At 46.4% G+C, this 70122-nt stretch overlaps 4 protein-coding genes across 6 annotated transcripts; 3 read left to right on the plus strand and 1 right to left on the minus strand.

Moving 5' to 3' along the window:
- Positions 1-4364: 4364 nt before the first annotated feature.
- On the plus strand, positions 4365-6670 carry LOC132432258 (cathelicidin-1-like). The gene is given in 5 exon segments (XM_060022399.1): positions 4365-4569; positions 4572-4966; positions 5603-5710; positions 5852-5923; positions 6515-6670. Coding segments are annotated over 5 exon segments (756 nt in total). The 5' UTR covers positions 4365-4478; the 3' UTR covers positions 6605-6670.
- A 2887-nt stretch (positions 6671-9557) lies between these two features.
- On the plus strand, positions 9558-11455 carry LOC132432899 (antibacterial peptide PMAP-37-like). Its single transcript, XM_060023770.2, is given in 6 exon segments — positions 9558-9755; positions 10386-10469; positions 10471-10494; positions 10638-10709; positions 11319-11367; positions 11370-11455. Coding segments are annotated over 6 exon segments (513 nt in total).
- Positions 11456-22698: 11243 nt separating this feature from the next.
- Positions 22699-39231, plus strand: ZNF589 (zinc finger protein 589). Its single transcript, XM_060023771.1, is given in 6 exon segments — positions 22699-22708; positions 22862-22917; positions 32248-32374; positions 38378-38417; positions 38419-38807; positions 38810-39231. Coding segments are annotated over 6 exon segments (723 nt in total). The 3' UTR covers positions 38911-39231.
- Positions 39232-54017: 14786 nt separating this feature from the next.
- Positions 54018-60026, minus strand: NME6 (NME/NM23 nucleoside diphosphate kinase 6). 3 transcript variants are annotated; one of them, XM_060022386.1, is made up of 6 exons: positions 59959-60026; positions 57202-57298; positions 56087-56189; positions 55503-55542; positions 54921-55081; positions 54018-54647 (listed from the first exon to the last, which is right to left on the minus strand). In XM_060022386.1, the coding sequence occupies exons 2-6, from the start codon at positions 57289-57291 to the stop codon at positions 54481-54483; spliced, it is 561 nt and encodes a 186-aa protein (XP_059878369.1). In that variant the 5' UTR covers positions 57292-57298; positions 59959-60026; the 3' UTR covers positions 54018-54480. The 3 variants fall into 3 exon arrangements, with proteins under 3 accessions (XP_059878369.1, XP_059878371.1, XP_059878370.1); XM_060022388.1 differs by lacking the exons at positions 57202-57298; positions 59959-60026 and adding an exon at positions 59125-59918; XM_060022387.1 differs by lacking the exon at positions 59959-60026 and having other exon boundaries at positions 57202-57969.
- Positions 60027-70122: the final 10096 nt, after the last annotated feature.

Consider the following 70122-nt stretch of genomic DNA (forward strand, 5'->3'; position numbering starts at 1 on the left):
TGACCATCCCAAGGATTACTGTTAGGGTTGTTGCTTTGGTGACTGGATGGACCCCAGGCACCCCACTCAGTGGTGCCACTGGAAGAAAACTCACTTCGATGAGGTTGCCCATGGGCACACAGGTGACCATCATGGCAGGGAGCCATATAGGGAGCCCCTTGCTTCACCAGCTTCAGGGACAGCAGGGGGATCTGTCTCATGTCCACTTCATAGCCAGGGTTTCACACCAACACAGCATGGCTCTCACCAAACACAGCTCTAGCCCACCCAAAGTCTTGCCACCCAACAGCCCTCCTAGTCTCCATCCCCATCCAATCTACAATCCCACCTCCCCAGGCTCTTCCCTTGTGTGTTGTTTTAATCGAGCTCTATATCTGAAAGGAAGTTCTCCGAAGGGCGAGGGGTTGTTGCTGGAGCCATGATCAGTGGTTCTTAACTGATAGTGAGCAGTCAGAAAGGTGCCTTTAAAATCTCCAGATTACTTTCTTTTGTTTTGTTTTTTTTGTTTTCTTTTTCTTTTTTGGTTTAATATTTGTTGGCTTCCAAATTACTTTTTGGAAATAAGAAAAGCAGGTGCCACCTGGATCTATTGAGTTGGATCTGGGATCACGAGAAAGGTAGGGCTGAAGAAATGGAATCAAAGGAAATTGTGTTCTGATCTCCAGTCCATCCCTCTCCCCAGGAGTTGGTTCCTTCTCTCTTTACTTCCAAAAGCGCGTACTAAACGCCAGAACCTGGGTGGAGCCTCTGGAGGGGCTGTTTCTACCTTCCCAGGGCATCCACGAGCAGACTTAAGACCTCCACTAGGACATGCCAGTCTGTGGGGAGGGACCACGTAGGCACCCAGGAAAGGTGGAGGGGTGTGTGGGCCTCGTGTGAAGTGCCCTGTCTTACTCGAGCCTCCTGGAGGTTGATGTCTTTATAGGCTCAGCCCACTTCTTGCCGAAGCTCGTGGTCTCCAGGAGGCAGACCCTGAGATCCTGGGGGTTTGCAGGTCTTTGTCCTGGTAGAAGAATGAGGGAGGATGTGCCTTCTCAGATGTACCCGAGGCATCCAGAGTCCCCAGGCTCTGGGGAGAGAGCACCCTCTGTCACCCTCTGGGGATAGAACTGGCCTCGGCCCCCAACTGTCATCTCTACATCCATGTCCCCAGTAAAACCCACTCACAGGAATGGTACCCATGCCCACCAGTCTGCTACATGTCTGGGGCTGGCTGTGAGCATGGCCCTCTTCTGCAAAGCTCAGGCACCCTCCCACTCAGCCTCCACCCGGGCCCAGCTCACCTTATCACACAGCCCCAGATGCTGCGGAGAGGAGCTGGTTGGATGTTTGTTGTCGTGGCTGGTGGTGAGATCCGGAGCCGGAGCCTGGCGCAGGCTGAGGTCCTTGGACAGGGAGGTAGGTTGGCCTCAAGCTTGGCTCTGCAGCAGCAGCAGCAGCACAGTCGCCCTGATGCCACCAAGTATTCTGGCTACAGTGTGGCGGGTGCAGCCTCTGTTTGGTTTTATGTACCCACCCCCAGAGAGGGGTGGCACTGCCCTCCTGCCAGCTGGCCTCCTTCACCAAACCCCAGGCTTGGGAAACCCCAGCTGGGCTGAGGGCTTTCCAGGGGGATATAACCTGCTGCAGCTCCTTGCTTCACATGAAGTGGGAAGTGGGAAGGAAGACGCTGACCCAGAGCAGAGAGAGGGTCCTGACACTCAGCCCTGACCCAAGTCTTCACCCTCACAGCAGCCGTGGCTGCCTTCCCTACTCACTGCAGAGGGCAGGAGGGAGGGCCGAATTCCCTCCCCTGGTCCCTGTGAGACGACCAGCATGGTGGGTGAGTCGGGGCATTTGGTCCAAGTCTTGCATCTCCTGTTTCCTGGATGGTAGATCCTTATTTGAGTGATTTAACCTGTAGGTTTCATTTTCCCCATGAACTGGACAACTCAGGGAGCTGGTGGGTGTTCCCCAACGTTTTGGGACACAGCAGCCTGAGGTCCAGTTCCCCTTCCTGCCCAGAGTCTCATGACAGGAAGGATGGCTGGGAGGAGCAAAGGAGAGGGGCGCTGCAGGATCAGGCCTCATACCTGAGTTTGTTGGGGTGAAAGGTGCATGAGGATTTCTCAAGGACCAGATGTGGAGTCAGGGGTAAACCCACCTGGGGACAAGGGCTGTGGTTTGTCTCCCGAGAAGACCTCCGTTCTGACAGGCTGTAAGGACTAAGCCAGGAGAGCCAGACTGGAGGCATGGAAGGCAGGCCCCCACCACGGGAGTTGCAGTCTATGGACCTACACAGGATCCAGAGAGGATGGGGAAGGGGACTTCAGTCAGAAGAGTGAGCAAATGCAAAGTTTCAGAGGCAGGAAAGCACAGGGAGGATTTCAGCGTTACCTAATAGCCAGTAACCATGTGTATTGCTAATTATTTTCTACTGTGATCACCTTCTTTTCCTCCTTTGACATGGGGAAAGGACACAGCTTGACCAAGAGGCCACTGGGGCAACACCTGGACTGTGAAACCAGGTTGCACAGAAGCCCACCTCTCCTTCCTTCTCCAAGGCTGAGTGCGCAACCAGCGCCATCCTTCCCGGTTGCCACCTTCTGAGGTGCCCTGGCCATGCCCCCAAGAGTCCCGCAGGCCGGCTGAGTCCAGGAGCTACCCCAGGCCTCACAACCACATGGTTATTCCTCCAGAAAACTGTACAAGAATCTCCTTCTTGGCCTGTGGCCCCTCTATTGCTTTGGCCCATGACCTTTCCGGCTGTGTTCTCACCAACTCCCACACTGACCCCCCAGCCTGGTGTCTCATCCACAGCACTGGACAGGGAGCCACTTGGGGTCAAATCAGAAGAGACTTCCTGAGGCTGTGGGAGCCAAGAGGAGGAGATGCCATTTCTGGATGGAGGTCAGGGAAGCCTTCCCCAGGCGGAAGGGCAGGGCAAGCAGAGGGACCAGGCGCAGAGATAGGGAAGAGCAGGGGCTCAGCGCTGTCTGGGTGGCTGCGGTGGATGGGGCAGCCTGACACCTGAGGCCTGCAGGGCAGGGGCTGAGGACAGCAGGGAGCATCAAGACCCAGACCCTGATGCCCCTGCCTCAAGGCAGCGGGGGAAATGGCCCAATCAGTGCTTGGCCTGAGCCCCTAGACAATGGTGTGGAGGGCGGACAGTGGTCTGGGGAGAGCCTGGAACCAGAGAAGGTGGAGTGTGGAGGCTGTGGCTACACTTGAGAGAAGACGGTGGTAGGAGCTGGGCTGGGCTGGTGGGAGGCCAGAGGGAGTGTCCTCAGGAGGAAGAAGGAGCAGGTGGGGCTCCCAGGCTTTCAGCTCAGGGCTCCTGCGGCGGCACCCAGCCAACGGCAGCCAACAGCTCAGTGCGGACAACCAGGGGCACTCATGGGAGTCTTGAGCTCAGAGATACAGACCAGTGATGTGTGTCCCTGATAACTGGTATCTTGAGAAGGGGTGTCCCCAGGAATGTGTGAGGACTGGGAGGAGAAGCAGCCCGGATGCACCTGTGCCAGCCCTGCCTGTTAGGAGGAGGGTCCTTGGAGGAGACCGAGCAGGAGCCATGGGGGAGGCAGGAGGGCACCCAAGAGAGTGGCAGCAGGGGACAATCGGTCAGTTTCTGGAGGAAAGAGGGGCTCCACCGCCTGTGATGTTAAAGATAAGGCTTGATGGACTTCCCTGGTGACGCAGTGGTTAAGAATCCGCCTGCTAATGCAGGGGACACAGGTTCGACCCCTGGCCCATGAAGATCCCACATATCACGGAGCAACTAAGTCCGCACACCACAATTACTGAGCCTGTGCTCTAGAGCCCGTGAGCCACAACTACTGAAGCCAGTGTGCCTAAATCTCGTGCTCCACAACAAGAGAAGCCACCGCAATGAGAAGCGCGTGCACCGCAACAAAGAGTAACCCCTCTCGCCACAACTAGAGAAAGCCCACACGCAGCAATGAAGACCCACTGCAGCCATAAATAAATAAAATTAAAAAAAAAAAGATAAGGCTTGAGCATGGCCTCTAGTTTCAGGGAGGGCTGTCCCATTGCAGTGGCCTTCACGGTGAGATGGAGCAAAGAAGTGTGGTCAGGGTATAGATGATCCTTTCTCAGGCTTGGCTGGGGAGAAGCCAGGGCAATAGGCCACGTTTGGTGGGGTCGGGGGAGAGGAAATGTTTTGGCTGAGAAAGCAGTGGAGAAGAATCAAGGAGAGGGGACAAATGGAGCTCACTGTCTGAGTGCTGAGTGCAGAGAAAAGGATGGTGTGGGCTTTGCATCTGCATAGGGATTGGCTGGGTGTGTAAGTCCTTAGCTGTGAGTGGTACTGTCAACCACTCATCAAATGTTCATTGACTGCCTATTGCATGCCAGGGAGTGCCTAGAACTGGAGGTTCAGTAGAGAATACACTTTGTCACCCTGATTCCAGAGGAGGCCGGAGTGTGGAGGCAGAGGGGATGTAGGACAGAGCCTGGTCCTCCCTCTCCTGGAGGACTCAATGCTCTTGAGCAACCCTGCCTGTGACACTCCCCATGGGCCCCAGGAGAGGCCAAGACATTGTCAGGGAGATGGAGAAATCATTTCTTCATCTTCACAGGAGGCTTCCCTTGCCCACTGCCCAGCAATCCCGTGAGGCAACAGCAGGGGCTGAGGCAAGTCCAGCTCACAGCCGGGGAGGAGATCAAGGATGGGACAGGTCAGGAAGACGCATGGTTGGGCCATTGCATCAGGCCCACGAAGGGCATAAAGGAGGGTCCTGCGTGCTGGGAGGAGGCCGACTTGGGGACCATGGAGACTCAGAGGGCCAGCCTCGCCCTGGGGCGGTGGTCACTGTGGCTACTGCTGCTGGGACTAGTGGTGCCCTCGGCCAGCGCCCAGACCCTCAGCTACAACGAGGCCGTGATTCGTGCTGTGGATCAGCTCAACGAGCGGTCCTCAGAAGCTAATCTCTACCGCCTCCTGGAGCTGGACCTGCCTCCCAAGGCCGTGAGTCAGGAGGACCCTGGGGAGGGGGCTGTCTCCCGCCAGCCGTGGCCACGCTGTCACCGCCTCTGCTCAGGCTGTACCTCCTGTCAGGAAGGGACTTCTCCCTCTAGGTGGGCTCCCACCTCTTCCAGGAAACCTTCCCAGAGCTGGGTCCCCTCCCAGCCTGAGAGCTTCCTGCCTTAGCATCTCTACTGTGGGAACAGGCGCCCTGTACACCCTGTTCGGGCTTAAGGGGCTTCTGGGAACTCCAAGGATGGAGGGGGGGTCCTTGACTCTGTGATGTGACTTCCTGGCTTTGGTCCCCTCTGCACTTCTTTGTTCCCTACCAGGGAGGGCTCTGCTCAGCCTGGTGGTTACCGTGATGAGGCTTCTACCTGCAGGCGACCCCTGACTTCCCTCAGCCCCTCAGAGGTTCAGGTGCTGTTGTCAGAGCTGGTCTGAGGTCCGCTCCTGTTCTCTGTGTGCCCGTGAAGCCTGGAACGGGCTCTGTCCCTTCTTCCATGCACCCAGCACCAAGCCCAGGGCCAGGCACACAGGAGGGGCTGGAGAGGCTGCCATCTAGGTGGGGGCAGGGAGACAGATCAGAGAAGGAAGCATGAGCCCAGGCCCAGTCTCCCCACGTTGATTCTTGACCAGGATGAGGACCCGGACACCCCAAAGCCTGTGAGCTTCATGGTGAAGGAGACCGTGTGCCCCAGGATGACCCAGCAGCCCCCGGAGCAGTGTGACTTCAAGGAGAATGGGGTGAGGCTGGGGGCTGGGGGCACTGGAGGATGCTTCCCAGGGATGTGAACAGGGGGCTTCCGGGAAGATTTTCAGCCCCTGGGTGAGGCTGGGAGTTTATGGGCTGGGGGTTCCAGTTTGACCACGAGCCTCCCCTTCCAGCTGGTGAAACAGTGTGTGGGCACAGTCACCTTGGACCAGGACAGGGGTAACTTTGACATCACCTGTAATAAGGTAAGTGGCCCCTGTGTGCTGCAGGGGCTGCTGAGGGTGGGTTGTGGAACGTCCTTTGGACCAATTACCTGCTACCCCTTTGAGGGCAGAGAAAGGCCCTCCTACCTGGCCCCTCCCTCACCCGAGCCCCAGGCCTCCAGGACTGGCTCTGCCATCCCTTAGAGCAGTGGTTCTCTAAGTGGGGTCCCACCCAGGAACTTGACAAAAAGGCAGATTCCCAGGCCCCACTCAGACCTCCTGAATCAGACTCTGGGCTGGGGCCCATCCATTTGCATTTTCACAAGGCCTCCAGGGGATTATGACTGCTGAATTTGAAAGGCACTGACTGGAGCTTTCATCCCCTGCTGTCATCCAGCTTTGATGGGTTGGGCTTGTGACCCTGGGAAGCCCCTTGCCTTCTGTGGGCCTCAGTTTTCTCTTCTGCCTGTATGTGTCGGGATTCAACACAAGCTCCACAGGTCACAGCCTGAGGGTGAACTGGGGCCCCAAGGATCCTGGTGTGGCCCTGGAAGAGGGAAGTCCAGGTGGGGAGGGGCCTTGTGTTGATGCTGGTCCAGTACAAAGAGCAACCTGTTTCTTCCTGGTTCACAGGCCCAGAGTGTCAGGATTACAAAGCTACCATGGGCGCCACCACAGCCAACGCAAAGATGTCGCATAATAGTGATAAGAATGTGCCGGTAATCAGCACATCAAGGCTTTGCATCATGAGACAGAGAAGAGTCCTAATCGTATGCTTATTCTGGCTCAGGCTACTGGACTCTGAAAAATAAATTCTTGTGAAATCAGTATCCTCCAGACTTCAGTTTCACTTGTCTCCCCTCCTCCCACTTACCAAGGTTCAATCCGTAACTCTGGGATGCCACGTGTGTGTGTGTGTGTGTGTGTGTGTGTGTGTGTGAATGCAGGCACGAAACAGAGAGATGGGTGAGGCAGCTGTTCCTTCCAGGAGGGCATGGGGAGGGGCCAGGGCCAAGAGGTCCAGCACAGCGTCTCCATTCTCGGGTCCCTCCTGTGCCCTTCACACGCCTCTGCCCTCCTCCTCCAACACCCAGTAAGAACTTAAGGAGACCTGCTCTGTGTGCAGTGCTGGTGGGGATGCTGTCCCTGCTCACATGGAGGTGACAGTCCAGGAGGGGCCAGGCATCTTGTTAAACACTCACAGAGATGCAGTCCAGACTCAGGGCTAAGCCTACAGGTACAATGGCCATGAGTCTCATGGACAGGAAGGATGGCTGGGAGGAGCAAAGGAGAGAGGAGATGCAAGATCAGGGCTCATACCTGAGTTCGTTGGGGTGAAGGTTGCATGAGGATTTCTCAAGGACCAGAAGTGGAGTCAGGGGCAACGTGCCTGGGACAAGGGCTGTTGTGTCTTTCCTGAGAAGACCTCCGCTCTGACAGGCTGTGAGGACTAAACCAGGAAAGCCAGATGCTGGAGGAAGGGAAGGCTCTCCCCCCACCATAGGAGGTGCTGCCTGAGAACCTGGCAGGGGACCCTCCTAAGGATTCAGGGAAGGACGAGAAAGGGGACTTCAGTCTGAAGAATGAACACATACAAAGGTGCAGAGGCAAGAGAGCACAGCGACAATTTCAGGGTTACCAGACAGCAGTAACCATGTGTATTGCCAATTATTTGCTACTGTGATCACCTTCTTTTCCTCCTTTGACATGGGGAAAGTACACAGCTTGACCAACAGGCCACTGGGGCAACACCTGGACTGTGAAACCAGGTTGCACAGAAGCCCACCTCTCCTTCCTTCTCCAAGGCTGAGTGCGCAACCAGCACCATCCTTCCCGGTTGCCACCTTCCGAAGTGCCCCAGCCAATTGCCAAGAGTCCACAGGCCTTCAGTCACATGGCCATTCCATGGAAGACTGGATCAGAATTTGCTTCATGGCCTCTGGGCCCCTCTAACACTTTGGCTCATTATCTCTCCCAGTTGTGCTCCCTCCACCCCCGAGCACTGGCCATCCCGGCCTGGTGACTCAACCAGAGCACTGGACATGGAGTTACTTGGGGTTAAATCAGAAGAGACTTCCTGAGGGCTATGGCAGACAAGAAGAGGAGATGCCTTGTGTGCTTGAAGGTCCCTGAAGCCTTCCCCAGGCGGAAGGGCAGGGCAAGCAGAGGGACCAGGCGCAGAGATGGAGAAGAGCAGGGGGTTCAGCACTGTCTGAGTGGTTGCGGTGGATGGGGCAGCCTGACACCTGAGGCCTGCAGGGCAGGGGCTGAGGACAGCAGGGAGCATCAAGACCCAGACCCCGATGCCCCTGCCTCAAGGCAGCGGGGGAAATGGCCCAATCAGTGCTTGGCCTGAGCCCCTAGACAATGGTGTGGAGGGCGGACAGTGGTCTGGGGAGAGCCTGGAACCAGAGAAGGTGGAGTCTGGAGGCTGTGGCTACACTTGAGAGGAGAGAAGACGGTGGTAGGAGCTGGGCTGGGCTGGTGGGAGGCCAGAGGGAGTGTCCTCAGGAGGAAGAAGGAGCAGGTGGGGCTCCCAGGCTTTCAGCTCAGGGCTCCTGCGGCGGCACCCAGCCAACAGCAGCCAACAGCTCAGTGCGGACAACCAGGGGCACTCATGGGAGTCTTGAGCTCAGAGATACAGACCAGTGATGTGTGTCCCTGATAACTGGTATCTTGAGAAGGGGTGTCCCCAGGAATGTGTGAGGACTGGGAGGAGAAGCAGCCCGGATGCACCTGTGCCAGCCCTGCCTGTTAGGAGGAGGGTCCTTGGAGGAGACCGAGCAGGAGCCACGGGGGAGGCAGGAGGGCACCCAGGAGAGTGGCAGCAGGGGACAATCGGGCAGGGGGCAGTTTCAGAACACAGAGTGTCTCCAGTGCCTGTGGAGATAAAGACGAGGCTCGAGAGGGGCCTCTGGATCCAGTGAGGGCTGGTCAGCCTGCCATGGCCTTGAATGTGAGCCTGCAAAGAAGTGTTGTCAGTGGTGTAGATGACCCTTTCTCAGGCTCCTTTTGGAGAGGGGCCAGGACAATAGGTCGTGTTTGTCAGGGACCGGGGACAGGACATTTTTAGACTGAGAAAGCAGTGGAGAAGAATCCAGGAGAGGGGGCAGACAGAGCTCACTGGCTGAGGGCTGGGCCCAGAGAACAAGATGGTGAGGGCTTGACTGTCTGCCTATGGACTGCTGGATGGATAAGGCTCTAGATGTGGTTCGTACTCTCCTCCATTCATCAAAGCTTAACTGAGTTCCTACTGGGTTCAAGGCAGTGCCTGAACTTGGAGGTTGCTGTTGAATCACTCCTTTACCCTATTCCTGAGGAGGCCAGAGTGTGGAGGCCGAGGGGACGTAAGACACAGCCGGGTCTTCCCTCTCCTGGAGGACTCAACGTTCTTGAGCAACCCTGCCTTTGACACTCCCCATGGGCCCCAGGAGAGGCCAAGACGTTGTCAGGGAGATGGAGAAACCATTTCTTCACCTTCCACAGGAGGCTTCCCGCTCCCACTGCCCAGCAATCCTGTGAGGTAACGCACGGGCTGAAGAAAGCCCGGTGAACACCCTGGAAGGTAGCCAGGGATGGGGCAGGTCAGGAAGGCTCCTGGTTGAGCCTTTGCATCAGGCCCAGGTTGAGCATAAAGGAGGGTCCTGCGTGCTGGGAGGAGGCCAACTTGGGGACCATGGAGACCCAGAGGGCCAGCCTCGCCCTGGGGCGGTGGTCACTGTGGCTACTGCTGCTGGGAGTAGTGGTGCCCTCGGCCAGCGCCCAGACCCTCAGCTACAACGAGGCCGTGATTCGTGCTTTGGATCAGCTCAACGAGCGGTCCTCAGAAGCTAATCTCTACCGCCTCCTGGAGCTGGACCTGCCTCCCAAGACCGTGAGTCAGGAGGACCCTGGGGAGGGGGCCTGTCTCCCACTAGTGTTGGCCACACTGTCATCCCCTTTGCTCAGGCTGTACCTCCTGTCAGGAAGGGACTTCTCCCTCTAGGTGGGCTCCCACCTCTTCCAGGAAACCTTCCCAGAGCTGGGTCCCCTCCCAGCATGAGGCTTCCTGCCTTAGCATCTCTACTGTTGGAACAGGCGCCCTGTACACCCCTTTTGGGCCTAAGGTTCTCTGGGAGCTCCAGGGATAGAGGGGGGTCACTGGCTCTGCCATGTGACTTCCCTGCTTTAAGTCCCCTCTTAATTCGGTGTCCCGCTACCAGGGAACGACTCTGCTCAGCTTGGAGGTGCCAGTGATAAGGTCTCTCCCTGCAGGCGACCCCTGACTTCCCTCAGCCCCTCAGAGGTTCAGGTGGTCTCATCAGAGCTGGTCTTGTGCTGTTCTCTGTGTGCCCACAAGCCCAGGAGTGGGCTCTGTCCCCTTCCCCTGTGCACCCAGCACCAAGCCCAGGGCCAGGCACACAGGAGGGGCTGGAGAGGCTGCCATGTAGGTGGGGGCAGGGAGACAGATCAGAGAAGGAAGCATGAACCTCAGCCCAGTCTCCCCACTTTGATCCTTGACCAGGATGAGGACCCAGACTCCCTGAAGCCTGTGAGCTTCACAGTGAAGGAGACCGTGTGCCCCAGGACGACCCAGCAGCCCCTGGAGCCAGTGTGACTTCAAGGAGAATGGGGTGAGGCTGGGGGCTGGGGGCACTGGTGGATGCTTTCCAGGGAGCCTAATACGGGGCTTCGGGCAAGATTTCCAGTCCGTAGGCTGAGTTTGGGAGGTGATGGTCCGGGGGGTTCCAGTTTGACCTCGAGCCTCCCCTTCCAGCTGGTGAAACAGTGTGTGGGGACAGTCACCCTGGACCAGTCCAAGGACCAATTTGTCATAAACTCTAATGAGGTGAGTGGCCCCTTCTGTGTTATGGAGCTGATAATGGGTTGGGTTGTGGAACATCCTTTGGACCAATTACCTGCTGCCCCTTCGAGGGCAAAGAAAGGCCCCCCAACCCTGGTCCCTCCCTCACCCGAGTCCCAGGCCTCCAGGACTGGCTCTGCCATCCCTTAGAGCAGTGGTTCTCTAAGTGGGGTCCCACCCGGGAACTTGACAGAAAGGCAGATTCCCAGGCCCCACTCAGACCTCCTGAATCAGACTCTGGGCTGGGGCCCAGCCATTTGCATTTTCACAAGGGCTCCAGGGGATTCTGACTGTGCTGAAGTTTAAGAGGCATTGACTCAAGTCATGGGCTTTCATTTCAGCCCCTGCTCCAGTCCAGCTTTGTTGGGATGGGCTTGTGACCCTGGGAAACCCCTTGCCATCTGTGGCCCCCAGTTTTCTCATCTGTCTGTGTGTATAGGTATTCAACCACCTGCTCCAAGTGTCACACTGGAAGTTGATTAGGGCTCCAAGTTTCCTGCAGTGGCCCAGGAATGGGGGTGTTCAGGTGGGGTGTGGTCCTGTGTTAATCTTGAACCAATCCCCAAAAGAAGCCTGTTTCCTCCTGGTTCACAGATTCGGACTGTGGGGCTATTTCGATGGCTGGGTGACTTCCTCCAGAGAGGTGGGAGAAGATAGGCAAAAAGACTGAGAGATTTGGTCAGAGAATCAAAGATATCTTTGGGATATTTCAGCCCAGTGAATACTGCTAAGAATCAGCTTATCCTGGCTCAGACTTTTGGACTCTGAAAAATAAATTCTTCTGAAAACAATTTCCTCCACATTCAAATTCACTTATCTCCCCTCCTTCATCTTACCAGGACCAAGTCCTTAACTCTGAGAGTCCTCTTGGGTGTGTGTGTGTGTGAGAGAGAGAGAGAGAGAGAGGATCACTCCTGTCAATACAGAGATGGGTGAGGCAGCTGTTCCTTCCAGGAGGGCATGGGGAGAGGTAACAGGGCCAAGAGGTCCAGCACAGCATCTCCATTCTCGGGTCCCTCTCGTGCCCTTCATACACCTCTGCCCTCCTCCTCCAACGCCCAGTAGGGACTTAATGAGAACTGCTCTGTGTGCAGTGCTGGTGGGGATGCTGTCCCTGCTCACATGGAGGTGACAGTCCGGAGGGGCCAGGCATTTGTTAAACACTCACAGAGACGCAGTTCAGTCTCAGGGCTAAGCCTGCAGTTACAATACCCATAACGTTTTGCTTCCTCTTGACAGTCGTAACTCTGGAAAAGTGTGCCCCTCATGGCTTTTCCTCTGGTATTGAACACATCACTGTGGCCGTTCCTCAATGCCGTTCAAACAAAAAGCAACCACACTCATTGAAAGAGGGATCAGATTTGTGGTTAGAGTATGGGTGGAGATTGGATGAAGGTTGTAAAAAGTACAAACTTTCAGTTATAAGATACAAAAGTACAGGGATGTAATGATGACTATAGTAACACTGCTGTGTGGTATAGTTGAAAGTTGTCAAGAGAGTAGATCCTAAGAGTTCTCATCACAAGTAAAAAAAAACATTTTTTTTTTCTTTTCGTATCTATATGAGATGATGGATGTTAATGAAACATTGTGGTAATCATTTCACAATATATGTAAGTCAAATCGTTATGCTGTACACCTTAAACTTATACAGTGTTGTATGTCAGCAATATCTCAATGGAACTGGAAAAAAGTACTTTTTAAGAGTGTAAAAGGATTATTGCAGCAAAAAGTTTGTGAACCGCTGCCCTAGAGAAACTCTCCATGGGTGTGCAAGGAGACACACAGGATAACAACCAATTGGAATACTGGTCTAATTTTACAATAGATACCATACAGCTGTGAACAAAAATGAACGGATTACCGTATATCATTAAAGAAATTGTGCAAAATTAGCTAGTAGATACGTTATAAGGCTATTTATAGAATGTTTAAGAGCATGGAAACAAGACTACGTTTTGCTTAAACATTTATAGAATGTTTAAGAGCATGGAAACAAGAAAACGTGCGGAGGAGAAATCAGCAGGTTAACGCGAGAATACAGTCTTTCTCCGACCCGTGGGGGTCGCGTTCTGTTCCGAAACTACGCTTCCCGGCAGGCCACGCGCTGCGCCGTGACGCACTTCCTGCAGATGCACGTCCTTCCCTCTGCACCGCCCGTGGCCAGGGGCGGGCTGTGAGATCGCTTAGCGACTGGACGCCGACGGTGGTACTGTTATTGCCGCTTTGCCTACCCAGGCGCAGATGTGGACCTCGCGGGAGCAATTCCAGCTTGGCAGTGGACGGTGAGTCGGGCGAGCTGGCGAAGTGCTAGGGCGAGAAGAGGGTGACCGCGCTCCCCGTCTCCCCCCGGCTCTCCGACCTCAGGCGCCGGGCTGGCGTGGGCGGTATCCGAGGCTGAGGCTGGTCCTTCAGGAGGTGTGGAGATGGAGGGTGCGCGCTGTGGGCTGTGCAGCTCACCCCTCCCGACTGCTCGCCTTCTTTGTGGTTGGGGCGGGGTTTCCTCCCTTGGTGTCCAGTACCCTGTCCTCGTGGTTTGCAGCTACCTCTCCAAATCTCCCCGCCTCGACTTCCGCCGCGGGGGTCCCGTTTGCGCTCTCCACTCCGGCAGCCGTTGGTTGCCAGTGACTATTGAACGCTTCAGGTGTGGCTAATGCTACTGATGAACTGCCTTCTTAATTTTACTTCCAGTTAATTAATATCTATCTGAATAATGAAGAAGTCTAAAACATTTTTCCATCAGACACAAGGTTATTGTTTTGCTGAGACTATACTTCCCTTTAATCCTTGAAAATTTAACGTCTTTTTGAGATGTACTGTAAGTGTCAAATGCACACCTGATTTCCAAGAGATGGTTGGGGGGATTTCCCTGGTGGTCCAGTGGGTAAGACTCCGCTCCCAATGCAGGGGACCCGGGTTGGATCCCTGGTCGGGGAACTAGAACCCACATGCATGCGGCGCCTAAGAAGTCTGTATGCCGCGACTAAAGATGCCGCAACCAAGATCCCGCGTGCTGCAACTAAGACCTGGCGCAGCCTAAATAAGTAAATAAAATAAATAAATATTTTTTAAAAAGAGAGAGATGGTTGGGAAAAAAGTATAAACTATGATAACTTTTTAACACTATGTGTTGAAATGATAATATCTTAGATATGTTGGGTTAAATGTTATTAAAGGTAATTTCACTTTTTATTTTTAAAAAGATTTATTTATTTATTTTTGGCTGTCGTTGGGTCTTCACTGCTGCGCGCCGGGGCTTTCTCTAGTTGCGGAGAGGGGGTTACTCTTCATTGCGGTGCGCAGGCTTCTCATTGCGGTGGCTTCTCTTGTTGCGGAGCACGGGCTCTAGGCGCGCGTGCTCAGTAGCTGTGGCTCACGGACCCTAGAGTGCAGGCTCGGTAGTTGTGGCGCACGGGCTTAGTTGCTCCGCTGCATGTGGGATCTTCCCGGATCAAACCCGTGTACCCTGCACTGGCAGGTGGATTCTTAACCACTGTGCCACCAGGGAAATCCCTAATTTCACCTTTTAAAAAACTATTTGAGAAGGCTACTAGGGAGTTTTTTGTTTTTTGTTTTTTGGCCTCACGGCAGGGCAATGCGGAATCTTAGGTCCCCGACCAGGGATCGAACCCATGCTCCCTGCAGTGGAAGCGTGGAGTCTTACCCACTGGACTGCCATGGAAGTCCAGGAAATTTTAAATTACATGTTTGGTTGGCACTGTAGCTCTCATATTGCTCTTGGATAGCGCTGCCCTGTGAGAAGGGATATTTTTGCATCTGGTAGAGACTTCATAGCCTCTTGGGGAAGGCTTCCTAGAGGAGCTGATGTGTCTGGAGGGCATTCTTACCCTGTCTTGTCTGAGGGGTCTGTATCTACCACATTGCATGTTTCTGTTGGAGGTTCCTGCAGAATTTCAGCCCCTTTTCCCTAGCCACCATGAGCCTTCCTGGGGTGGGTTGTGCTGTAGAGAGAAAAGTAAGGACATGATGGTGATTTGAGAGCATGAGATTGGAGGAGGATGCATCTCTCACAACCAAATGTCTCCTGAGACTCATGTTTTCTTTTCTGCCAAGGTGAAGAAGATTCTAATGGTTTGGTTTTAGAAGCCATGTTTACACTTTTAATAGATACTGAACTGCCATGTAGATGGTAGTTTGCTCCCACCAATTATTAAAGAGGCACTGTTTCCTCACTGAGTTGAGATGCCATATTTGCCACATACTATGATTAGATTGCCCTTTCTTCCACCCACCCACCCACCCACCCATCCATCTATCCATCCATTCATTCTTCCATCCTTCTTACTCTGCAGTCTGAATTGTAGATATGACCAATCTGTGATTGGCCTGTATCATGAGGGAGGGGGGAAAAAACCTTAATTGCTTTTAGGCACTTAGATTTTTGGAGGTCACTTGTTGCCAGAGCATAACCTAGCTTATCAGTCAGATAGTAATCCTTTTCTCCATGTCAGTCTGAAAAGTCTGGCTTTTTCAGTGTGAATTCTAGACGTCTGGTCACTCTGCATTTTCATTCAGTCATTGGCTCGATAGGCATTTATTGAAGCAGTGATAAGTGAAGCTGCTCTGAAACCAGAAGCTTAGATACTAGGGTTGGCACTGCCACTTGGGAGTGATACAGTCTTGTGAGCAAGTGACCTGACCTCCCAGTTCTTGGTTCCCTCTTTTGTGAGATAGAGGTAGCAGCAGTATTTACATCATGGCTTTGTCATGAAGATTAATGAAGCAGTGGACTTAGCACGGTGCCTGGTAAGTGGTACCTGCTTAATCAGTGTTAGCTACTGCTAGTGGTAGTTCTGGAAGGAGAAGAGCTGTGTAGGATAAGTTATGCTGAAGTAATAAATGACCTCAAATCTCAATGGCAGTCTAACAACAGCAGTCTAACTGGAATCCTATCTAACCCTTAGTGGGTTAGCTTCGGCTCTTGGGTTAGCTTTGGCTCTACTTCGTGTCCTTTCGATCCATGACCAAGGGTGAAAGGGCAGACCCTATGTGGGCAAGGAGCACTGTGACAGAGGGAGAAGAGTAAGAGAGATGAAACCACACGGTGGCTCTTAAAGTTGCTGTTTAGAAGAGAGACATGTCATTTGCACTCACACTTCACTGGTGAGGCAAGTCACTTGTATGTGCCTGATGTCAGTGGGTGGGGAAGTGTAACTCTTGCAGAGAAGGAAAGCAAATACTTGGGAATAGCACAATCCAGTCTGAGGAATTTACCCTAATTGCTAGGATTACAAAAATGTCTGAAGAATTGTATTAAGCACTGTCAGGGACAGGTAGCTGGAGGAGTCCTGGAGAAAATAGGATAAGTCGGAAAAAGACTGTAAGAACATGAAGTTATATCTGGGGGCTTTCTTCTTTCTGTTCCAGCTTTTATAGATTGGTGAGAACAAATTGGCATAGTCTCAGGGTCAGAGTTTCCTCTCTCCTAAAAAGTCATATTGAAGAACTTCCCTGGCGGTCCAGTGGTTAAGACTCTGCTTCCACTGCAGGGGTCATGGGTTGATCCCTGGTCGGGGAACGAAGATCCTGCATGCCACGTGATGAGGCCAAAATAAATAAATAAATAAATAAATAAATAAATAAATAGTCATATTGAAAAGAGTTCAATGTATGCATCCCCTTCTTTCTATTCTGTTTCATTACTCTATCGCTGCACTACTGCTAAAGCACTTTACTATGGCTTGATAGTGTGTTGTCATATTTTAGAAGACAAGTCTTCTTAGTCTTTATTTTCATAATTTTCTTGACTATTCTTATATATTTTCTTTAAAGGAATTTTAGAATTATCTTGTCTAGAGCCATAAAAAATCTCTGTTGTGATTCCGACTGGTGTTGCATTGAGTTTATTTAATTTGGAAGGAATTGATTGGCTTGCAGTATAATTCACCTTGTCCAGAAGCATGGTATGACTCTTCATCTACCTGCATATCCTATTATGATCTCCTGAATAAACTCACATTCTAGAAGGGAGATAGATGGAGAAACATAAATGTAAACATGTAGTGTGGTGTGATTGAGAAGAGACCCAGGTTGGACATAAGAGGGAGTTACACCTCTGCCTGTGACATTGGAGTATGAGTCAAGGCTTACTGGAGCAGGAGAACCTGAGTGGTCACAAAGTGACAGTAGTCAGCAGTGGACTGAGACTCTAGTCAAGGAGTCTGCAGCACTTCAGGTTCTGTAACGGCAGTTCCCTAACACTGCTTGCCTTTCTCTGGGCCATGTTGCTGGAGGTCTTTGACTCAGGTTTGTGGTGAGACAGATAATGCAAACTTCTGATGGGGTCATATGCCTTACAGATACTGAAATGGAAGATAGACAGCTTCCCAGAAGACACTGTAGGGCCTGCGGTTCTACCTAACTGATGGGACTTGGTTCAAAACTCAGTATTGGGCTTCCCTGGTGGCACAGTGGTTGAGAGTCCGCCTGCCGATGTAGGGGACACGGGTTCGTGCCCCGGTCTGGGAGGATCCCATGTGCCGCGGGGCGGCTGGGCCCGTGAGCCATGGCCGCTGAGCCTGCGCGTCTGGAGCCTGTGCTCCGCAACGGGAGAGGCCACAGCGGAGAGAGGCCCGCGTACCGCAAAAAAAAACAAAAAACAACTCAGTATTGTAGAAACTCCTTAGAGCACAGGGAATTGACTACAGCTGGAACCTAGACCAGCGGAGCCAGAAGCTGGGCATTGCATGCCCTGCACAGGGTCTGAGAATAGAAGCCCAGGTACTGTTCCGTCATGGCCATGGTATTACCTGCCGCTTCCATGAAGAGTTGGAGACGTGGGAGTAGTGGGGGTTGTTGAAGTCTCTGCCTTAAAAGAAATAGTATGCTAATCATGGGGCTTATCCAAAGTGGCTGAGCTATTTGGTGCTAGCAGCAACCTGATAATCTAGACCTTGGGCTGCTAGCTGAGGACCTGATCTCTTCCCCTCCCCTCTCCTCCTCTCCTGTTCCTTAAAGATGGCTGACAAAGGCCAAAGTGTGATGGGAAGAAGGGAGGGAGGCTGTGCCAAGTGGTCCTGAGTGAGGTAACTGGCGGGAGCCACAGTGCTCAGGTGGCTTTGTAGCTGGGCACTGCTGATGGAGGGGAGCCTCTGGCTGCTGTGTGGCTCCAGTAGGGGCCTTTCCCTCTCTGGCACTCACACCAAGGCAGGTATGGATATTGTGGGGCTGAGGGTCTCAAGTTTTGGGGGACTTTGGGGATCCCCCATTAAGGTATGTTGTTCCCATTTGTGATTTTCCAGGGGGGCAGGGGGTGGTGCTTGTGGAAGCGGAGCTGGAGGAGGTGGCTCCCCCTCTCTGATCAGGCCCGTGATACTTCCTTGTAGCCAAAGCAGCAGCCTGTGGGCTACATAGCTACAGCCTGTGTGGTGGATGCTCAGAGCTTCCCTTGATAGACTAACAGGTGAGTCAGTGAGCTGTGTCCAGCAGGTGGTACAAGGGTTAAGAGAATGTGTGGAAAGATTTAACAGTGTAGGATTGAGGCTGCTATATTTAGAAGGCCTGCTTGCAAGATTGGCCCTTTGCTGGCATCTGGGAACTTGGCACTTGACCTATTCCCTAACTAACAGGTATAGTTCACTGTACTTTGACACCTGCCTTCCTTCTGGGAGTCTGGAATTTTTATAGCTTCTCAGCAGAGGGTGCCTACATGACTTACCCCCAATAAAAACCTTGGGCACCTGAGGCTTTAGTGGCCTTCCCTGAGTAGAAACACTGCACATACGTTACTGAATTTTTCACTGTTGGAAACTCACTTTGTCCCCTTTTGGGAGGGAGAGAGCATGAGGAAGCATGTGCATGGATTTCTCCAGACTCTGCCTGTGTCATTTTCCCTTGCTGATCCTGTTGCATATCTTTTTTGCTGTTATAAACCCTAACTGTGACTACAACTGTGTTGAATCCTTAGAGTCCTTCTAGTGAGTGAATGGGGGGGGTGATCTTGGGGACCCCTGATAAAGGGATCCAAGTAAATGTAATTTTGGTATCAGTGCCAGAGAAGTTTGGAAGCCAAGGCATTGAATGCCTAGCACCTGGCTGGGAAGCTGTGCTTGAGCCAAGTTCTCAGCAGGGCCAAACTTTACTCTTTCGAAGTGGCCAGAGTTGAACCCCTGGACTTAAGGAGTCGATGAAAGGAGACACTACACAGTTCAGCAGAGGGGAGAATACCAGTGGGAAGAAAAGAGTTCCGCATCACCCATAGGGCCTATAGCAACCGGTACTCCATTGCCAAAGATGCTCCCTTGCCCTAGTCCTAGAGACCACTGGCACCCCAGAGACCAGTGGCGGCTGCAGATCAAGTTCATCACTGTCTAAGAGGGAAGGTGTCTAGACCTCTTAAGTTATAGGCAGGAGCGGATGGGCACTGAGGTATTGAAGGGGAAGATGGGATTGGCTCTGACACTCCAGTGATGCCAAAACTCTTTTGTGGAACCAGGATTCCATCTGAAAGCCTAGCTGTCAAACCTGAAATAGTGACTGTGTCTCCAACTGGGAGAGGCATAGTTCCTCCCCAGTGCCCCGCTCAAGTCTGGCAGATATGAGTCCTGTGGATGTCTTTCCTGTCAAGTATTCAACTACCAAGTCCTTGAGGCAATGGGCAGTATCTAGGGCAGGCCTGGTATGGTAGTCCCCTGCTAGCCGCTACCATACCCCAGACCTAATGGAAGATGTGGGACCCCAAAGAAGCAATTCCCTGTGCCCAGGATATCCCATAGGAGAGCTTAGAGACCCTGAAGGAAGTTGCAGAGGACAGAGACTTAAGGGCAGTGAGGGATCAGGACAGGTCTTCATCTGGGAAAATGCAAGGGTTTTCCCTGGTGGCTTGTCATGGTGGTGTTCTGGAAGGCTGCCTTCAAGCACCAGGTCATTTCTGGCCTGACCTGGGTCCAGTGTTTTGGTGATGGTGAGTTCTCTGAGGTGTCTCTGAGCAAGCAGGTGGCCCTGAGACTGCTCAGCCAGTACTTTAACCTGGCTACCTTCAGGAACCTGGTTGCTTATAGGAAGGCCATGTACCAGGCCTTGGAAAAAACCAGGGTATGAATTGGCAGGCCCTTCTCAGCAGTCTTGAAGAGCTGGAGATCAACCAGAGTCCATGTTGGAATGGGCCCATAGGGGCTTCAAGCTGATTGACCTCCAAACCAACAACTGACTAGCTGGTAAACTGAAGGTGGGTTGTGCAGGCAGTGAAACATGGAATCAAAAAAAAGGAAAACAGGACCTGAAGACGCACAGCTGCCATTTCTGACAACTGCCTGCCATCTGAATGCCAAAAGTCAAATTGCTACAATAATGGCAAAGACCTCGGGAGAAGACCAGAGTCCAAAGCAAATAACTTTGGATATAACAAACAAGTGCAGTCTAGAATAGGGCTTGGCAAACTTTTTATGTAAAGGGCCAGATGGTAAATATTTTAGGCCTTGTGGGCTTCATGGTTTCTGTAGCAATTACTCAACTCTCCTGTTGTATGAAAGCAGCCAAATAGGTAAATGAATGGACATTGCTATGTTCCAATAAAACTTTATTTGTGGACCTTGAAATTTGAATTACATATGATTTTCATGTGCCATGTGATAATATTCTGTTTTTTACTTTTTCAGCCGTTTAAAAATATAAACACTTCTCTTAGCTCATGAATGGTATAAAAACAGGCAGTAGACCAGATTAGTTCTGTGCATAGTTTGCCAACCCCTGGTCCAGCACTTAGCTCTTTGTCCTGTGGTAGGGGCTTCTCTGTCTCCTTCTGTCCACTTTTTGAGGATGGGCTCTACCTCTGCCCAACGTGCCAGGTCCAGTTCAATTGAAGGACAGTAAAATTGAAGAAAGTAGAGACAGTAACCACCATGTTGAACTTTAAAAGGAGAATGATTTTCCCTGTTGTCACGAATGGCAAAGATATTTTGTAGTACACTGAGCTAGAAAGGATCTTTGACTTCCTTGAATGCTGTGCAGAGTGTCCAACATGGACAGAGGCACCTGCTGGTGAAGTCCTGGACTGTGCCTGTCATCCAACACCTCTTGCCGCTCAGTGGTCTCATGATGGGGAGAGAGGATGACACCTAAGAGTCAGTTGAGGGATCCTCAACTGTGTGAGGCTCAACTCCGCTGTGTGAGGCTACTCTGTGTACCTCAGTTTTCCTACCGGCTTAGTGGGATCAGAGCCACCCTGTCTCTGGCAGGGGGAGGCTCTGAGCAGACTGAGGAGCCACCTCCTTGTGTGCTGCTCAGATCTAGCCACTGGGAGTGGTCAAATGTGGTACTCATTTTTTTCTTCTAAAACTTTAGAACTTGCAATAGTAAGATTACTGGATTTTTTTTTCCTCTCTTGCATTTATCTTCAGGAACCTCGTTGCTTATAGGAAGGCCATGTCAGAAAAACAGTAGCTAAGTCACTCAAACCACAGTGCTAACTATGGTTGTGACTTGACAAATTGCCCAAGATCCTTATCAAACAACACTATAGTTTTATTTTTTAATTTTAAACTGCTTCATTTTTCACAGGGATGTGCAGTTCTGGATGAACGTGTAGATTTGGGACATTTTACGGGACAGAATGATGGTTTTCTAAGGCATGTAGGAGGCTGTATTGTGTAAATGTCTTTCTTGAATCATCTGACACATTCTCCTCAGCTTAGTACAGAAGCCAGGGTTGTTGTTGGGGTCCATTTCATTTAGAGTGTTTCCCCAGATGGTGATTATTTCAACAGAGCTGACGTCATCATCACTTTGAGGGCCTTTTTTTTTTTCCCAATACCGAGGACAAGGCCACCCTTGGCTAAATCCCTCCAACTAACCACACTGTAACCCTCTGAGGAGCCCAAGAAGGAGTGGGTCAAATTATAAGCTTCCATATATCTTGTAGACAGGTATGCCTTATCAGTATCTCCCTCTCTTTCTCACTGATGTGGGGGGTGTCAAGGAGGAAGCTTAGGGCTACTGCTAAGACCCTCCTTTAGTGATGCCTTCCGCAGGGATCAGAAACATGTTCTTTTTATTTCCTCTCATTGAAGAGATGGCAGGGAAAGCTTAAGCTTCCACCCAAGATGGTTTCGTGTGTGTGTGTGTGTGTGGTGGTGGTGTTTTTTTTTTTTTCTTTTTTGAGTATAGTTGGTTTACAATGTTGTGTTAGTTTCAGGCACCCAAGATGTTAAAGCCTTGCCTTTTAAAATTCCATGGTAATTTGGTTTTTTTTAATAAATTTTTTTATTTTTTTTGGCTGTGTTGGGTCTTTGTTGCTGTCTGCAGGCTTTCTCTAGTTGCGGCGAGTGGGGGCTGCTCTTCAGCGAGCAGGGGCTACTCTTCATAGTGGTGCACGGGCTTCTCATTGCAGTGGCTTTTCTTGCTGCAGAGCATGGGCTCTAGGCATGTGGGCTTCAGTAGTTGTGGCACACAGGATCAGTAGTTGTGGCACACAGGGTCAGTAGTTGTGGCTCGCGGGCTTTAGAGCACAGGCTCAGTAGTTGTGGCGCACAGGCTTAGTTGCTCCATGGCATGTGGGATCTTCCCGGACCAGAACTTGAACCCGTGTCCCTTGCATTGGCAGGTGGATTCTTAACCACTGCGCCACCAAGGTAATTTGTTTTTAAGGGGAGTAAGGCAAGCTGTATTTTAGAAATGCTGTTGTAGTGGTCTTTAATACCTTCTACTCTTTACTAGTGCTCTTGTATATAAAGTAAGGAAAAACGTTGAAATTTTAAAAATTCATTTTTCTTAAATCACATTTATATTTCTGTGTATAAAATTTTCATAAACTTTTTTTTGGGGGGGGTAACTGGAGCCATGTAACAAGTATGGGAAAAAAAACTATGCCTTGTCGGAACAGTTTTGCTGGTTTTTAGGGTGGAAAGATGATGGGTACTTAGAATTTACCATATTATATTTAATTAAGATCAGTATTTCTTTAAAAACATAAGTAAACAGGGAAGGGGTGTAGACCGTAGAGGTTAACTCAGGCGTTATGGTGAGAGGTGAGAGGAGCTGAGGTCCTGGATGGGATAAGGAGGGGCTGAGACTTCTGGTTCAGGTGAGAAGGCACAAGTGGCCACAGCTGAGACTCAGAAGGGTTCTCAGGAATAATCCTGATAGGCCTGGGTTCTCAAGGCTGCTGTTTCTTCCCCCAGTTCTGTCTTTTAAGGACTCTGCCAGACTTGGTAAAGAGGAGAAGCCTAGATATCTGGTGAGTTGGGGCCACCTTTCTCTTCTCTGAAATGCTAGCTTATTTCTCAGAGATTCAGCGCATCTCTCTTTCTTGGGGAGGGAGGCAGAGATGAACACTGAGGTGGCCATCAACGTTCATCAGATCAGCATTCACGCCTGTGTTTGCCGTTGTGCTAGGCACTTTAAAATGATTTCTGCATTTAGTTTTTTTTTAACTTTTTGAGCTTATAGAAAAACATAACTAAGTTTAATATGAAGAATTTAGGGCATTCTAAAACATAAGGGTAACTTTTAATAAAAACGTGGGGTTATTAACGTCCTAAAATGCACTATTAAAGTTCCCTTCATCAGAGTTCACACAAATAATTATATTACCTTAATAGTATCTCATAGTCTGGTCTTATACACTGGACTTCTTTTTAACTATTACTGAAATTTTCAAGCATATCTAAAAGTAGAAGAAAAGAGTTAATGAACCCTTATGTATCCATCAACTTACTTCAGTAACTATCAACTCATGGCCAGTTTTATTTTTATTTTTTTATTTTTTTGTGGTACGCGGGCCTCCCACCGCTGCGGCCTCTCCCGTTGCGGAGCACAGGCTCCGGACGCGCAGGCTCAGCGGCCATGGCTCACGGGCCTAGCCGCTCCGCGGCATGTGGGATCCTCCCGGACCGGGGCACGAACCCGCGTCCCCTGCATGGGCAGGCAGACCCTCAACCACTGTGCCATCAGGGAAGCCCTCATGGCCAGTTTTGTTTCATCTCCAACCTTACTGGATTATTTTAAAGCAAATTTAAGACATGGTACTGTTTCATCCATAATTTCAGTCCTGTGTTTATCCTTAAAACAACTTTATGAGGTAAAGAGTGTCCCCCTTTGGGAGACGTCTGGTTCAGAGGGATTTCGTGACTTTCTTATAATCACACATGAACACCTAAATTGAACTCAGATTGCTCTGACTCTCAAAGCCATGAGTTTTCTGTGAGGCCTTCTTGACTTTTTTTCGTCCTAGAAAACTATTCAATGATAAAAAGAACATGGAGAATTCACCTTCTTGTTCTGATGCTTCATCCCACCCTTGCTCCCCTGATCCCGTCTTCTTTTCTACACCAAAAGTATAATTTACTAATTCTTGGGTACAGGACTGTGTAAAATGCTGTGAACTAGCCAAACAGAATGTAAGTACACTGTCCTTATTCTCAAAGAGCCAGTAGTCTTTGGGAAATAATGCATAGAAATAGGAAATAATGACACCTGGTAATTATGATGAAGACAGTTAAAACGAAATAGTTCAGGGAAAGACATGACTAAGTGTTAGCCCATAGCTGTTAAAACAATGCACAGCCACAAAGAATGGTCTTAGGTTTTGGATTGACAATCAAATTAATGGTACACAATGCATTTTAACTCTGCATTAAGTCTAGGTAGCTTCGTGAAAGGATACAGGACAGAAAACATAGCAGCTACATCACTGGTATTTTCCTCAGGGAATTTTGCATTAGCGATGGTCAGTTTCCACGCCCTAGGACCACAGATACCAACCTTGATTGTCAGAGATGAGAGTGACTTGGGAGCAAATCACTTTCTAACAAGGAAGTAACTGCCTTATTTCTGCTGCCTCCCCAACACTTTATTGAGATTGCTTTGTATAATCTAGGTCCTTTGCATTTTCATTTAAATATTAGAATCAGCTTATCAGTTTCTACAGTGAGATTATTATTATTTTTATTTATTTATTTATTTTTTGCGGTACGCGGGCCTCTCACTGTTGTGGCCTCTCCCGCTGCCGAGCACAGGCTCTGGACGCGCAGGCTCAGCGGCCATGGCTCACGGGCCCAGCCGCTTCGCGGCATGTGGGATCCTCCCAGACCCGGGGCACGAACCGGCGTCCCCTGCATTGGCAGGCAGATTCCCAACCACTGCGCCACCGGGGAAGCCCCCAATGAGATTATTTTTTAATATAAATTTATTTATTTATTTTTGGCTGCGTTGGGTCTTGGTTGCTGCGCGCGGGCTTTCTCTAGTTGCGACGAGTAGGGGCTACTCTTTGTTGCGGTGTGCAGGCTTCTCATTGCGTTGTCTTCCCTTGTTGCGGAGCACGGGCTCTAGGCACGCGGGCTTCAGTAGTTGTGGCACGTGGGCTCAGTAGTTGTGGCTCGCAGGCTCTAGAGCACAGGCTCAGTAGTTGTGGTGCAAAGGCTTAGTTGCTCCGCGGCATGTGGGATCTTCCCAGACCAAGGCTCGAACCCATGTGCCCTGCATTGGCAGGCGGATTCTTAACCACTGTGCCACCAGGGAAACCCTACAATGAGATTTTGATTAGAATGGCTTTGAATTTTTACATCAGTATGGGGGAGAACTAACATCTTAACATTATTGAGTGTTCTGGTCCATCAACACAGTATATCTTCACTTATACAGATCTTTATCTTAGGAATCTTACAGTTTTTGATGTACATGTCCGGCACATATTTTGTTAAATTTATCTCTCAGTATTTCATTTTTGTTTTGATGTTAGTGTATTGGAATGACACTATTTTTTAAGGTTTTTTAAAATAAAAATTTAATTTAAAAATAGTTTCAGATTTACAGAAAAATTGCAAGGGTAGTATATAAAAAGAATTCCCATATATCCCACATCTAGTTTTCTCTGTTATTAACATCTTACATTAGTATGGTATTCTTGTCACAATTAATAAACCAATTTTTATGTTGTTATTAACTAAGTCCATACTTTATTCAGATTTCCTTAGTTTTTACCTAATGTCCTCTTTCTGTTCCAATATCCCATTCAGGCTATCGTACTACATTGGTTGTCATGTCTCCAAGGAGGTGTTTAGGTCAGATATTTTATAGATTGTCCTTTAATTGGGATTTGTCCAATTTTTTTTTTTTTTTACATTTGGGACATTTATTATTACAAAAATAAACATCCAGCGTTCCTGTAACCAGAGAAAGTAGGTACAAATCCTCATTATTTTAGGCGTCACTTTGAGTAAGAGATACTGTTTTAGTATTCTTCAGCTGTCATACCTGAATATCACAGATTGGGTGACTTAAACAACAGACATTTATTTTCTCATAGTTTTGGAGGCTGGAAGTCCAAGATTAAGGTGCCAGCAGGGTTGGTTTCTAGTGAGAACTTTCTTCCTGGCTTGCAGATGGCTGCCTTCTCACTGTGTGTCCTCACATGGCCTTTCCTCTGTTCACATGCACATTCCTGGCATCTCTTCCTCTGTTTATAAGGACACCATTACTTTATGACCTAATTTAACTTTAACTATCTCCCGAAAGGCCGTGTCTTCAAATGGAGTCACATTGAGGGTTAGACTTCAACCTATGAATTTTGGGAGGATGCAGTTCAGTCCATAACATTCCATCCTCGTCCCCCCCACTCACATCCTTCTAGCATGCAAAATACATTTACCCCAATCCAACAGCCCCAAAAGTTTTAACCCATTCCAGCATACTCCAAGTCCAAATTCTCATCTATTTATCATTGAAATCAGGTATGGGTGAGACTTGATGTTTTTTCTGATTAGACTGAGATACAGTTTTCTGGGAGGAACACCACAGAGGTGAAATACTCTTCTTATCACATCATGCCAATGGTAGATAGTATCAGCATTACTTACCACTGTTAATGTTAACCTTGATCATTTGGCAGAAGGAGGGTTGTCAGGTTTCTACACTGTAAAGTTACTACCCTGCCTTCCCCATAACTTATACTCTGGAAGGAAGTCACTATGCAGAGCCCACTTGAAGCGTGGGTACAGTCTACCTCTTGGAGGGTCGAGTAACTACATAAATTGTTTGGAATTGTTCTGCATGGGAAATTTGTCTATTCTCCTCCATTTATTTATTTATTTATTTGATTTATTCATTTATTTATATCAGTATGAGTCATGGTTATGTATTTTATACTTTGGGTTATAACCCAGTATCACTTTATTTTGTTGCTCATATTGTTTCAGGAGCTCTTTAGTTGGTTCTTGTGTCCCTTTGACGTACTCCCATTATTGTGGTTTTTTGCCTTTTTTAAGTACTTCCTTACTTTCTGGCTCTACAGTATGCTCCAGGCTCATTTTGTTTATGTCCTGCTCCAGTCCTCAGATCAGCCGTTGCTCCTTTCATTGGAGAATGATATTAGAAACCAAGATCTGTATGCTAGGTGCGCCCTTTGCTGCTGGAGTGTCATTGATTCCAGGCCCTCTCGGCTGACAGAGAAAAGAAATGTGATTGTGTATACTAATCTCTGTATATACTCGTTTATAAATATTTCTTTATGTAATTATATTAAGCTAAAGATGAGTTTGTTCTGATGCCTCCAGCTCAAATCCATTACCACATGGATCATTCTAGCCTCCTCACCTTGCTTATTTATAACCTCCCACCAACAGTGAGAAACCTGACTTCCACTATTCACCATCCATTCACTTAATTTTTCAATTCCAGTTTATAAGTATAGTGACTTCAGAATTGTTTACCTGTGCCCCTGTGGAAAACAACTTTATCAATTAGCATATAGTACTTATTTATATATAGTTCCTTTTGTCTACAGACGCCACTCATTTCCAAAGTAAGCTACTTAGATTAGCTCCTTTTTTCTCCACCACCTTTAGGGAGGTTATTTCACATATTTGTAATACATTTTTTTCACATTCTTCATTCCATCCTGGGATCCCCTGACCTCCTAAATGAATTTTTAAAATTTACACACATTAAGGTTTATACTTTGTGCTGTAAGGTTCTGGGGTTTTGATAAGTGCATAGTGCCATGTATCCACCATTACAGTATTGTGCAGAATAGTTTCACCCCTCTAAAAAAAAATCCTTGCTTCACCAGCCAAACCCTCCTGTTTTTTTTTTCCCTTTGGCTGCACCACACAGCACGTGGGATCTTAGTTCCTTGACCAGGGATCGAACCCGTGCCTCCTGCAGTGGAAGCGCAGAGTCTTAACCGCTGGACCGCCAGGTAAGTCCCTGATTTTGTTTCTTTAGCCTGTTTTTAAGGTGAGTTACATTGATTGCTTTTCAAGTGTTGAACCAGCTTTGCAAACCTATAATAAGTCCCCCCTGGTTGTGGTGTATAGTTCTTCTTATACATTTTTGGGTTTGATTCACTTGTATTTTGTTGGGGGTTTTTGTGTCTGTATTCATGAGATATACTGATCTGTGGTTTTCCTTTCTAATGTCTTTGTCTGATTTGGGGTATTCTAATGTCTTTTCTGGTATTAGGATAATGCTGACCTCATAGATGAGTTAGGAAGGGCTCCCCCTGCTTCTGTTTTCTGGAAGAGGTGTGGAAGTCTTTTGTGGTACAAAAGTTTTAATTTTGATGAAGTCCAGTTTATGTATTTTTTCTTTATGGATCATGGTTTTGGTGTCATGACTAAGAACTCTGCCTAGCCCTAGGTCTTGAAGGTGTTCTTTTATATTTTCTTCTAAAAGTTTTATAGTTTTACATTTAAATCTAATATCCATTTTGAATAATTTTTTGTATAAAGTATGAGGTTTTAGGTTGATGTTAATTTTTTTACCCATGGATGTCCAGTTGTTCCAGCACAATTTGTTGAAAAGACTCTTCTTCCTCTATTGAACTGCTTTTGCACCTTCATCAAAAATCAATTTGATGTACTTATGTTGGCTTCTTTCTGGGTTCTCAGTACTCTTTCATTGATTTGTGTCTATTCTTCCACCAATATTATGCTGTTTTGGTTATTGTAGTGACCAAATAGTAAGTAATAATTTTAATATCAGGTATAGTGACTCTCTCACTTTGTTCTTCTGCTTCCTTTGCCTTATCATATAAACTGTAGAATAAGCTTGTCTGTATCTACAAAAAATCTTGAGATTTTGATAGGAATTGTTTTAAATCTATAGGTGATTTTGGGGAGAATTGACATCTTCACTGTGTCAAGTCTTGCAAACCGTGAACATGGTGTGTCTCTCCATTTAGTTAGATCTTTGCTTTCTTTCATCACCATAAAGACTCTGTACAAATTTTGTTAGATTTATGTTTTAGCTATCTCATTTTTTTGAAGTGATTGCAAATGGCATTATGTTTTTAATTTGTTTCCATGTGGTCATTGCTAGTATATAGGAATGTGATTGACTTTCGTGTGGTCATCTTGTATCTTGTGGCCCTCATGGACTCATTTATTAATTCTGTGATCTATTTTGTAGATTATTTTGGATTTTCTACATAGACAACCATGTTATCTGCAAATAGGGACAGTTCTGTTTCTTCCTTACCAAATGTCTATGCTCTTATTTCCTTTTCTTGCCTTATTGCCCTGGCTGGAGTGTTTGATTACTTTTTGAGAACCAAAAATTATTTATCTTTAAAGTCAGTTCTCACTTAAATATAAAACATTATACTGCTTAATTATAATAAATAGTAATAACAAATATTTACTTCATGTCAGGCATTGATCTAAGCACTTACTAATTCCTTTAATCCAACAACCCTGAAAATAGATGTCATTATCAAACCCATTTTATAGATGTAGAAACTAAGACAGAGCGATTATGTAAGTTACCCAAGGTTACATATTTTATAAAGTAATGGAGCTGGGATTTGGATTTGTGGCATTTGGTTCTGCAGGTTGGGTTCTTAACACATCCATTGTGCAAAAATCCTGGCTTTCCTTCTAGCTGAGCCAGTCTTATGCTTAAGTGAGGGAAGTGGAGGGAGAAGAGAAAGCAAGAAAGAAATGGAGAAGTTGCTGGAACATGAAAGACACAAGGTGTGAGCAAGAGAAAGTGTGAGACCTGATGTAAGAAGAATAGGGGAAAGATTATTAAGAATATGAGGACCAGAATATGCTAGAAGAAGCTGGTCATGGAAAGCTTGAGAGGGCCCCCACGCCATTCCCCCCATAGGTCTTGACTGCCTAATTGTGGGTCCCAGCTTGTTGTCTAGACATATGTCTTCCCTCCTACACTATACAAAGCCTGACTGCCTGGGCTGTCAGGGTGTGTATTTGACATCCCTCCCCAAACCCACACACCCAGTGATTTCTGTATTTATACCTAGTTTCCCACTCTCAATTCAGCATCATTATTATTCTTTACTCCTTTTGCCACTTCTGTGTATTGGATTTTAAATCTATTTTAGAACCTAGCTCTGAAGCAAGACTGCCTAGAAGCTCTGGCTTGGTAACCTTGTGGCTCAGTCCACCACCTCAGCCCTCCAACTGTGGTCTTTGATGTGACAGAAGCTTAATTAGTTTAGTTGTAGAACCTGGAGTATACATCGCCAACTCCTAGGGTGTGAAAAACCACTTAGAAGGTGGGCTAGATAGAAGACTGAAATAGACCTGAGAATAGGAGGAAGCAAGTCAGAAAATAGGCATTCAGGGTGATCAAAGATAGCTGAGAATGATGTACACATGTCCCTCAATTCCACAGACTGAAGGAGCTTGGTAGTTAAAAATCTAGGGCAAGGCAGTAGTGACACAGACAACCCAGAGGTTGCAGCAGATGGTAATGGATTAAATAATGCTTGAATTCAATAGAAGTAAGTAATTTGGTGACTACCATGAGACTTGAGGGCAACACCACCTTTTAGGCATAACTAAAGAGAGAAAATGTCTCTGAATATACCTATTCTAATAAGAAGAGACCTGATGAGAAAGCATGTGGTATGGTTCTAGTATGCAGAAAGTTGAAGCAAGGTTTCTGAGACTTGGAAGAAATAAAGAGGTGAGAGAAAACTGGTGCATGACGGAAGAAAAAGCAGCTTGCAGTGAAGAGAATAAGGGCTCTGGAACCGTGAAGGACTGTTTTCCAGTCCTGTTGTTTTCTTGTCATTTGGAGAAGTTCTCTGGGCCTCAGTGTTCTTTCTCTGAAATAAAGACTGTAATATCATTCTTACAGTGATGATCTTGCGATGTAGTTTCATAAAATGTAAATATGTTCCTTAAAAATTTTTCCATAGGTTAAGGTTAAACTTCATTTAACTGGAAATACCATTCTCAGGAACCACTACTTGCCATCCTCCCTGCCAACCATTTTATGTATTCAAATATTGCCCTACACATTGAGCGAGAGGTTGGAGGGCTTTACAAAAGGCAATGTCAAAATATATACAGTGATAGGGATCTTATAAATCACTTTTCTCAAGCAGAGAAATCTGTGTGTGAGTGTGCGTGTGTGTGTGTGTGTGTGTGTGCGCACGCACACACCCAGTGACCTTTATTAAGCTGGCCAGATGTTCAGTACATAGTTAAGTCTTTTTTTAAAAAAAATACATTTATTTATTTATTTACTTTTGGCTGCGTTGTGTCTTCGTTGCTGCCCGTGGGCTTTCTCTAGCTGCAGTGAGTGGGGGCTACTCTTTGTTGCGGTGCGTGGGCTTCTCTTGTTGTGGAGCATGGGCTCTAGGCGCGAGGGCTTCAGTAGTTGCAGCATGCGGGCTCGGTAGTTGTGGCTCACCGGCTCTAGAGCACAGGCTCAGTCGTTGTGGTGCAAGGGCTTAGTTGCTCCACGGCATGTGAGATCTTTGCGGACCAGGGCTCAAACCCATATCCCCTGCATTGGCAGGTGGATTCTTAACCACTGCAGCACCAGGGAAGTCCCATAGTAGGTCTTGACCAGGCTGGTTCACTACAGTGCCCCACCTTGCCTCCTTGCCTGCGCTCCCCATCTCACCCAGACCCCACACATAGAGGCACCTCTCAGAACCCACACACATGACTGGTTCAGGCAGCAACTGTCTACTCCTGATGAATGCTCTTAGGCGTAAGCCTTCAGAGCGGCCGATAATTTGGCAATTAACCAGCAGGCTGAAGGAATACAGTTTGAATCCTTTGATAAAGCTTGGCGTGCCTCAGCACTATCTCCTTTTGTTCAGAGAAATATATTTTAATCAGTGTTAACAAATACTCATTCTAGACCTGGCATGAGGCACTCACATTTTTCTCTATAGTCCGAGCTGCCTCTTATTTTTTCTCTAATCTTCATCATTTCTTAATGCCCAGTATAAGCCCTGCCTCTGTGCTGCCTTTCCTTACTTCTGTAGCTTGTCTTCTACCCTCCATTCGAATTTCATCCATTATAAGTTGTCACATTCATACTCCTGAACTCTGCTTTAATGTTTTCTCATTGATTCAAAAATAATTTTCCCAATTAAAATGTAAGTGTTTTAGGGCAAGGAGTGTGTCTTATAGATTAGTCCTGCTTTCTGCATGTTATAACACCAAACCAAGTGTGGAGTAATGCCCAACCCTGCAAACCCTCAGATCCATTACTTATGTAGTGAGATTCTTCAGGACAGCCAGTTCCATTCTCCATGTGAAAATTGTTGGTGACTTGATGAGTATGAATTTGTTGGTTGATTTAGGGACCAGTGAAATTCGAGGGTGTGGTTGTGATTTTCACTGAGGCAGAGTGGAAGAGACTGAGCCTTGAGCAGAGGAACCTATACAAAGAAGTGATGCTGGAGAATTTCAGGAATCTAGTCCTGTTGGGTGAGGGTATGTTCTCTTTCCTTAATTTTTCCATTCATATATTTATTGACCATATAGCCAGCCAATGTTCTAAGCTGTTAGAACACATCTCTGAATAAAACAATAAAGCATTTTTTTGGTCATTCTAGTATAGTGACATATACAATAAATAGCATATATAAGTAAATTATGTATGTTAGAGGATAATAAGCTCTACATAGTTTTAAAATATGTATAATATATACAAATATAAGTAGAGCAGAATAAGGGGGATCCAGGGTGCCGGGGTGTAGAGGCAGGGGTGGGTGATCAGGGTAGGCCTCTGTGAGGAGATGGGTGTGAGTAAAGGCTTGAAGGAGGTAAGGAAGTTAGATATGTGGATGTAGTGGGAGACTCTTCTGTGCTGGGGAACAACCAGTGCTGAGACCCCGAGATAGGAAAGGAAGGAGGCCGGCGTGATCAGAGCACAGAGAGCAAGGAGGAGAGGAAGGTAATAAGAGAGGCCTCTCTGTGTCCTAGAAGTTAAAAAAGCTTATAGTGTAATTAAATCTGTCCGTTTTGTGTTTTATAGGTTATTTGATATTATAATCATATTTTTCTTCATTTATTTAAAACCTGAAACAGATTATTTGTCTAGGATGGTAAATACAAAATTATTCTGGATATTCCTGCATTCTTAAGAGTCCTGTTTTCAGACTTGCACATAAATTTCTGTCAGAAGCTTTTTCAAGAATTTTCTCTATTTGGCATAGCTATGAATTAATTAGTTCTGATTTATTTTTGTCTGCTTGGATCTGTTACGAACTGTTTTCCTCGGTTTGAAATGGCCCAATTTCACTCCATTTGGCTTCTGACCTAGTTTCTCCATCTGTCTCAGTGAAGAGTCACCCATTTAAATTTGCTTTCAGCTGGCCAAACTAATTTGGTCTTGTTTTTACCTTGTTTCGTCTGGTGGTCTTCTTCTCTGTCTCTGTGCTCATGCATTTCATTGATTCTGAGAACTATATTAAAATTATCTCAAAGTAAATTAATCTTTACATGGAAACTTTGGATCCTGTTGGGTCCATTTCATACTTCAAACTGTTTTGCTGCACTTGATTCATCCTTCCTTTTCTCTATATATTTTTCTTTTATTGATGAATTACTTAAAACAAATCCCAAATAATGTGACATACCACTCCTAAATATATCACAATGTAACTAATAAATAAGGACTTTTTTTTATATGTAACCACATTATCTGTAGGGCTTCAGTATCATCTGACACTTGGTCTATGTTCAAATTTACCTGATCATCTCAAAAAAGTCTTTTTGAGAATTTGAATCAGGATCCAGACAAGATCCACACATTCCATTTTTTAAAAATATTCCTTAAATCTGTATCAGTTCTTCCTCCCTCTTCTGGTTTTTCTCTCAAGGCCGTGGATCTGTTTGTAATTCTCTGAATCTAGAATATAAATCTATTTTAGATAATATTCTAAAGTAGTTTTTACATAGTAGATCGTAAATCAAGGGAGAATAGTTTTGAACTTTATCAAGAAGTGTTCACCAGAGACTTCCCTGGTGGCGCAGTGGTTAAGAATCCGCCTGCCAATGCAGGGGACACAGGTTCAATCCCTGGTCTGGAAAGATCCCACATGCTGCGGAGCAGCTAAGCCCGTGTGCCACAACTACTAAGCCTGCGCTCTAGAGCCTACAAGCCACAACTACTGAGCCTGCATGCCACAACTACTGGTGCCCACATGCCTAGAGCCCACTCACCACAAGTAGAGAAAGCCCACGTGGAGCAGTGAAGACCCAATGCAGCCATAAATAGATAGATAGATATCTAGATAGATAGATAGATAAAATGCCATTTGCAGAAAAAAAAAACAGACGTGTTCATCAGCATGAAGAACATGGGAATTTCCCTGGTGGTCCATTGGTTAGGACTCGGCGCTTTTACTGCCGTGGCCCGTGTTCAATCCCTGGTCAGGGAACTAAGAACCTGCAAGCCGCGCAGCACGACTGGAAAAGAAAAAAAAAGAAAACATCACATGACCAATGGCATTGCTGGTTGTAGTGTTTGAGTTACCACCCATACAGCACACCTATGTCTGTCACCAATATAGTATACACATGTCATCAGTAAGGCACATCCATGTCTGTCTGCATTTGTAACTGTCATGTCCACAGTGATCTGCCTGTAGCTGTAAGCATCTCATTGCTTCATTATGTCTCCTAATGTAGTCCTGTGAAATTCATATTGAAATACATAATTTTTTATTGTAAATTACTTGCTTTTATTTCTCTTTTATATTTTGGTTAGGGCATTACATTCTTTTTTAAAAATTCTGTGTATGGGGACATTTTATTAAATATGAATCTCATTGCAAGACAGTAAATGAGATGTTACAAGACATAGACTATGAAAAGGAGCCTTTGATTCTGACAGTATTGAGAACGTGTCTGTCTTCTGCCTAACCTTTTAAGTTCTTTCTTAATTAACTCTGTTCCTATCACTTATTCATGCAAAAGTATTTATTAACTATTATATGTTAGGTCCAGTTCTGGGTTCTTGGAATATACCAGTAGTATATCTGGGAGAAGGGTGTTCCAGACATCGGAACCAGCCAGTGCAAGGCATCAGGAGGGAGTTCAGTGTGACTCAGATTGGAGGGAATGAAGGATGGAGTATAGATGGAGTCAGAAAGCCGATAGGTTGTGAAAGAATGTGGAACCCAGTGGGCCACTCTCAGGGCTTGGTTTTTACTCTGAACATTACGGGGTTTCTTGGGTTTTTTAAAAATAAGGTAAAGAGTTCTATTTATTAGGAATGTAGAATAAAGAAGGAAGAGATTGGAATGGGCTTTAGTCACCTGCTCCCATCCCATTCTTCTATTCCTGATCCCAGGGCAGAACTCTCATGGCTCTAGGGAATACTTCCTTTGGATGGATGAGGGTCCTGGCAAGATTGGTCTCAGTAGATCCTCTGGAGCAGCATGGCTTAGCCACCCCTCATTCTGTCCTGAGAGTAGTCAGTGCAGTTGGACTGGGTGTCTGGAATCTCCTGATCAGGAGATCTGGATGGCTTTGTAGCCCTAGACTGTGGTCAAAGCCCAGAATACCTCCTGTCCCCAGATTTAATCTATAGGCCAAATTTGGTTAGTTTTTCCCCAAACAGATTGTTCTATGTCAGGGGGTTTAATTCTCACTGGCTTCTTTTCTCCAGAGACCTAGTCAAAGCAGCAAGAGTCTCATTATTTGCTTCGAAGCTTTTTTTTTTTTCCCCCTTAAGGACAGGTTTAGTAGAAAATAATTCTTTGTATGCTGATTAGTTCAGAGTTATCTGTGGTTTGTATAGTATTTAAGAGCACATCCCAAACCCTGTTTTGTTTCTTCTTTCTTTGTGACTGTGAACAAGTTACTTAACCCTGCTAAACTATTCTCTGCTGCCTTCTGCATTGGAGACACCAGACTGAGTGACTCCTACATCAATCCACTCTTTCTTCTCATAGGAAAAGTCACAAAGTACGTTCCCCTGTAGGTCATAGGATTGTTCTCTCTTGTTGGAAATAAACGGTTGTAGCTGTGTGTGTCAGTGTAACTGGTTATGGCTTAGGAGATAATTTTAGTGTAAGTGCAGATACAAAGTTGAAGATGCCTCTGATACTTACTTGGAAGATTATTTATTGGAATAATATATAGAATAATAGGTTCTGCTGTGGGTTTTTTGGGGGGTTTTTTTGATTCAAGTAAAAGATGTAAAATGTAAAAACTGACTACAGTACATAATCTGAATCTAATCATAGGAAAATGTCGGCAACATTCTATACATATTCTAGAACATGAGGAATGTTCCCTAAAAAAAGAACCCTATTCTTCAAAAATGCCAGTCTCATGAAAGAGACACTAAAGGAAACTAAAGAAACATGGAAACTAATTGTAATATCTGATAGTAGACTAAATCCTGTACTGTAGGGAAAATGCTATAAAGGACATTATTGGATCAATTGACAAAATTGGAATATATATGATAGTTAAAGTATTATGTAAATGTTAAATTTACCAGAGTTCAAGCGGAAGTTTTCGTGGGGCAACTGAGAAGGACACAGTTAAGATGGAGTTTCCAGCCCAGTGAGTCTGAGGGCCAGACCGTGACCCCATAAAGCATGATCTCCTGTCCAGACTGTGGCAGGTGTTGAAGCAACTTTCAAATTCTGCCCCTACTGTGGAAAACCTTTACCTACAGAGGAGCACGAGGGGTCCCAGACCTTTGTCAAGCTGTCTATGTCATCCTCCCAAGCTTGGACTCCTCCCCTGAAATCTACATTCATATATATCAGACTGCCTGCTTGACATGTATTGGATGTCCCATAAGTGTCTCCACATGCCCAGAACTAAGCTCCTAATATGACTGCCGCCCCCGCACCTGCCCCTTCCATAGACTATCCCATTGAGGTAACAGCAGTTCAGCTTATTCAGTTTCTCAGACCATGAAGTCATCCTCAAGTCCTCTTTCTCTCCCACCCCATGACTGCAGCGCTCCAGCAGATCTCATCATCTCTCCCTTTAAAAGTCAATGCCGAGGGCTTCCCTGGTGGCGCAGTGGTTGGGAGTCTGCCTGCCGATGCAGGGGACACGGGTTCGTGCCCCGGTCTGGGAAGGTCCCACATGCCGTGGAGCGGCTGGGCCCGTGAGCCATGGCCGCTGAGCCTGCGCGTCCGGACCCTGTGCTCCGCAGCGGGAGAGGCCACAGCAGTGAGGGGCTCGCGTACTGCAAAAAAAAAAAAAAAAAAAAAAAGTCAATGCCGAGGGCTTCCCTGGTGGCGCAGTGGTTGAGAGTCCGCCTGCCGATGCAGGGAACACGGGTTCGTGCCCCGGTCCGGGAAGATCCCACATGCCGCGGAGCAGCTGGGCCCGTGAGCCATGGCCGCTGAGCCTGCGCGTCCGCAACGGGAGAGGCCACAACAGTGAGAGGCCCGCGTAACGAAAAAAAAAAAAAAAGTCAATGCCGAGGACTTCCCTGATGGCACAGTGGTTAAGAATCCACCTGCCAATGGAGGGGACACAGGTTCGATCCTTGGTCTGGGAAGATCCCACATGCCGCGGAACAACTAAGCCCATGCACCACAACTACTGAGCCTGTGCTCTAGAGCCCACAAGCCACAATTACTGAGCCCATGTGCCACAACTACTGAAGTCTGTGCGCCTAGAGCCTGTGCTCCACAACAAGAGAAGCCACTGCAATGAGAAGCCCGTGCACCACAATGAAGAGTAGCCCCCACGTGCCTCAACTAGAGAAAGCCCGCATGCAGCAACAAAGACCCAACGCAGCCAAAAATAAATAAATAAATTTATTTTAAAAAAAAATTTACCAGAGTTGATAACTGTATTGTGGTTATGAAAGTGAATATCCCGGGCTTCCCTGGTGGCGCAGTGGTTGAGAGTCCGCCTGCCGAAGCAGGGGACACGGGTTCCTGCCCCGGTCCGGGAAGATCCCACATGCCACGGAGCATCTGGGCCCGTGAGCCATGGCCATTGAGCCTGCGCGTCCAGAGCCTGTGCTCCGCAACGGGAGAGGCCACAACAGTGAGAGGCCCGCGTACCGCAAAAAAAAAAAAAAAAAAAAAAAATGAATATCCCTACTTTTATGAGACACACACTGAAGTATTTAGGGTAAAGGGCATTGATGTATGCAGTTTACTCTCAAATGATTCAAAGAAAAAAATATATATACATATATGTATACACACATATACATACATAACATACAAATGTTAGCAGTAGGTAATTAGGGTAAAGGGTATACAGCTGTTCTTTGTATTGTCCTTATTCTTGCACCTTTTCTGTACATTTGAAATTATTTCCAAATAAAAAGTCCAAAGAAGTTGAATGGAAATATAGGTCTGGTGAAGCATGTCTTGGAGAGACAGACATTAACGGCTGTGAATGATTAATGGGCCAGATCTTACTATAAGACAAGGAAGAAAAGCCCAGCGAGCCCTTCCTCTGACTACTTTGACTGAAAACTTTCTTCTTCAGCAGATTCAAAGCCAGGAGTCCGTCCCTGGCCCCTTTGCCCTCTGCCCTCTGGCCTTTGACGGTCAGCAATTTCTCAGCCACCATGAGCTCTGCAGTCATCTTATTCCATATTCATGTGCAGGAAATCAACTCCAACCAGGGGATCCTTGCCCAAGTGACCACCAGCAGCGGCAGCAACAACATTCTGATAAAAACCACTGGGGTGCCAAAGCAGAAGATCAAGGAATGGGATCTACACCTTTGTTTTGGAGCATAAATGAGAAGGGGACTTAAGTGGTTTTCTCTAGCCCACCCCAGGGACCACCAGTAAGCTCTCAGGGAGGCAACAAAGTGTTGAAGGTACAGCTCAGTCCAGCCCAGAGGGTAAGCTCTGGGGAAGCAGACAACATTCCTGAGAGGGTAGAACTCTCAGGATTTGGAGCAGTCAGGTTTAGAGGTGTGGACTAGGTTTTAGCCAGAAGTCAAACCTCTTCAGACACAGGCTGTCACGAGCGGAGATACCTCCTGTGCAGAAAGTGTGGGTGAAGCTTTAGCAGGAAGTCACATCTCAACAGACATCAGAGGACACACAGGGGAAAAGCCTTATATATGTGGGGAGTTGTGGTCAAGGCTTTATAGATAAGTCACCCCTCTACAACCACCAGAGTACACACTCAGGTGAGAAGCTTTATGTATGCAGGGAAGTGTGGGCAAGCTTTTAGCCACAAGTCACACACACACAAGGGAGAAGCCCTTTGCATGATGTGTGGGCGAGGCATTAGTGAAAAGTCAGACCTCATTAAGCACCAGAGGATTCACACAGGGGATAAGCCTTATGTGTGCAGGAACTGTAGCCAAGGCTTTAGGGTGAAATCACACCTAAATCATCACACACCACAGGACATGTTCAGATGAGAAGCCTTTTGTTTGCAGGGAGTGTGGGTGGGGTTTTAGCCACAAGATAATCCTAAACACACACCAGAGGACACCCATAGGAGAGAAGCCTTACGAGTTGCAGGGTATGTGGGCGAGACTTCAGCCACAAGTCAGCTCTCAGCACGCATCAGAGGGTGCACTCAGGGGAAAAGTCTTATGTGTGCAGGGAATGTGGGCAAGGCTTTAGCCATAAGTCAGCCCTCATCAGACACCAGAGAACACACTCAGGGAAAAGCCTTAGGTGTGCGAGGAGTGAGTATGACTTTAGCAACAAGGCAGTTGGCAGCCACATCAGAGGGCACACTCAAGGGAGAAGCCTTGATTGTGAGGTCGTGTGGGTGAGGCTTTAGCTGGACATCACTCCTTATCACAGAGCAGAGGACATGCTCAGAGAGAAGCCTGACAGGGAGTGAGGGTAAGGTGTTAGCTGGAGGTGACCTCATGAGAAACACTGGGAGTCAAATCTCTCCACCATCCATTACCACCCTGCTAGAGCTCTGCGAGGGCTTCAGGAACAGTCTTCTGACCCCTTACACCCTCTGTGAGTGTGAAGATGGCAGAGGTCTAGCCTCTGAGAACAGAGCTACCAAGTGATGGTGCTCTTGGAGAAGTGGTCTTTGCTTCTACCTACTTCCTTCTTCAGCTGTGTCCTTCTGTTGGCTTCTATGACACTTTCCTGTTCTATTTTTGTCTACATCTCTAGCCTTTGATGCATCCTCTTTTTTTTTTTTTTAACATCTTCATTGGGGTATAATTGCTTTACAGTGGTGTGTTAGTTTCTGCTTTATAACAAAGTGAATCAGTTATACATATACATATGTTCCCATATCTCTTCCCTCTTGCGTCTCCCTCCCTCCCACCCTCCCTATCCCACCCCCGATATCCCTGTGCCATGCGGCTGCTTCCCACTAGCTATCTACCTTACGTTTGTTAGTGTATATATGTCCATGCCTCTCTCTCGCCCTGTCACAGCTTACCCTTCCTCCTCCCCATATTCTCAAGTCCATTCTCCATTAGGTCTGTGTCTTTATTCCTGTCTTACTCCTAGGTTCTTCATGACATTTTTTTTCTTAAATTCCATATATATGTGTTAGCATACGGTATTTGTCTTTCTCTTTCTGAGTTACTTCACTCTGTATGACAGACTCTAGGTCTATCCACCTCATTACAAATAGCTCAATTTCGTTTCTTTTTATGGTTGAGTAATATTCCATTGTATATATGTGCCACATCTTCTTTATCCATTCATCCATGATGGGCACTTAGGTTGTTTCCGTCTCCAGGCTATTGTAAATAGAGCTGCAATGAACATTTTGGTACATGACTCTTTTTGAATTTTGGTTTTCTCAGGGTATATGCCCAGTAGTGGGATTGCTGGGTCATATGGTAGTTCTATTTGTAGTTTTTTAAGGAACCTCCATACTGTTCTCCACAGTGGCTGTACCAATTCACATTCCCACCAGCAGTGCAAGAGTGTCCCTTTTCTCCACACCCTCTCCAGCACTTACTGTTTCTAGATTTTTTGATGATGGCCATTCTGACTGGTGTGAGATGATATCTCATTGTAGTTTTGATTTGCATTTCTCTAATGATTAATGATGTTGAGCATTCTTTCATGTGTTTGTTGGCAGTCTGTATATCTTCTTTGGAGAAATGTCTATTTAGGTCTTCTGCGCATTTTTGGATTGGGTTGTTTGTTTTTTTGTTATTGAGCTGCATGAGCTGCTTGTAAATTTTGGAGATTAATCCTTTGTCAGTTGCTTCATTTGCAAATATTTTCTCCCATTCTGAGGGTTGTCTTTTGGTCTTGTTTATGGTTTCCTTTGCTGTGCAAAAGCTTTGAAGTTTCATTAGGTCCCATTTGTTTATTTTTGTTTTTATTTCCATTTCTCTAGGAGGTGGGTCAAAAAGGATCTTGCTGTGATTTATGTCATAGAGTGTTCTGCGTATGTTTTCCTCTAAGAGTTTGATAGTTTCTGGCCTTACATTTAGGTCTTTAATCCATTTTGAGCTTATTTTTGTGTATGGTGTTAGGGAGTGATCTAATCTCATACTTTTACATGTACCTGTCCAGTTTTCCCAGCACCACTTATTGAAGAGGCTGTCCTTTCTCCACTGTACATTCCTGCCACCTTTATCAAAGATAAGGTGTCCATATGTGCGTGGGTTTATCTCTGGGCTTTCTATCCTGTTCCATTGATCTATCTTTCTGTTTTTGTGCCAGTACCATACTGTCTTGATTACTGTAGCTTTGTAGTATAGTCTGAAGTCAGGGAGCCTGATTCCTCCAGCTCTGTTTTTCGTTCTCAAGATTGCTTTGGCTATTCGGGATCTTTTGTGTTTCCATACAAATTGTGAAATTTTTTGTTCTAGTTCTGTGAAAAATGCCAGTGGTAGTTTGATAGGGATTGCATTGAATCTATAGATTGCTTTGGGTAATAGAGTCATTTTCACAATGTTGATTCTTCCAATCCATGAACATGGTATATCTCTCCATCTATTTGTATCATCTTTAATTTCTTTCATCAGTGTCCTATAATTTTCTGCATACAGGTCTTTTGTCTCCTTAGGTAGGTTTATTCCTAGATATTTTATTCTTTTTGTTGCAGTGGTAAATGGGAGTGTTTTCTTGATTTCACTTTCAGATTTTTCATCATTAGTATATAGGAATGCCAGAGATTTCTGTGCATTAATTTTGTATCCTGCTACTTTACCAAATTCATTGATTAGCTCTAGTAGTTTTCTGGTAGCATCTTTAGGATTCTCTATGTATAGTATCATGTCATCTGCAAACAGTGACAGCTTTACTTCTTTTCCGATTTGGATTCCTTTTATTTCCTTTTCTTCTCTGATTGCTGTGGCTAAAACTTCCAAAACTATGTTGAATAAGAGTGGTGAGAGTGGGCAACCTTGTCTTGTTCCTGATCTTAGTGGAAATGCTTTCAGTTTTTCACCATTGAGGATGATGTTGGCTGTGGGCTTGTCATATATGGCCTTTATTATGTTGAGGAAAGTTCCCTCTATGCCTACTTTCTGCAGGGTTTTTATCATAAATGGGTGTTGAATTTTGTCAAAAGCTTTCTCTGCATCTATTGAGATGATCATATGGTTTTTCTCCTTCAATTTGTTAATGTGGTTTATCACATTGATAGATTTGCGTATATTGAAGAATCCTTGTGATGCATCCTCTATACCCCACTTTAAGTATTACTCAGGGTTCAGTCTCACCCTCCAATCTGAGGGACTCCTTAACCATGTCTCCTTCCTAACCCTCCAGTTCCAAACCCAGGTCCCTTTAACCACACCCCCAAATTCTTCAGTCTCAGGATCTAAACCTCAAAACCATGCTATTTGGCCCTCCAAGGACAGGGATAAGGTTACTAGCAATACCCCACCATTGGCCTTCCAATACCAGGTTTTAGGGTTTTTAACACAGCCCCTCCTGAGCCCTTCAATCTCAGTGCCCAGTCTTTTAGCCACACTCTCACATCAGTCCTCCAGTAATTGTTGTAAGGCTCTTTGAACCAAACCCACTCTCACTTATCTTACATTCCCAGGCCCCATGTGGCCCAGGTTCCTGAGTGTTCACCTAAATTTATTCTTGGCCCTAGTGCTATATGTCAGTGGGTATACCCTGGAGGGCTGTCTGCTCAGGCCCCAGTGTCTTTATTTGCCAAGAGGATATTTGCCACAGAGAGGGAGGAGAGAGATTTTTTGTAACACCCCCCACCACCACCACCACCAAAATCTGGCTTGGTTTGGGGCTGGAGGAGAGATAAAAGGGGTTCTTGGTCCAGATGCCTTTGTCCACAGCCTCTCACTTGGAAGTGGTTGTCTCCAAGGTTAGCCTGGTAGGGGGTAAGGGCTGGGAGCACCTGGAGTGTAGGTTCCCCCCCACACTTCAACTCAGGCACTACTGCCCGGTCTACCACCATAGTGCTGCCCCTTTTCCCATGGCCTTAGCTAAAAGCCACAGAGGGAAGTCTGTGTTTTCTCTAGGGGTTGCCGAGCAGAGAAGGGGGGGCCCCTCCACCGTCATTCCACGTGACCTCAAAGCTGCTTTCTGATAGGGCAACAAAAGGGGGAAAATTAATAGTCTCACACCTTGCTTTAAACATGATGGGAAAAAAATGTTTATTTTCTCTTAAAATCCATGTAGAAACTGTAGAGACAGCACACAAGTCTGGCCCAGCAAGACCACTGTCAGGCCCAGAAATCAGGGAGAGATGCAGAGGGGACCTCTGTCCAGGTGGGTGCAGATAGCTTTGGATGTCTTCCAGTCAGGAGTCACTCCTTCATGGACAGGGGTTAAAATTGGCCCCATCTCTGCAATGATAGTCTTGAGGTGTTGTGAGATCTTCACAATAAAGGATTGTGGGAGGAGACGGGATGGGAAAAGGAGGCAAACACTTCCAGGACTGTTGGGCTTCATAGAATTTCCTGCCAGGGAGGAATAGCTGGATTTTTGCTGTAGGGGCTGGTGGCTCATTTCTTTCTTTCTTTCTTTCTTTTTTTTTTTTATAAATTTGTTTATTTATTTATTTTTGGCTGCATTGGGTGTTCGTTGCTGCACACAGGCTTTCTGTAGTTGCGGTGAGCGGGGGCTACTCTTCATTGCAGTGCGTGGGCTTCTCATTGCAGTGGCTTCTCTTGTTGCGGAGCATGGGCTTTAGGCGCACGGGCTTCAATAGTTGTGGCTCGCGGGCCCTAAAGCGCAGCCTCAGTAGTTGTGGCGCACGGGCTTAGTTGCTCCACGGCATGTGGGATCTTCCCGGACCAGGGCTCAAACCCGTGTCCCCTGCCTTGGCAGGCGGATTCTTAACCACTGCACCAGCAGGGAAGCCCTGGTGCCTCATTTCTGATGGGTGATAAGGCATCTCAGACTCAGGACTGCAGGACCTGGTAAGTAAAACTGAGATCAAGGCAGCCCCTGTGTTCTTGCTGGCCTTGTCCTTCAACCTCACCCCAAAAGTACTCGGCTTTGTCTCTTTCGGGGTAGTTTCATTTAGCCCTCCAAATGCCTCGCCCCTTTTTCTTGAGCTTTGTCCCCCCCGCGCAGATTTCTCCTTTTGTTTCCCAAATTTTCTTCTAATGCTGAAGTGCCCACATGGTGGAACCATGGGGAGGAGGGACCTCTTTGGCTTTGGGAGGGACCAGAGAGGGCACCCAAGGGGCTACTTGCTGTATCTGCTTGTTTCCCAGCTTCCATGGGGGTGAGGATAGAACCTTTCAACGTCAGCTCAAGTTGCTGTCACTGATTCCCTACCTTCCGCCTCCCTGGGTAATAGAGGCACCCCTACTACCTCACCCTACTTTCGCACAGTTTTAACACGTCAGGGGGTCTGCATTTAGAGCCACTTTCCCATGGGGCTTTGTGGGAGTGATCTCTCGACTCCATTCCAGGGGTCCTGGTTTTCTGCAGCTGTTTCCATCATCATTCCTTCTTTTCCCTTGGCTTGTTGCCCCTACTTTCCACATCTTGAAGAGGGCATGAAGAGCCCTTCATACCCTGACCTCAGTAATACCTATTTCTGGGCCTTAGTGTGAGAGGTGGAATTAAGGCCCCCCAAACTGGCTTCTGTTATTCAGATGCTGGGCGCTAGGGTAAGCCTCTTCAGGAGAGGAAGAGAGGAGGATGGCCATGAGGCCCAGGCATTTGTGAGTCATAAGGGGATCATGGGCTCTCAGAACCTTAGAGTCCCAGACTCATGAATCCTAAGTGGCTCCTGGAGAACTGGGATAAAGGGAGCATCACATTAGGCATCCAAGGCTGCTCATTTAGGCAAGTGAATCCCACTCTTCATCTTGACCTTGGATGATTCAAGGACTTATGTTCCCCAGGGCCATATATGACCAAAAATAAGCCTCTGGGAGAATTTGTGGAATGATGAATTCATGGGAGGGAATTCTTGGGTAGAAGAGTGTTTGAACTTGGAAATCCCAATTTAATGAGAAAGGATTTTGTGTGGTGGAAGGCTGACAGGTGAGAAAACTTGTGAATGTTCTAAAAGACACTGTGAAAGAAGTATCTGTCTTTTGACATATCCAAATTTTGCTGGATTTCTATTTTACTCCCTATTCTCAAGCTGAACCTGTACTGAAAGTATTTTTAATTTTAAAATTTATTTTAAATTATATTTTAATAAATTTTATTTGATTTTAAGTGAAACGTATGCAAATGTAGAAATAGAAAATGAATTTACTTGATTTCAGGTTGAGACAAATACATACAGCCATCTGCTGTAAAGAATCATTTTTAAATTTTAGAAGTTATTCTCATAGGAAATAATGGTCACATAGAAGGTGTATCTGCATCTGGGAGATAGTAGTTGCACAACATGCAGTATCTGTTATGATTTTGTTTTCCCACTATCGAACTTATCTTTGGAAGATGAACCAGTTCTTGAAGTCCAGCTCTCAATCCAGGGCTCTTTCCTTTCTGTCCCACTGACCTTGTCCACTCTGAGTTTTCCAACAGCCGTTAAGTCTTTAAAGCTGTGATTTCTCCTGCTCCTGGGATTCTATCTTGTGTCTGTTGAACCAGTCGGAAGGACAGATCACTTCTGTATATGTGACAGTCCCTAAATGCACATGCATATTCTCATTACAAGCGTGTAAAACATCACATCAGTTATGCAGTCAGCAGTGAAAGCCACAGTGACAATACATTGGGTCAGCTCAGAAGCCCCACTCCCAAGGTCACTTTAACTGCCCTTCCCCACTGTAAACCCATCAACTGAATTTGGGTGCATTTTCCCCCCTTTTGGAAGACCATCCAAGTAGTTTAGTACATGTACATCAGGGGCTAAAGCCACAGCCACCAGGAGACCAGGGAAGGCAGAGTCCATGGGGGACAGCAGGGAGGCTTTTTTCCTTCTCTGGGTTCTCACCCCAGGGTTGGTGCTGCTACCCCTCCCTGTGTGCCTCCTGGCATCTAGTGAGCACCTGGGTGATCTGTATGGCTCCATGGCCACCATGCCACCGTGACTCTACACTGCAGTCCTCAGTGCTTTTGGCCACACCTGCACTCAGCACCCCCTTCCCTCCCACAGGACCAGGTAGGACAGTGACTTAGGCACTTGTGCCCAGCAGAGATATAAAAATTTGAACCTCTCCTCTTTGAAAATACCCCAGGAACTTCCCTGGTGGTCCAGTGGTAAAGAATCCGCCTTACAGTGCAGGGGATGTGGGCTCAATCCCCAGTCAGGGAACTAGATCCTACATGCCGTGGGGCAACTAAGTCCGCGTGCTGCAACTACTGAGCTTGTGCGCCTCAACTAGAGAGCCTGCGTGCCGCAAACTACAGAGCCCACACACTCTGGAACCTGCACACCACAACTAGAGAGAAGCCCGCACACTGCAATGAGCCTGTGCGCTGCAACGGAAGATCCCGCATGCCTCAGCGAAGACCACATGTGCCGCAACTAAGCCCCGACGCAGCCCCCCCAAAAAAAATTAATAATAAATAAATTAATAAATCTAAAAAAAAAGAAAATATCCCAGCTTACTTGAACAGCATGTGGCCTTTGGTCCCCCTTGGGGACAGGGAAGCTTGGTCCCTCCTGGAAGCAGCTGCAGTTGGGATAAAGAGGAAGGGAATGTGGAGAATGCTGCTCTGTGCCAGTATTTCTCGCTTTGCATTTCTCACTTTTAAGTGGCTGCCTCATGGTTCAACCAAAGGAACTTTGGTTTCTGAGTGTTTTCACTCCTCAGAAAGTTCTGTCTTCTTTGCTGACATTTACTTCAGCTTTGCAGACCGCTTGGCTAAGGATCACCTTTCAGCTTGACTGCAGAGCTGTCTGTCCCATTGTCAGAGCATTCTCCCCTTGTCTCCTGGAAGAAAGTAAGCAACAATCAAGGCCACATCTAGGGGCTTGTTACAATCCTACCTCTCACCAGTCAGCCTATAAATTTTTATCAAGAGGTAGGACAGTGGGGCCCCACTGGGCGAGAACATTTTCTGATAGATCCCAGTACCATATCCCTGGAACTGGCCTATGGGATCCTTTGCCCTTCTTCCAGAAAGCCATGTCTTTATCACAGCATCACATCCTCATTGCCAAAGGAACATTTAGAGGGATGCTTAGGACTCATGGTGGATTGTCCACAAGTAAAGAAGAGAGACAAGGAAAAAATCCAAATATATGATGTTGGTAACAAGAACAACCAGTCTTTTGTAGGTGAAGAAATCAGAAACGTAGATAATTTGCCCATGTTCACACAACTAATAAGGGGTGGTACTTGGATTCAGCTTGGTATTCAGGAATAAGGATTCCAGGGTAGCATACTGAAGGTTTCCAAGGTGGAAACCTCTGTGATAGGGTACTGCAGAAATAGCACCTGGCAAAGATTTGTGCTTTCTGTGCCTAGAAAGGCCCTTTCCTTGTTACTGGGGGTGGGAGGGGCATGGAGGAGGAAAGGGGGAGATCCTTTAGCCAAAGAGCATCACAGGAAGCATACACTGAAATAATGCTATGACTAACTGGGTCATTTGGGGCTTGTCATGGTGGTGGACCACCAGGAAAACGAAGAGCTATCGTATGTAAGTAATCAACCTTGATCATCATGAGTTGCTGACATTGCTTCTCCCCAAGGGGAAGGGAAGAGTACATCTGATCCCAGGGGATTCTCTGATGTGCTTCATACCCAGGGATAATCTTCAGTGGACCCTAACAGCAGTCAACTTTTACATCAGGGTGAAACATGTAAGGGATCAGACGCTTTAGAGATAAAGGTCTGTGTTTCCCCAGTATATAAGCATCTTAGACCTGTAAGTGCTGACTCCGGGGAGAGGAATTATAGTATGGTTGGTAAAGGATGGAGATAATAAGAATCAGTTATGACCTCATGTCTAGTTGCAGTAGTGGGAAATGGCGGGGGGGTTCCCCACTAATCGGCTTATGTTGAGTCTTAAATAGAGATTGTGGCTCACCAGCATCTTGCCTGGCTCTGGGATATGCTGAGCTACACGTAGACCAAAGCATGAACAGGGAAGGATGGCCTTGGACAACTTCTATACTCCATCTCTTGGCCACATCCTTACCATGGCTGTTGCTGAACCCAGGTGAAATCAGAGAGCTCCTTAAGTCCATTTCTCTTGTGTTCGTCCCAGGAGCTTCTCTACTGATGTGGTGCAGGAAGCCTTTCTGGCAATACGCAGATTTGGACCTGCAGGGGAGTTCAGTCTTCCTGTGGAAATGCTTAACAATGGATGATGGAAACCAGTGGGCAGGACCCCAGCTTCTTGGTCTCTGATGGGAGGGAGAGGACTTCCAGCTAGATAAGAGGCCAGTTGTCCACAGTGGTGACCACCTCAGTACCCCTTTCTTGGGTTGGCTTTCTCTTCGCTGTTTTACTCTCCCAGTGCCTCCACTCTTATTTTCTGAGATCACTTCCCAGAATAAACTAGCTACATATAAGCCCTCATTTCCTGCTATGCTGTTATTTCAGGAGAAAAAAAGGCCACTCAACTGTGGCTACACTGCCAGTAACCCAGTTACCACCCAGTCTTCCATAATAGTACCTTTGTAGCGACAGGCAAAGCTGAAAGAGGAGAAAGACTCCATGAAAGTCTCATCTTGTCCACAGTTCCCAGGCCTGTGAGTTAAAAATCCTAAACCACTAACTAGATGACCAACGCCCCCCCCCCAGCCCACCTGCTTATGCAAAATGCTCTGAGAGAGACAGGAGGAGCCAGTTACTCCCAGGACCCCAAATAAGTGTGTAGCTCTTGATGCCCACATGGAAGAGACTTATCTCTGTTTGTGAGAAAACTTTGGACCACAGAGGTTTATATATAACATGCTTTTCAGAGGGACTCAATCACATGAGGATTGTGGCTTCTACTTCTAGGGGGAAAACTGCTGGAATTTCTCAACTTCCATCACTCTTTTTTTCTTTTTTTTTTGTACACGGGCGTCTCACTGTTGTGGCCTCTCTATTGCAGAGCACAGGCTCCGGACATGCAGGCTCAGCGGCCATGGCTCATGGGCCCAGCCCCTCCGCGGCATGTGGGATCTTCCTGGACCAGGGCACGAACCCGCGTCCCCTGCATCGGCAGGCGGACTCTCAACCCCTGCGCCACCAGGGAAGCCCCATCACTCTTGATTTAACTCACTAACATGTTTCCTTAAGCCTCCAGCCCAGCTCATTTGAGCCACACACCCTCCCTGCCCTACCCTGCCCTCTGCTCCTTTGGAAACCTTCTTCCTCGGTCATCCAGGCTTCTCACTGTGAGAGACTCAGGCAGTCTTGGTCCTCCAACCCTGAATCCTAGCTTTGTACTCCACTGAGCTGGGCTTCTGTCTGAGCTGTCAAAGGGCCTATTTTATTTTGTTAATGCGTTCAATGAATCAAAGTTCTATTTCTGCTAGACTAATATTACAGTCACTTTCATAAGAAATCAGTCGAGTACTTTGGCCATGGTGCCGTTTCTGTGTTCTACATTCCCTACAGAGGACAGGAATGCTTACTTTAACCTCAGCATAAAGAGTGTGAGATCAACTTACGTGATTTCATTTGGTTTCAACTGCTCTTGGTAAAGTGGTAACTAGAATTGTGTCCTACCCTAATCATAATCTATCAGCTATCTCTGTGCATTACCTAAGTTTATATATGAGAAAGCCACTTTTAACTGTACAGTCTTGTCAAAAACATCGTCAGTAATTAAATGTGCTAAAATAGACAAAGGAAAATAGTGTGAGATTAAGTCATACACTGAGAGGTGTGATTAACTTAACTCTTTCTATCTGAAATCCAAAGAAGGAGAAGAAGAGATCATTTAAATTGTCATTTATTGAGATCTTGGGTTTTTGACCTTATGTGCATGAGTTAGTTTAATCCTCACAGTAACTCTGAAAGTTAAGTATGACTTTCTCATTTAACAACTGAATTGAGTGGAGACAAATATAGCTAAAGTCACATAGCTAGAAAGTGATAGAACCAGGATTTGAATTCCGATCTGTCACCAAAGCTCCAGCTTCTAATCCCTGCACCTCCTTTCCAAACAACTTGAGAGGAAACACTGTGTTCACCCGCACATTCTACCTTTCAAATAACTCAGAACACCCTCACCCCAACCACAATCTCCAAACTGCTGACCTGTTCGTTCATATCTTCTTGTGCACACAGGTTTGCCACCAAGTGGGAACCCTCCATTGTCCTCTCTGTCCATTTGTTTCTTGTGTCCAGTTTAATCCTTGGATGATTGTTTCAACTATTTACTTGCTAAGACTAAATATTCCTTGTCCCTTTGATCTTTCACCAAGCCTGCTCATGAAATCCCTGATCTTGGATGATTCCACCAATTGCACATTTCATGGCTGCAACTCACCACAACACATGACAAGGCATGCAACTCATATTCCAAATACAGGGTCACAGAGTTCTTAATTTGCCCTCAGAAATGCCTCGTAATTCTATGTCTCATGAGTCAGTTCCCTTTCCCATGCTTCATAAGTATTATTTCAAACCTTTTCATGCTTTATGAATTTCATCTTTCCCCTCACTTTCAATAGATGGCTTTGACTCCTGTTTGACAAATGAAAGAGATATTGCTGAAGAAAGAGCCAACATCCCCACAATGAAACATGCAAGCATTCCTATGCCTCTCTCCTATAGTGAAGGAGGAGCTATCTTTAATTCCAAAATTGACCTTTTCCTCTAAAGTGTGTTTGCGTCCTAGTCCCTCCTGCTTCTCAGGAATTTTAATGATTCTAAATTATGTTTATTGTAAACCAATCCGTCTCTAATGACTCTACTTCCTTAGCATTTAAGCATGTTCAAATTATTACTATTCTGAAAAATTCTCTTCTAATCCCATTTTCTTTCCATCTACTGTATCTCTTAACAGACTTGGAAGTAATCCCCATTTATCCACTCTTTCATCCCAAACACTTCTCAGTCCTCTCCACTCTTTTCTGTACCCACCATTTAGTGGACACTGTTGTTGGAGCCCAGCAATAATATTTTTTAATCCCCCTTTTTGCTCAGTCTTCATTTCTCTTGCAGCCTCAGCAGAATTTGATTACCTTTTTCTTATTCCTATCCTCTCCCCACACTCCTTCAACTGTTTTCCAGCTTCTGTGGTCACCCTCAGCCTTTTGTAGGGTACTTCACCACCACATGCTGGATTGTTTCAGTCCCAGCATTCTCCTGCCTCCCCTCCACTCCGTGCACTCTGTTTGCCAGTCACATCCATTCCCTTCACTTAAATCTCTAGTCATTTCACTCTACTCAGTCACCAAGGATGTCTTCTCTACAGTGGCCATATAAGTGGGGACTGAGGGGCACGTGGAGCAAGAAATATTCACAGGTACAGAGCTTTAAGGATTAGATATGAAAAATGGAGGGAAGGAGAGTGCTTCTTCTGGCTGCTTACCGATAGCTGGGGCTCCTGATCAGTCTCTCTTGTCAGTTTGCCTGGTGTTTTCAGCTGGCCTTTGTTTAGCTTTGCGGGGGAGAATGCCACAACTAAAATATCCCACATGTTGCAACTAAAAAGGTCCTGCATGCTACAGCTAAAGATTCCACATGCCACAACTAAGACCCGGCACAGCCTAGATAGATAGATATTTAAAAAGAAGAAGAAAAAGAAACCAACCAGTCTCCTCTTGAATGGTGAGTGTGCACGCCATACCGTAATGGGCTGCTGAGAAAATGGGGGTGAGCCTGTCAGTGCAGACAACTGATATGGACTTGTCTGTACAGAGATGAAGAAACAGGTAGCCAAAGGCGAAAATGAGGTTAAAATGATTTTGAAAAATGGGAGACACCAAAACATGTTTGAATTCAAAGGGGAAGGACTCAGTGGAGAAGGGTAAAAGTGCAGTAAAGACTAGACAACCAAAAAAGCAAGGAGATGGGATTCAGAGCAACATGGAAGGACTGGCTTAACAGGAAGCAGGACCCATCCTATGTTGTAACAGGAAGATAGAAGAAGATGGGAGCATATGTAGACATACACTTACAGATTCAGTTGTAAGAAGATTCTCTAAGACTCCTAGGTATCCCACTCTAAACCCACAGGTAGTACGACAGTATAAATGCTTCAACCCGCTGTCTTCCACACAAAGTAAGCTCCCTACCACTCCAGAGCTACCGCTCTTGCCAAGGTCACAGCGATCTCCATGCTGCCATACTTAGGGGGTACTTTAAGGGCTTCATTATTCTGGACTTCTCAACAGCATTCAACATTGCTTCATTATCTAAACACTCTTTTCTCTTGACTTTCCTGATCCACACACCCTCGGTTTTTTCCTTCCTTCTCTGGCTATTTCTTCATCTCCTTTGTTGGCTTGTGCAAGTATTTGTTTTCATAAGTTCTATATAAATTCAAGGCTCCTCACTACTTTCAGTTTGTAGATTGTCATGGTAATGGCCCCCAATGATTCATACCTCCCACTGTCCATGCCCTATGTGTGGACTCTGGGCTTGGCCATGTGACTTGGCCTTTGTCAATGGGATATCAGCAAACATGACACAAGCAGAAGCGTGATGAGCTTGTGAATGGGGGCCTGCTCTCTTGGAACCTTGAAACAACCATGCTATGAAGCAGCTCAGGATGAAAGACCACATTGGACCCAAATGCTGAATGCAGCCATGTGAGTGAGTCCCAGTGAGCCCAGCAGAATCACCCAGCCAATCCACAGACACATAAGAATGAATCGTTGTTATTGTTGTTGTTTTTTAATATTTATTTATTTGTTTATTTTTGGCTGTGTCAGGTCTTAGTTGTGGCACATGGGATCTTTCACTGCGGCACGCGGGCTCTTTGTTATAGCGCATGGGCTTCTCTCTAGTTGTGGTGCGTGGGCTCTGCAGTTGTGGAGCACGGGCTCCAGAGCACATGGGCTCTGTAGTTTGTGGCACATGGGCTCTCTAGTTGTGGCGCATGGGCTCAGTAGTTGGGGTGCGCGGGCTTAATTGCTGCATGGCATGTGGGATCTTAGTTCCCCGACCAGGGATCAAACCCATCTCCCCTGCATTGGAAGGCAGATTCTTAACCACTGGACCACAGTGACATCTCTAAGTCATTGTTTTAAGCCACAAAATCTTGAGGTGATTTGTCATGCAGCAATAGATAACTGTCATCCTCAGCTACAGCAGAGACATGGCTAGCTTTAGTGGCTTTGTGCAAATCAGAAAAAAAAGTGAGTCATAACAATATGCCTCTACTGGGCAGACATACTTTTGTTCAAACAAAAGGTGCCCCTTCTTCCAGGATGCAGCCCTGTGCCAGGTGCACAGCATGGATTTGAGCCCACAGTCAGCTCCGTCACTGGGTGCCTCATGCACTACATAAGCTGCACACTGTGTGTGAACCTCCTGGGAGATTTCTTCACGATTCTCCCTTTTTTTAAAAAAATTAAATTATTTTATTTATTTATTTTTGGCTGCGTTGGGTCTTCGTTGCTGTGCGCAGGCTTTCTCTAGTTGCAGCGAGCGGGGGCTACTCTTCATTGCAGTGCACAGGCTTCTCATTGTGGTGGCTTCATCTTGTTGTAGAGCACAGGCTCTAGGCGCGTGGGTTTCAGTAGTTGTGGCATGTGGGCTCAGTAGTTGTGGCTCGCGGGCTCTAGAGCACAGGCTCAGTAATTGTGGCGCACGGGCTTAGTTGCTCCGCAGCATGTGGGATCTTCCCGCACCAGGGCTCGAACCTGTGTCCCCTGCGTTGGCAGGCGGATTCTTAACCACTGCGCTACTAGGCAAGTCCCACAATTCTCTCTTTACTTAGCATAGACCAGAAACTTGACTTCAGGACAGATTTAATTATTCCAGTTAGGGATAGAGAGACAGTACATAGAGTAGTGCTCCCAGCCTGCAGGATTCAGTAGAATACTGACTTTTATTAAGGAAAATAGACCAAATGTTGCTAATACGGTCACTGCATTTTTCAGGCAAGTCAGTTAGGCAAGCCCCTCCTTGAAAAAGGATGAACAGTTCTCAGAAAAAAAGGAGCCATCATTCCTCTGAACCACCCATGAACATTTCAGAGAAGAGGTAGATAGAGAGTTAGATTCTAGAAGAGGTAGCAGTGAGGAGCTAGGCTCTTATGCAGGTGGCGGTGCCCAGCAGAGATGGCACAATGAGCCCCAGGCCTCCCTGGTCCTAGGAGAATGCTCTGGACCAGAGGTCTGCAAGAAAAGGCTGGGCAACACCATCACTCTTCACAGACCAACAGGCCTGCGTCAGGTTGGCCCTGGGCCTCCTGTTCCAGCTGCAAAGTGGATGCCTCCCTCTGGATTGTAGCGCACAGGGCCACAGCGCAACTGGGGCTCCTCTTCCTCATACCAGCGCTGTTCACTGAAGTCGGGAAAGAAGGCTGCGATCTCTCTACTGGCTGAAACCACAGAGTCTGTAAGGGAAGGTAAAAAAGAGAAGGGGTTCTCATAGGGAGTTTAGGATGGAGGCAAGAGGCAATCATAATCAGGTTCAGAAACCAGAGCCTATACTTCTCCTGCCCCTAAGTCCTGGGGCCGCATCTGCTGAGGTGGCCACAAAGGGCCAGAAACACAACTGGGAAGAAAGCTCACTGAGGGACCTGGCTCTCAACCCCACCATATGCCTGCCCACCAACCTCAAACCAGCTTCGCTTATTAAATACAGTGGACACAGGAGGCAGACTCACCTGAGCCATGGGTTGTATTACGGGTGTCAGTGAGGCCGAAACGCCCACGAATTGAATCTGGAGCCACGTGGCGTGCTCGAAACACTCGGGTGGGTCCCATCACTGTCCTCCAGAGCTGGATGGCATCCTTGTGGGCGAGGATGTAGGCTCGGATTGGCCCACTGTGAATAAATGGAGCACACGTCAGGAATCTGGCTATCGGGTCCAGGAGGGCATACCATGAGTAGAGCACAAATAAAGGCACACTGGACATCCTGAGAGTCTCCTTGCCTTTCTAGTTGAGTGCCAATACTGCTTCAAATAAAAGGTGATGGAAGGCCACTGCGGATGATCAAGAAAGGCCACAGGGATCAGAAGAGTTGCTAGGCAGCATTCAACAATACTCTTCTACAGCCCCTGGAGCAGTTAACTACCATGGGACAAGTGGCCACAAGGTCAGTGTTGGCCCAAGCCCATGTTTCTTCAGACACTTGACACTGGTTACAAGTTTAAAGAGTGGCAAATAAAATTAACAAATCTATTTAGGGGGCAGGGGAAAGAAGTCTCAGTGGATGAAGATGTTATAACCAAAATGAGAAATACCTGGCCATGAACTCCACCAGCCGCTGATAGAAAAAACGCCCTGCAAAGAGAGTACCTTCATCAAGACACTGGTGCCAAGAGAACTTTTTATACTTCTGACTCCCTATTTGGAATGATAAAAACTGTTTTAGAGAAAAGAACAAGGACCTTGGCGTCTGACATACCTGGGTCTGAATCCAGGCTCTCCAACTTGCAACCTGTGTAGTTTCGGGTAAATCATTAACTTCCCTAATTTAGTTTTCTAATTTGTGTGCTGGGGACATAACAATACCTACTTCATGGGGTTGCTGGGGAATTAAAAGAAATCATGAGCCTTTGGACAATGTCTGACAGAGTAAATTGGTAACTAGTGATAGTATCAGGACATAAAACTAAGTTACTTGTTGGGACCATGACGTAGAACCCTCCTAGAAAACATTTAAAAAATACTGATAATCATGAAAAGTTTGTGTGTAAACCAAGATTTTAGAAGACTGGCTGCAATTTTACGGTTCGTAGGTCAGAGAGAGCCTGACGTTGTGTGGCCAGGTAAAATCTCTCTTGTGATAGAGAAGCCTCCCACTCAAGAGGACTGTTGGTCCTACCTTCATGCTCTTGGTAAAACTTCTGGCAATCTTCCTTTCTCCACAGAAGTTCTCTCATTCGTACAATAAGGAACTTGTTGCTCAGAATCTGCTGATGAACAGCCTGGATAAACACCACCCCAAAGATAAAAGTCAGTCAGAGGGACCATTTGAGTGAATGGGAGACCCAGGCAGACCAAAAGAACCCTGAGGACCCTTCAGAGCCTAGGACTTGAGGGTCTGTCCCATTGGTGGGTCAGAAGAAAAGAGACGCCCTGTTGCTGTCTTGAAGATGGAGTGAGCCATGTGATGAGGAATGTGAGTGGACTCTAAAAATGGTAGGCCCCACCTGAAGGCCGGCAAGGACATGGGGGTCTATCTCAGTCCTATAACCACAGAAACCAAATTCTGCCAACCTGAATGAGTATCAAAGTGGATTCTTCCCCAGACCCTTTAGATAAGGGCCCAGTCAGCCAATACCTGGAATTTGGCTTTGTGAAACTCTAAGGAGAGAACCCAGCCCTCAGCCAAACCTACTGGACCTCTAAATTCTAGAATTGTGAGATAATGAGTGTTGTTTTAAGTTGCTAAGTTTGTGGTAATTTGTTACACATTAGTAGAGAACTAATATACATTGTCTTGAGGTTTGGTTTTTATTATTGTATTGGATCCTTTCTTATATTTTATATCTGTCCCAGTTCTCCAGTAGATTTTTAATGTATATTTATTTTTGGCTGTGTTGGGTCTTCGTTTCTGTGTGAGGGCTTTCTCTAGTTGTGGCAAGCGGGGGCCACTCACTAATCGCGGCCTCTCTTGTTGCGGAGCACAGGCTCCAGACACGCAGGCTCAGTAGTTGTGGCTCACGGGCCCAGTTGCTCCGCGGCATGTGGGATCTTCCCGGACCAGGGCTCGAACCCGTGTCCCCTGCATTGGCAGGCAGATTCTCAACCACTGCGCCACCAGGGAAGCCCTCCAGTAGATTTTTAATCTCCTTATGGTCAGAGTCATGGCTTCTAACTTTGCCTCCACACCATCTAGCACAGGACTGTGTTGTCAGTCTTCGCAAATGGCCCTATGGCACCTGAAACAAAAGCAATGCCTCCGACATACAGTAGAGTCTTAGGACTTGTTCTTACCTCCAGAATCAGTGGGTGAGCAACTGCATCAGGCTTGATCAGAGCCAGAGTAAGCTGGAGAGCCTGAGGGCTCCGTAATATCGAGGTCATCTCCCTCCTGCCATCAGAGAGTCAGATAAGAGACCCATCAGTGCTGCACTCCCCACCCTTCCTGTTCTGGAGCCGAGCAGTTTTGCAAGTCAACCAGGGCTCTCACTCTTACACTGATAAAGCACACGACAGTTACTTAGTATTTAATTTGCCCATTTGGGTTCATGGAGCTGAGGGAAGGGAGTGGTAGAGGGGCCATTCAAGTTGCCCAGTGGAGCACATAATCTGGTTAGTGCAACTGTAAACCTGCGAAAGAGTGACCCATTCAGAAGTTCAAGTTTAAACACGACCTGTCTCTGGCGATACTCCTGTCCCTTCCTTTCTTTTGTGTTTTACTGAGGATTTACAATTTACATTCCTAAAGAGCAGCCACAAGGGTACAATAACTGTTCCCACAGTGCCCTCCCATCAATTATAGAATTTGAAGATTGGATGGACAAGAATTGGGATCTTGCCAGGATACCCCCCAAAAAGTCTGCTGGATACATACCATTTCTTACCTAATCTTACAGATAAGTCAGGATCTATCACGCCCAAATCAAACCCTTTAATACACTCAGCTGTCCTCAGTGGCAGGGTTTGCAGACATGCAACTCCAAGGTCAAAGACAAGTTGTAATCATTTTGTATCTGAAGCAGCTAAAACTGCCTGGCACAAAGGTGCTTAATCAATTTTATTGACTAAATGAACCTATACAGTCTTATTCTATTCATCTTCAGAGAAAAGAACAAGACACTATTTCTAGTGTCTAATCATGATGGTGTAAGAGCTCAATAAATAATTGTGAAGATGATATAAAGAACATAAAAGTATTTTATAAACTGGACTAAGAAAACTTGAGATCTCTTCCAACTTTGAAATTCTATTTACATGTAAGAAATTGATCATCTCTGCAGGACTAAGGTGTCAAAGATTATCTGGTGGAACCCCTAAATTTGCCAACAAATACAGAGAAGGCTTCCATGAACACACAGGGACAGAGTCTGGACAACTGTCTCTTTATTCTTAGCCCGAAAGTAGCCTGACAATCACATTAAAAGCAGTGCTAGGGGGCTTCCCTGGTGGCGCAGTGGTTGAGAGTCCGCCTGCCGATGCAGGGGACACGGGTTCGTGCCCCGGTCCGGGAAGATCCCACATTCCGCGGAGCGGCTAGGCCCGTGAGCTATGGCCGCTGAGCCTGCGCGTCCGGAGCCTGTGCTCTACAATGGGAGGGGCCACAACAGTGAGAGGCCCGCGTACCGCAAAGAAAAAAAAAAAAAGCAGTGCTAGGGTCTGGCCCAAACGGAGAAACTGTGCCAAGGTCTCTCCTATTCATGTCCCTTCTACAGCATTCAGCTTGATGCTCTACTCAATCCACAAAGCTAAGCACAGTCTAACCAGTACAAGATCAGCCAACCCAGTTTCCCTAACATCCCAGGTGGTGAGTAACCCAAAAGCGAGCAGAATCTTTGCCATATATCTAGGGAGCGACACCCTTGGCACCTCCCCTTCCTCACCCTCCATATCCATGATATCACTGAGTTCTGGCAATTTTACCTAGCCAGTGTATCTCAAATCCATACAATTCTCTCCTTCTTAACTGCCACCACCACAGTCCAAGACATCATCAACCCCCTCTGGACTTCTGCAACAGCCTCTTCAGTGGTCTCCCAGTTTCTACTCTTGCTACCCTCTACAATCTGTTCTCCACATAGCAGCCACAGTGAACTAAAAATGCAAATCTAGTCATATCATTTCCCTCCTTAACCCTTCAAAGTGTACCCTGCTTTTATGATAAAACCCCAGAGCCTTATCATGTCCTACTAGGCTTTGCATGATCTTATCCCTGCATACCTCTCTAGCCTCATCTGGAACTCCACACTCCTTAACTTGCTTTTGCTCCAGCCTCAGCTCCAAGACATTCTGGCCTGACAGCCTTTGCCTGAGAAGTTTTCACAGTCCAGAAAGTGCTTCCTCTGGTTACCTCCTAGTCACCCACTAGATCTTAGTTCACTTCCCCTGTTATACATTCTCATGGCTCCTTTCACGTTTTCTTCAGTTAGCTCTTCCCAACTAGAAGGTCAGCTCTATGAAAGCAGGGATCTGTTTCGCTCACCATCGTATCCTCTGTACTTATGCAGAGTGCCTAGCACATAGATGGTTCTCAACAGTATTTGCTGAATGAATCAATGAATGAATCTGATTCAGCTATTCCAAGACCAGAATGCTAGGGGCTATCCAGCGGAGGACATGGTTCCTTTCCTAATGCCAGCTAAGTTATGCCTGTCTTGGACCTTGGTTTACAACAAATGTTAACAGGTCGAGAAACTTGCTCAACATAAAAGTCACTCGATTAGAGAATTATAAATTTTAGAAATTGCCTGGGCGTTTGCCCCCACAACAGAGGCGCCTATTCTGCTTCCTGGAAGGCGCCAGTCATGCCTCTCATCCTCCCAAGCGTGTCGGAGACCTGCAACCCGTCAACTCGGCTTTCTGCTTCCAACACCTGAAGCCCCGCCCCCCAGACTCACAGCCTCAGCTCTAGATACCGCCCTTTTCCCCACCCTGCTCTTCCATTTCTCTGGGCCTGCAGCTGCGCGACCCAGGCCCCTTGTACCGAGACCTAAGGCCACGCTAGATTCTGAGCTATTCGGAGCCCCAGTGTGCTGGAGTTCGGGTCCGAGTCACCTGATCCTCCCGCCGCGCAGGCCGGCCACCAGGCACTGCGATAGCTAGCCTTCGGTACTAGCGGGGTCCTTCAGGCATTCGGCCGGGCAGCCTGCCTCAGGGTCCTTGCCCGGTGAGGCGGAGTGCCCCCCAATCCAGGAGGCCCTGCAGCAGGAAGGCCCGCCTTCTGGTGGCCCTTGCTTCTCTCCCGCACTTGGTCCGAGCCTGGCTTGGGCGCCCCCAGGCGGAAGGGAGGGCCAGGCCTGCGGCCCTGCTCGGGGAGGTGGCTCAGAGAGGACAGCATGGGCGTTTCAAGGTGGCAGCCTGGTAGAGAACATGCGCGCCAGCGGGGCCGCCGGAGTGGGCCTGGCCCCACTCGATCTCTCTTTTATTATTTATCTGGGGTAGTGCCTGGCATATGGTTGGTGCCCAGTATTTGTCGGAGGGACGCGGGAGACAAAAAACTTGTGTGCGCTGAATCACAAGTTCAGAGGCAGCCATTGAATCCTCTTGCACTGTTGGTGGGAATGTAAATTGATACATCCACTATGGAGAACAGCATGGAGGTTCCTTAAAAAAATCAAAATAGAACCACCATACGACCCAGCAATCCCACTACTGGGCATATACCCTGAGAAAACCATAATTCAAAAAGAGTCATGTACCAAAATGTTCATTGCAGCTCTGTTTGCAATAGCCAGGACATGGAAGCAACCTAAGTGTCCATCAACAGATGAACGGATAAAGAAGATGTGGCACATATATACAATGGAATATTACTCAACCATAAAAAGAAACAAAATTGAGTTATTTGTAGTGAGGTGGATGGACCTAGAGTCTGTCATATAGAATGAAGTTAAGTCAGAAAGAGAAAAACAAATACTGTATGCTAACACATATATATAGAATCCCCCCCCCCCAAAAAAAAATGGTCATGAAGAACCTAGGGGCAAGACGAGAATAAAGACGCAGACCTACTAGAAAATGGATTTGAGGATACGGGGAGGGGGAATGGTAAGCTGGGACAAAGTGAGAGAGTGGCATGGACATATATACACTACCAAACGTAAAATAGATAGCTAGTGGGAAGCAGCCGCATAGCACAGGGAGATCAGCTCGGTGCTTTGTGACCACCTAGAGGGGTGGGATAGGGAGGATGGGAGGGAGGATGGGAGGGAGGGAGACGCAAGAGGGAAGAGGTATGGGGACATATGTATATGTATAACCGATTCACTTTGTTATAAAGCAGAAACTAACACACCATTGTAAAGCAAGTATACTCCAATAAAGATGTTTTAAAAAGTCTTTGAGCACAGAGGGATATGTGGATGCGAAGGAGCATAGCTAATATGGGGGTGGTGAGGGAGGATTCTTGGTTGGAAAGCAGGTGTACATAGAGCATGAGGGAAACTAGTCATAAGGCCCTTGAACATGTCGCTAAGGCATTTGGGGTAGGGTGTGGGATGGGGTTACCATGGAGTCCACTGAAGCAGTCCAGGGTGAGGGGATGAGAACTGAGGGTATTCGTGGTGTGTTGTATAATGTATGGAGAGGGTGATGACAGTGGGTATGGAGAAGGGACAGTGTGGCAGGTTGAATAAGGGTGGTACTTTTTTTTTCTTGGAGAGAATCACTGAATTTGAGAAGAGTGAAAACAAACTATAAATGTCATCAATTAAAAAACATTTTTTTAAACTGATTTTGTGCCTGCATGTACATGTGTTGCACTCCTGGAATGTTGGAAGGAGGGTCTGTGGTTCTGGCAGCTTGTTTCCACAAGGTGTCTTTGGGAGAGTCCATTTCTTACCTGTCTGGCTGGTGAAGAAGGCACATGTCCATTGCTGCCTTCAGAGGATGAGAGTAAACTTACCAAGTCCCACTAACCCAACATTTAGTTTTAGCCTTTTTTCCCAAATGCACAGGGTCCAACTTTGTTTCCCACCTTGATCTTCATTTACATGCCTTTGGGCTATAGAGATTTTGCTGATTTTTAGGCCATGGCCATTAATTCACCTTTGTGTCTCTCTGTCTTACACACACTGTAGAAGGTTTTAGTTCCATATTTTATAGTTGCTTTGACCATCCTCAAGAGTAAGCCTATGTTATGAAAGTACGGGCAGATGTGATTTTAGGGGGAGACTCAATAAATAACACCCTTTTTCTAAACCGGGGCTCATAACTAACGGAAATAGAGGAACGGCAGGCAGGTGGAGACTAAATGTGAACTTTATACTGATGGAGCTGTTGAAGAATATAACTTAGTGTGAGAACCTAATGCACCTGCCTTCTAACCGTGTGCTACCCAAGTTCAATACCTAGTCTCTTATAAGCCTCACTTAAAACAACAGCAACAACAAAATCTAAATAGTTGACAGGACCTATAAAATTATCACAGCATTCCCTCACATTCACAAAATTACTCCCCAGCCCCTAGCAGATATAGCAGGGAAAATTTTGTCCCTAGAAACCTGTCAAAAGATACTCAGTTATATCTGTGGGAAGGTGAATAAGCTGGAAAATTCTTGATTCAGTTTTGCTGGGACTGAAGTAATTCTGTACCAGTTATGACTCTGAACTTGTAAGTTTGAACTCAGTTGGGAGAATCACCCATTAAGAGGTTAATTATGACTTACGTTCATTGTATCCAGAGGGACATCTACCTGTGTCTAGTCTTGTCTCTAGATAGTGGTATTTAAGACAATGCTGCCTTCGTGCAGTGTTAATTTACAGTCGTAGCAGCAGCCCCAACCAGGTCTTCTTTGAGATTTTTGAGATGTCTTTCTTTTTCATCCAGCATATTTAAATTACTTAATACCATTTCCCCTTTGGGTCCTGTGTTTCTGGCACCCCAGGACCGCCTTGAGGGTGGGCTCTAATGACACAGCTTCCCTAGCCCCCTGTGAGCAGTCCTCAGGGGCCACTGCCTTCTGCTGTGGAGTTGCTCATGCCCAGGACACCTGTCTCCTGTGGGGGGCTGGGGGGTGGAGTTCCTTTATCCGGCATGTTTCAGTTGAGACTCATTCTCAGCAGGTTTTTTTTTTTTACCTGAATCTGCTGTCCTGAAGTTTGTTCTTCCAGGGACCCAGTGAGAATCAAAACCTTTGCTATGTTTTCCTCAAGATACTGTCCTCATCTTCTGAATGTGTCAGGTGAGGAGTAGCATTGCTTATAGGCACTTCTCTTTGAGGGTTTTTCTCTCTACTGTCCCTGTACTCCTTTCCAGAAGGCTCATTGAGTTTCTAACGTTTTATTGTTGGAGAGAAGGAAGACCCATAGGGCTGGCTGGCCCTTTGCTGGACTGTGGATGGTGGGGAGGAAATGCAATTTGCCTCTCAGCTGTTTTCCGAGATGTCAACTTTCTCTTAAGAAAATATCTCTTCCATTGTTTTCATTCTTGCACTGCTCCTAATCTGATATGGCAGGTTTCTAAAGCTCTGCCTTTCTTCCTGAACATATGTGATTCTTTGAGACAATGTTCAGGCCTAGGTTTTTCTCATTATCTTTTCAACTTCTGTGGCTATGGTCATCTCATTGAATGTTTTTTCTACTTTAGTCTAAGAAGATGGCATGTTTTGGTGGTAACAGGGCACTGTTTCTTTTTTGTTATAAATAAAACCTACCACTCTTTTACAATTGAAGCTGCAGTGTAAATCTCAGAACTGTAAAACCATGGCCAGAGTTTTTGAAAAACAGACCATCAGGCGGGGAGTGACCCTTAATCCATGTAGGAAAAAAATGCATGCGTTCCTCCAATTTTGTCCTTTGGCCTTGAGTATGGCTGAGAACATAAGGGATGGAATCTGGGACAACCTTTCCATGCTGCCTGCTAGGCTGGTACTAAAGTTGTGTTCTTAGCATATGTGGAACTTAATTGTGACTTAAAGCCCCTGGCCTGTCGAACCAGCTAAAAATCATAGTAAAGGGCCAAATAATTGTTTTGCCTCTGATGTCTAAAAGGCCTGTAGAGGGAAAGACTTCCCCGCAGTCAAATCTGTGCCTCCGCAAGGCTGCTTCACTGAGATCCCCTCTGGTGCTTAGGGTCTGCAGATGCCCCACAAGGCTATGGGTGTGTGCTAATGAAACCGTGTGAAACCGTGTACCTCAGATTGGGACTTGAACCCACGTGCCGGGACTCAAACCCAGCCTAAATCCAGAATGGGACATGCGGCCAGGACTCGAACCCGGCCAAAACCCTGATTGGGACTTGAACCCGTGCAGCCGGCCAAAACCCACAGTCTTCCAACTGAGATCACACACCTGGTTTCAGGACTTAATGAAGCTCAGGTTCTTGATGTCTCATCGCAGAAAGAATTCAGTGAGAGACAAAATGATAAGTAATAAGTGGATTTATTTAGAGAGAAACACTCCACGGACAAGAGTGTGGGCCATCTCAGAAGGTGAGAAAGGCACCAGACTATGGGGTTGTCAGTTTTTATAGGGGTGGGTAATTTCATAGGCTAATGAGTGGGAGGAATATTCCAGCTATTTCAGGAAGGGGTGGGGATTTCCAGGAATTGGGCCACGCCCACTTTTTGATCCTTTTGGTGGGTCTTGGAACTGTCGTGGCACCTGTGGGTGTGTCATTTAGCTTGCTGCTGTGTTACAGTGAGCGTACGCAGAGGCTCAAGGTCTAGTGGAAGTTGACTTGCCCTCCATCTTGGACCCATTTGGCTCTAATCAGTTTATGTCATGTCCTTGGGCTATGTCATTCTTTCGAAGGTTGTGCCCTGCCTCCTTCCCTCCTGTTTCACTAAGGCCAAGGCCAGTGTTGGCCTTACATTCAACATGGCTAACTTGAAAAGCATTTGAAGTGCCTCAAATACTGGTCCCATCATAGCCTCAACTTACATGTGATGTTGTGATCCCCACATTTCCTTACCTGGTCTATGTTTTTTACATTCTCTGCCAAATCATCAGATCCTAACATTCCTTTGAATAAATCTTATTCCTCCACCCCTGCCACGGGCAGCGCCTACTCCTGTAAAACTTCCGACACAGAGTAGCAGAATCTGTGGCTAAGTGGTTCTCTAAATAAGGGAGGAGGAAGGAGCCATGCTACAATTGCCTGGCTCTCTGTCCCTGAAGCTTCAGCCAGGAGAGCAGAGGTGTGCCAAGAGGCCAGGAGTGTTCAGGGGAAATCCTTCCTCGTGGACCCAGGGGATCAGGCCAAGAAGCATTTATTTTCTAATAGTAATAGTATGAAAATAACATACAGACAAGTTGCAACCGGTATGTTTGGCAATTAGTCAAAAGCTTGACTTCAAGAAGAAAATAATTTCAGTTTGGGATGTGGTGAGTTTGCAGTGATAGTACATTCAAGCAGAACTAGCTTGTTGGTGATTGAGTAAGGTTAGGTTTAGGAGTTGTCAAAGAGGGGATGGCTGGAAATATGTGTGGACTTAAAAATTATTCACAACCTAAAAGTTATGTTTCATTCGGTAGGAATTTTTAGGACCTCAAGCCCAGGAGGCAGCATCTCAAGTAACCCTGAGAAAACTGCTCCAAGGAGGCGAGGCAGGGAGCCAGGTTATATAGACGTTTTGTAACAAAGGGCCGGTAGTCAGGAAAATCAAAACATTATTGTTAATTAAAGAAAACCAGATATCCCAAGTTAAGGAATTTAGCCTTTTCTATGTACAGGAAGATGCAAGAGTCTGGGCTCACTGAAATCATACCTGTGATACGCACCTCAGCTATCTGGGGCTAGTATCCTGTATTTTCACATCCTGAGTTCCCTCAGAGCTCACCAGCTCTCAGGAGGGCTGCAAGTGCAGATGACTGTGACATCCTTTGTTTACTGATATGGCAGGAAATATTCCATTTCTCATATGTCTGAAGAATTGACCATGGGAGAAAATGCAGACAGAAAACAGAAGGCCAAGAACCAATCCTCCCCTTGTCAAAGAATAATTTTAAAACTTTTACTTTATACAAGGGAAAACGATTGATTGATTGATTTAATCCAGCAAAAGCGAAAACAGGATTTCTATAAGAGAAAAAGTAGAGAGGGAAGAAGGAAAATTGCGTATAGTGTTACCAAGTCCAAGCTGTGTCTGCTCGCCACACGACAGGCCAATAAATCGGAGAGGTGTTGAGGCAAGAAATAGGACTTTATTCAGAAAGCCAGCAGAGGGTTTTGGATGCCAGTTTCTTTTCTAGCACAGAGAGGGGGAGGAGATGAGGAAGTAAAGTAAAAAGACATACGTTTTGCAAATATCCCCTGTAATGGCCAGCCTCAGGGAGGGGATGTGTTAATTTCTTCTTTCTTGCAGCCACCCACAGGTGGAACAGGGTCCGGATGTTTCCCTGAACAAAGGCACTTTGGTTTAACATTCAGGCAGAGGGGCAGGGTTCCTGAGGCAGGCCATTATGTATAGACAGTATACTTTTAGCGAACAAAAGTAATGGGAAGCAAAGGTTAAACTAAAAGAAACAGATTCAACATGTTGTCAGACTTGTCTCTTCCTTGTTACAGTAGTTTGAAAATTGTGGCTTTTGTTTTCTGCCGATAAGCTGCTGATTAGCTAGCAGCCAACAAAGAAGCCAGTTACGGTATTCTGCCCTGGAGCAAGTGGATGGATTACTAAATAATACAGCTTCACTTGGTTGTAGTTTCTCCAGAAGACCTTAGAAGATTAGCTCAAGTGTATGTGTCAGGCAGTCTCTGGATAAATACTGTCTATCAATATGCTTTGTAAGCACCTTCATCATAGTTCTGCCAGGTCTGTACTATTTCCCTTATCAGAATTTCTGAACTTCTGCCTTTTAGTCAGCTTCAGCTCTAATCCAAATTGGCCCTGAGGACTTCGTGTCCTTCTGAGGCAGTAACATGGTTTGAATGTTGTGTGAGGGGAATGGCTGTTTAACAGTATTTAGACCCCTGAATATTAAACAGCAGAAGATGGCAAAAAGAGCAAGGGAATCCTAAATACTATTCAACATATTTAGAACCCATTTCATATCCAGCTTACTTATTGATCTGTGTAATCAGGAGAATAAGTCCCAAGGACTGGTTTAGTCAAGTTTAGCTAATGAAGTGGCTTGCTTTCTCAATTGATTGATTGTTTTACTTCTGTAATATAAACGCTGGTATTAAAAAAATATGTTAGCAGTTGCACAGTCCGCATTTTAGCAGGTCAGTATGTAGTTGAAGACTGTCCTAGCCAGTGAATTTATTGTAGTCTATTGGGCCTCCAAGGTTTGAAATACCTTAATTTGCTGGGGGGGTTTTTTTGTTTGTTTTTGGTTTTTTTTGGCCACGCCATGTGGCATGTGGGATCTTAGTTCCCCAACCAGGGATCGAACCCATGCGCCCTTCAGTGGAAGCGCGGAGTCTTAACCATTGGACCGCTGGGTAAGTCCCTTAATTTTCTGTTTGAATCATAGTTGAATTATGAGTCACCTAGCCAGGGTAAAAGGTCTTTGTACAAATCAGTGAAATCCAATGTCTTTGGTCCCTTTTGATGAGTAACCGTGTTGGTCTCTCAGTAACATGAGAGTAACTGAGGGTTTTGTTTTGAGTACTTGGAAAAACTAGATAATAAATTGAGGAGTTGGAAATTGGCAGTGAAGGACAAAAAAATTAACATAAAAGGAAAGAGAAAAGAAAAGGAGGAAGAGACAAATAATAAAATATAAGGGAGGAAACTGTCTACCAATAGTATTATCTTCTTGATTGGTAAAATAGCAAAAGGAAACTGTCTGCTTCTAGAAGCCATCTGCTTCTGGAGGCCCTTTAGTGAGCCTCAAAGTTGGATCACTACGTGTTTAAACTAGGAAGCTTATATCCTTGGTTGTATGTCTAATAGCTTAAGAACAGTATTTGTGATTAAGAGCACCTGAAATAGTCCTTTCCAGTGAGGTTCTAAGACTGACTGATTGTTCCTAAGTGTTCCCACCTTATCAAAGAAGAGACACTGATGTATCTTAGTGTGTTTGTGTCCTCCTGTTTCTAATAGGCCAGCCTCTACCCAAGGTGGCCAAAGCAGACATCTCAGTAGCACTCCCAGGGGAGCCAGATGCTAAATGGGACTTAGCCTTTTATAAAATAGGTGTTACAGCCAGCCCCAATCTAACAGGTCCAACGGCATTAAATCTTTCTCACTGCATCTATAGAAAAGACAAAGCTTTAAAACTTAAGTTGTTCAAGAGTAATTTTTTCCTTCTTACCTTATAACCTAGTCACCAGGGCCATTAAATTTTTAGGTAAAATTTTTTTCCTGATTTCTAGCTTTAGGAAAAAATAATCCTAAAGAGCCAACATTAAGAAATTTAAAATTTTTTAATATATATGTAAAAATATACATATGTGTGTATATGTGAACACTTAATACAGCAATATTCTTTCTAAAAGACAATTAGAATAAGATCTTATTCCATTAGATTTTAAGATACCTCCTAATCTTATTTATTAATTCCCTTCAGAGGCAGACAAGGAGTATTTGTTTATTTGCTCCAAATTTTTGTATTTATAAAGTGGAAAGTTTTATCAACTTCTGAACAAGTTAGAATAGTTCACTGTGACAAGAGCAGAATCTGTAGAAATAAGTTCTGTTATCTACCTCAAATGCTGATTACGTACATCGCAGTCAGGTCCTTCTGAGTGGTTTTATGGTCGTATTCTGAATTTGACACAAAGTGTGTACTGTCAGCAGGACTTCTGTGTCAGATTCATACATCACCAAGATCACACTACACAGTGCTTAGATTGCACCACCGGAATGAGAAAGAGACATCATTATGTAAACCATGCTGGGACTTTTTTTTTTTTTTTAATGTTTATAGACTTTGTATTTGAAATCTCACCATACAGCTTCAAGGTGATATTAATGTAATTCTAGAATTAATTCATATTAGAATATTTCAAATGCAAAGGAGCAAAGCTGAATTTACTTGTTGGCACTGTGCTTAGTTTGAGTTCACTGTATAAATAAGACCTTAGATAAATTGGTGAGCGAACCTTATTTCCGAGGCAACTCCACCAGAGTGAACCTAGAATAGGAGAATTATTTGAGAGTCAGTGATGCTTTTGTTTAAATGTTTTGACTAGTTGTTAGGAGACATAGTCCACTATGGGCCCTGAGCATCCCTGTACATTCTGGTTGAGTGTTCCCGACTGCAAGGCTGACCCATTTCTGCTACTGAGAAGTACCTGTAGTGGGTCATATAGGCAACTAAGTAGGTCAGAGTGACCACCACATAACTGCTCGTCTCCAGGGGAGGGATTCTGACTGACTTACTGCTTGCTACAGTGTTTGCTGCTTGCTCAAAAGAGCTGTGCCCTTGTCCCTGGGTTCCTCTCTTGTAATGGAACGCACGGTGTGTGTAGCTGTTACCTGGTCCTCCACATTGCCCTGTGGGAATCGGGGCTTAAGGAACCAGAGCAAATAACCTGACATTCTGGATATTACTTTTGCTGAGAGTAATAAACTCTTATCTCTGATTCAGTTTTGTGACTTAACATCAGTATTTTTGAAACTAGGGTAAAATCCATGGCTCTTCACAATTCTTGACAATAGTTACCCTGAAAGTAGGAAAGGGGAAGATTAAAATAGAGGAAATGGCATGAATATTCACACAATGAATAGATAATAAGCCCCTGATTGAGAGAGATTATTTGTTTTAAAAACACTGATAGACATTTCTGTCTAGCTTTGAATCACCATCTCTGCTGACAACTGCTAAAACAAATATTTTCTGCGGAAAAAAAAAGTACACTTACAATACCTTCACACTCACGTTTTTTTTTTAAATTAATTAATGGCTGTGTTGGGACTTCGCTACTGCGCACGGGCTTTCTCTAGTTGCGGTGTGTGGGCTTCTCATTGCGGTGGCTTCTCTTATTGTGGAGAACAGGCTCTAGGCACACGGGCTCAGTAGTTGTGGCTTGCGGGCTCTAGAGTGCAGGCTCAGTAGTTGTGGCGCATGGGCTTAGTTGCTCCACGGCATGTGGGATCTTCCCGGACCAGGGCTCGAACCCGTGACCCCTGCATTGGCAGGCGGATTCTTAACCACTGCGCCAGCAGGGAAGTCCCCCACACTCACTTTTTAGATGAAATGTATATTGTTTTCTTTTGCTGTTAATGTTGTAAACTGAACTTTTGATCCCTTGAACTCAACTCCTGTCATTAGCCGTCAAATTTTCCAAAAGACTCAGGCATAATTCTTGGTTCCTTTCTTTGCTTC

The sequence above is a fragment of the Delphinus delphis genome, chromosome 10 (assembly GCF_949987515.2).
Source record: "Delphinus delphis chromosome 10, mDelDel1.2, whole genome shotgun sequence".
NCBI lineage: Eukaryota > Metazoa > Chordata > Mammalia > Artiodactyla > Delphinidae > Delphinus > Delphinus delphis.

What these genes read in the sequence shown, in the direction of transcription:
- NME6 (XM_060022386.1), bottom strand. Translation starts at nt 57,291, where the DNA reads ATGACCTCGATATTACGGAGCCCTCAGGCTCTCCAGCTTACTCTGGCT. An exon ending in CTCACCCACTGATTCTGGAG is followed by an intron (nt 56,190 to 57,201) that starts GTAAGAACAAGT and finishes GTGTTTATCCAG; the next exon opens with GCTGTTCATCAGCAGATTCT. An exon ending in TAATACAACCCATGGCTCAG is followed by an intron (nt 54,648 to 54,920) that starts GTGAGTCTGCCT and finishes CTTCCCTTACAG; the next exon opens with ACTCTGTGGTTTCAGCCAGT.